This window comes from Carex rostrata, chromosome 34 (assembly GCF_964058835.1).
Source record: "Carex rostrata chromosome 34, lpCarRost1.2, whole genome shotgun sequence".
NCBI lineage: Eukaryota > Viridiplantae > Streptophyta > Magnoliopsida > Poales > Cyperaceae > Carex > Carex rostrata.
Genome location: NC_135951.1, coordinates 2407479 through 2460863, shown reverse-complemented (window position 1 = coordinate 2460863; position 53385 = coordinate 2407479). Strand labels below are relative to the sequence as shown.

Here is a 53385-nt window from a genome sequence, read left to right as displayed (position 1 = left end):
ATTTTGTAGGGTTGTTTCTTCAAAAGAGGCAATAAGGCCCAATCAGCACTCGAACTAGAGTTTTTTATTTTTATTTTTTGGTATTTAAAAAATTTCAAAGCATGCAACATTTGGCGCTGTGATAATAAAACGGGGATAGTAGGGGAGTATTGCATACTCGGTTTTAAGTGTTTTTTCTTGGCATACTCGGTTTATAAATGTACTTGGCATTGGGTTGCGAAATGCTAATGTGCCCTTGTTAGTGCATCAAGGCAAATGCTTATTGGGTAGCAACTTTATAAATATAGTGGAGTATTGCATTACAATTTAAAAGTAATTCCCTGTGAAATCCAATTATTGCAACTTAATTATTTGACAGGTGAAGGTGGTTTCTTAGAAACAGCAAGGCTGCAAGGCACGTATTATGTGGCTATAGGCATAGGGACCCCACCCCAACTAAAGTATTAAATTCATCCATTCTCATCATTAATGAAAGAGGAGAAGAGAAGATCCGATCCGTTTTGAGATGCATACTCTGCTTTAAAATCCGTATGCAGCTGTTTCAATTTTCAAATGCACATATCTTGAAGCGGATCGGACGGTCTTGAAGCTCATTGGACCCAAAAGTATGTCTGATATCCATTGGACCTGCTCTGTTCTCCTCGTCAATTGACTACTGTGTGTACTGTCTAAGTTTTCTGAACGCCTTCAATTGATCCAAAAGCTTCCTTGCGACAAGGTAATAATTTTTTTTTGAATGGTCGACAAGGTAATAATTAGTGACCCCACTCCACCTAAAGTATCCATCCACTCTCATTAAATAGAATATAAAACAAAACAAAACGTCAAATAAACATTGACTACTTGTACAAAGTCTTCTCCCTCTTTCCTCATTTTCACAAATAAGATCTGATAAGGTTCTTTCCTCCCTCTTCACAGAAATTAATCTACCGAACAAAATGGCAGGGAATTTGATAGCCACCAAATTGCTCCGCTCAATTGCAGCCTCTGCGCGCGCTCCATCTTCCTCTTCTTCAAATTGTAATAACTCACAAAAAGAATGTGCTCATCCTGCTGAGGAGGATTTCGAGAGGCTGACGAGAACTCTGAAGTAGATCAAAGGCACGCTGTACAATGCTGAGGAGAGAGAGATCGGAGACCTCTCCATCAATTTGTAGCTTAAGGAGCTGAAGAATGTCGCTTATGATGCCGAGGATGTACTCAGCGAGTATCGGTACGAGGTTACACAAGAAATGCTTATGAGGCATCCAGTTTTCACAAGGGAAAGCAGATGGAGGTTAGTATTATGTGCATATAAATATTAAAATGAGAACATCCTCGGAATCATAAGCAACTTCTTTAGCTCCTTGAGCCAGAGCTTGATGGAATGCTCTCTGATCTCCCTCTCCTCGGCATCGTAGAGTGTGGCCTTAATCTGCTCTAGAGTTTGCATCAGCCTCTCAAGATTCTCCTCAACGGCACAAGCACGCCCCTGTGGGAGTTATTAGGAGTGTGTGCAGGGGCCTCAGATCTGAGTTGTGGAAATGAGAAATGAGTAAAGAGCAGTAGAGTCCCCAGATCTGATGACGGGTAAGCTATAATAAAAAAATTTATATTCCATGTGGTTTCTGATTTCTGAATTAAGTCACTATTAATATTCATCGCATAATATATTTATTAAACGCTTGCTTTCCGTGACTTGGATTAGCGAGATAGGCAAAGAGAGAGAACTCCGATCAGTGGTGCCGGGTCCGATCGGTGGTGCTGGGTCCGATCGGTGGTGCAGTGCCCGATTAGGATGAGAGGAGTGGAGGGATTCCAATTGGAAATTTGTACGGGGAGAAAGCTGGAAATAAAAGAGGATGGGATCAGAAACTAGAGGTGGATAGAAATTTGTACGGGGAGAAATCATGGACAAATAGAGGTGGATAGAAACTTTTCTCATTTATTAAACGCTTGCTTTTCGTGACTTGTCTAGTGGGTGGTTGGTTAACTTGGAATTCACATCCCCTCAGGTTACCGGATTGAGTACAATTGAATCGGACAGTCCAATATTGTTCTTTTTAACTTGACACGAATCTCAAAGCACAAATAATACTGTCCCCTTATGCATGCCATCCCGAGCAAGGACCGTCTGAGAATAAATCTGGGCCGTCTGTTTCAATTATGTTGGGTCGGGTACCTGGGAGGATATGGATCCGTTAACTTGACCCGTGACCCAAAAAACGCTATATTTTTGTATTATTTGGTTATTAAAATGATTTATTTTTGGTAGATAAGGAAAATTGATTGAATCCACCGTACGAGAAAAGTTGCTTAATTTAGTACACGAAGCTACCCAAAATATTTTTTTTTCCCGAGTACAAACAATACAATTTCAGAAATAATTGTATCACGAACTCGTTTACAAGTATGAATCATACTTTGCATTAACACGAATTACAAATTTAATTTCATATATAGGTCAATTGATAAAGAAAAAATGCTCGTAAGTAACATGACATAGGTCAATTGATGAAGAGCTTGGACAAAATTGCCTCCAGCAATATCAAAAATATTTGCCTTAATTTTTTTTTTCTTTCATTCGTAGACTACTAATTAATTAATAAAAAAATCGTCCTAAATTGATTAATACTAAAATGTAATATGATGGCACTATCTCCAAGTAGGACATGATTTTTTTTTCACCTCTAATAACTCAATTTGAAATTCCAAATAATATTAATTAAATATTAAATTCAATCTGAAAGTGTATTTTGATGTGTCGTCATATTGTTCAATAAAATGACATGAGAAATAATGACTATTCTTGGATATAATGTGCATTAAATTAATTTATATTAAGTGATTTAAATTTTCATGAGATATTCATGTATGCATTTTTAATTATTTGTTATTACGTCTAAGATACATTAATTTTAAGATTTATATATCTGTGGTGTATAATGTAAGTAAAAAGTGGGGACATTGATATTGTTTCTATTTTGAAGACAACATTAAATTCTTTCTTATTAATAGTTTCTTATTATTTTGTCTGAGATACAATCAATAATGATTAAAAAACTTAACATATATTCATTTATCTTCTACTATGTACAAACAATGTAACATGATATATTTTTTATTTAAGAAAATGAGTTTCAAATTATTATTTTTTCAATACCACCAAACTAATACAGAAATACATTTTATAATATCTTCAATGAGCTTTTTTCTCTATTGAAAACAAAAACCTGACTTTTGGGTAGTTTACCCTTTCGTTTACTTTCTTTGTGTGCGATATCTTTTCCATCGATACGGTTTGGAGAATTGCTTCTTATTTCAAATCAGAAATGATTGGATTTTGATCAATGAAAACCATCAATTTGATAGAATAATTAGGTATATAATATACATTTCAATTAAGAGGACGGATTCAGTGCGCAGACTGGGTCTGCGAACCGATTGAGATCCGTGCGCGGATCCAGTCTGCGAGGGTGGTAGAAATTAAAATCTGATGAACCCGATGGTAATCATTTAATTTCAATTTATTAGAGTGGTAACTAAAAGAAGTTTGTGGATCATATTTAGCTATGTTTTAATGAGAGTTTGAATTTATTTTCGTTGTACAATGTTTGTAAAAGTGCACAACACAATATGATTCAAATTTGATTGGAAAATTCCCTGACTAGCATAGAATTTAGTTGGATTAATGGATTGATTAATTAACCACGGGCATTTTGAAATCCGAGAAAAGGAACAAAAAATAATGCATTGACTATTTTTTTCTTGGACTATTAATTTGTAGAAAACAGATCATGTCTAAGTAAGTAGACCTAAAGGCACCTCATGATTCATTTTGACTGACTAGAGGTCTAACGTATAGAATGAAGCGTAAAAGGGAAATAGACACTATTCCAGTGCACCTCATGATTCATTTTGACTGAGATCGACAGAGTATAATAGACACTATTCAATGAAAACGAAAAAAATAAGTGAAAAAACAGATGATCGACCAGATACGATGCAAAAAGAATGTCGTGCAATAAACAAATTAAAATCGGAAACCAAAGATTTGTGGAAACTTTACTCAAGTAATTGGTTGTATAGATGAAAGACTTGGTACAAATAAAAGTATAAATTAATTTGAGCTGGCCCAATGGGTTGGGTTGGGTGCACCAATGGGTCCGGTCCAGCTGACCCGCAGTGGCTTAGAGATAAACACTGAAGAATGGTCCAACCAGAAATATGAAAAATATCTTCAAGGAACTATTGCAACAAATTAAAACCACGATCGTTGTCAAACTATGAATGGTCCTGACTTGTACATGCATTGCCAAAAATTGAAAAAGTGCACCATAACTAACGACAAGTGTGCTGAAAAGTTGCATTGACCTGAGGTCAATGGAAGAGATAATTGCTGAATCGTATCCATATATATTTTTAATTAATTGTAATAATAGCCTTGGGAAGTCTATATATAGGAATGAATCCTTGGAGGGTACCAGCTGCATCATAAAACAAAGCAAATAAAATAAATTTCCAAAATGCCAACAACAAAAGCTCTCCCAGTTCTCTGCATTCTCTTCCTATTTTTCACTAGCTCTCTCCTATTGTCTTGTACCGAGGCTGCTCGAATCCTGGAAGAGAGCAAGGCTGGTTGTAAATCTCTCTCTCTATCTTAATTAATAGCTATTGTATTCTTTTTTCTTAAGGAAGTATTCAGATTTTAATTTACATGATAATTCAATGAAACTAGAACCAGCACAAGAAAAAGAGTTTGATAGAGTTATCTTTTAAATGATGGAAAGTTGAAATTTCTAGTAATAGATAAAGTGACAAAGATTTCTTCTGTATTTCTTTCATTTGTCAATTTTAAATTGGAAATCTACTTTGTCATCTCCTCATTTTCAGTAATTCCTGGGGGGGCATTAAATCCAAATAAGCCTTTACCCAAAGGCGGGCCTTACACTAGACCCTGCACTAAGTATCATTGTCCAAAACCTTCGACTCCTCCTGAAGAAAAGCCATAGAAGAATGATGTCTGGTTACATGAAGGAGTCAGAGCAAGAAGAATGCAACAACGTATTATGTATACATGTATAAATAATAAGTGTGGTTTATATATGTGATCGGTGGAAATCCCAAATAAGGAGTGAATTTTATATATTAATGTTGTAAAGTGTGCAATTAAAAAATAGACTTATATAGATTATATTTGTGCCAAAAAGTAGTGTACATGTAATTAATTAATAGAGTTATATAGACTTGCATGCTGTAACAAGGAGAGCTGTCAAGCAACCCCACTTGACACTAATTTTATTATCCTTAAGTAATTATTTTGGTTGAAATAAATAATTGTGAAGTATCATAGACTCTGCTGTAGCTGACCTCTGTGAATGATTCTCTACAACACACAGAATTTTGAAATAGTATATATTATTTAAAACTGATTCTCTACAATGGTCTGTTCCCCTGTTTCTCAATTTATAATTTCAAAACAAATTTAAGTCAACTAAAATTCATTAAATATTAAAATATTAACTACTGTCTAGATCCATATTTATTTTAAAGTTGACCCACTGTTTACTAATTTATTAATTATACTGAGTCGTATAATATAATTGAGGAAAAAAAATGATCATGCTCAAAGGCTCAGATTCTTAAACTAATTTTTGAGAAAAAAAAACGCAGACCAATTCCTTGTCACCCTATCTCTATCCCTAATTCAAACCATTCAAACCGATGTACTTTATTTGATTGTTTTGTAGATGAACAGAGAGATTTAAGATTGTTGGATTAGTTGACTCAAGTCGTTGCTCTCTCTTTTTGGGATAGAGATGGGGTGGCAAGGGCATTTTATTCTCAAAAAGTAGGATGAGAATCTTAGCCACTAAGCATGATCATTTATTCCCTTAATTATATTTGATGACTCAGTATAATTAATAAATTAGCAGATGGTGTTCAATTTAGAATTAAATTTGGATCCAGCCAAAAGTTCATACAATCAAAATTTAATGATTTATTTTACTTAAATTTGTTCTTAGCTTTTGTTTTTAACATTTTTGGAATTTATTTTATCATGCTTTGTTTATGATGCAGCTGGTACCCTCCAAGGATTCATTTCTATATATAGACTTTTCAAGGCAATTATTGCAATTAATTTAAAGTAGATATGGATACGATTTAGCTTTTATCTGTCCGTATCCAATCTGCTTATACCTCTTAACCAATGTATTGCCAAAGCATGGCGTGCCAAATATATCTACCGGCACACATAGCTAAGAACGCGACATGTCTTGTTAGACATAGGTGCATATTTTGCATAGACTTATCTTTGTAGGTTCAAATTAGGGACTATAATGAACTTGGGTAATGTGATCATGAAGTTATCTTTGTAGGGAAACATTTGCCGCTGTGATAATAAAAGCGGTGTAGATGTAGGTGCATATTTTGAGTAGACCTATCTCTAATTGTAAGTTCAAATTAGGGACTATAATAAACTTGGAAAATGTGATCATGAAGTGTAGTGATAAATCTTTGGTGTTAATTGTTTTTATGGCTTACTCAGTTAGTTAATACATTTACTTGTATTGGGATGTGAAATGATGGAGTGGATAATGCTAAATGATACCAAATTTGTTTCACCATTCAAATACGAAGACATATAGTAAAAAGATGTAAATATTTAAAATCAAATCTACCTTCAACAAATACGGATAGGGAGTGGGTAATCTACGAATATGGATATAAAGCGAATAATTTTTGAATAATTAAGTTATATGAATAATTCATTTATATAATATAATACATATATTATAATCAAAACATACTTGTTTTTAGTAATGCCAAAAAAAAAAAAAATTGCTCCGGTCCAGAATCTTAAGTTAGTCGCACAATGGGGTATTAAAGTCCAAGGCAGGTCTTTGTAAGAAAAACACTGGTTTTGATAAGAAAAGCGGATTTGGGTTAGGTAACTGCTTCATTTTAGGTCCGTATATCTGTTCTCTTTATCTCTAATAGAATTCGGATTAATTTCTCTATTTAATAAATATCCGAATTAAGAATCAAAAAATTATCAATTGCGTTTATCCATATTTGGATTCTTATACGGAACAGATTCGGATGGAGTTTACCGGATTCATTTTCAGGCCTAATAAAGCGAATAATAAAAGTAGCTCCTCGAATTGTTGAAAAGATAATAATATGATAATAGATGATCGTGCAATCCACAAACGATAAAGTTGGTTGATGATGCCTAGAACTTTAGTAAATGGATCACCAACAAAAATCATAATCTTTCAACTTTTCCTGTCCAATTTGGTTGATGATGCCTACATCCATTTAAAATAAAGTTTGTTAATGATAATAAAGACAAAGTTGACATACCCATTTTATGTTAATACTTGCAATTATTTTCTAATTTATTTCAAAAAATCCTAAATCTTTTGTTCATTCTTTTTTTTTTTTTTGAAAGTTAGTGGCTTTAAATGCCAACTAACAATTTTATTGATAAAAAACGTATTTACAACGAGTCAAATAACTCTAATTACTAAATCTAAACTCATTTATTCTCATTAATTAATCTAATCTACTCTTATCATCTAATCCTACCTATTTACATTCTTAAATACCCTAATACATCATTCTCTAACCCTCTCCACGATTGGATTTATTTTCGTTCGATAGCCGCTGCACTTCGACGATCCGAACTACTCACCATTGCGCTTTGACACTCACCGCCACACTCCGACGGTTCGATCTACTTACCATGGTGCTCCGACGGCCGGATCTACTCACCGCGACGCTCCAATGACCGGATCTACTCACCGTCGCTCTCCGATGGCCGAATCTACTCATCGCTGCACTCTAACGGCCGGATCTACTCACTCTAGCGCTCCAACAGTCGGATCTACTCACCGCGGTGCTTTGACAATTGGATCAACTTACCGCTTCGCTCCGATCGAAATGATTAAAGACTATACACTCCAAGCTCCGATGATACCGCACTCTTTTTCCGCTTGACTCGGCTCCTTCCCCTCTCTCTCATTTTCTTCTCCACTCCAGGAGATAGAGATGAGAGAGGAGAGTATATTAATGTGTCAGATTGAGATCTAGAAGAAAATAAGAGGAATGAAATGGAGTAGAGAAATGAGGCGGCTAGGTTAAATCACCATTTTTTTTCCTCTTTTTTGCTCTCTGGACGAAAGAGCGACATCTTTTGTTCATTCTTATTACATAGGTACAAACGATATTTGTAAGCAATGGAAATAATTTCCTTAGCTTTTGGGCTTTTGGGTTCAAATGTCTTATTGGTTACATGAATTAATCGGATACTACATAAAAAAATAACAAATATAGTCCCTTACGTAATAAAAAATTACAAAAATAGCCTCTTATACCCGATAGAAAAAGTGACCCCATTCCCCCTAAAGTACTCCATTCCACTTCCAAGAAAAAGTGAAACAGAAAAGAAAAGTAAAAGAAAAAGTGAACTAACCATTGACTACTATACTATCAAGTCTTCTCCACGCCACTTTCAAATTGAATTTAATATTTTAGCAACAATATAATTCTGAAAATACATGTACTACATCGAGATAATGGCATCGGGTTGAATCGCTCTCGTGAAAATGTAATCACTCTCGTGAAAAAGAGCTTACCTTACCACTGAAAGTAATCACTCTCGTGAAAAAGAAAAAAAAAATAATACAAGTTAAATAAGCATTGTACACGTCACTTCAAAGAGCTTACCTTACCACTCAGATCTCAACACACTCCTCCTCTTTACTCACTTCTCATTTTCACAACTACAGAGCTTTGGACAAGGTAATAATGATTGACCCCACTCCACCTAAAGTATTCATATCAACTCTCGTTCAATAAAAAAAATAAAAAGAAAAGACGAAATAAACATTGAGTACTGTACAAAGTCTTCTCCACACCATGGTTTGGAAACTCAGCCGAGTCCAAGATGACTCGGCTGAGTCAACTCGGGTCTGATCTGAGTTTTACCCGAGTCTCGCGCCAATGCAAGTTTTTCATAAAAAAATAATTGAACAGTGTTTGACTCAGCCGAGTTATCTGATTTTCATGCTGAGTCAGGCCTAGTCAGACCGAGTTTCCCCGAGTCAAACCGAATTTCACTTGAGTCAGTACATGGGCAGTGAAAATTATTGTCCTAGACTGATTTGGTTTCCCGCCTCAGCTTTCTGTTGTATCTTGCTGTTGTGAGCAAGAAAATCATTGTTATTGATTTAAGATTTAAGTTCAATTTTGCATCTTTTGAAGAAGGAAATGGTGCTCGAAAAATATTTGGAAAGGGCGTATTCCCTGGCTGAGTTAGGACGAAGAATCTTCAGTTATTTCTGTGGCTAGACTTGGTGTATAATTTTGTACTATAGAAAATTTGAATTTCTTTTCATTAACATAAAAAAAAAAATTCAGATTAAATTTAATATTTTAGTAATATTATTTGGTATTTCAACTTGGGTTATTAACGTTGAAAACAAAATGAAAGAAAAAAAATGAAGGTAAATATTTGGAATTTCAACTATTATTCTTAGGAACATTTTTTTAATAATTAGTATTCTAGGAGTGAAAGAAACAAAAAATGAACGAAAATATTTTTGATTGCTGGAGCCAATTTTGTCCAGGCTCTTTATCAATTTTGTCATGCTTTTTGTTAACAGTTTTTTCAATTTGTATATTGTCCGGGTTAACGCAGAGTGGTCACTTTGACTGTATCTTTATGAACTGAGCTATTGTCAAGTCCTGTTGTTATTTTCGTCAATCATGTATATTTGGGAGTTGTTTTGTAGATTAACAGCTAGATTTTAGATTGTTGGATTAGTTCACTCAAGGCGTTGCTCTCTCTCTTTAGGATAGGGATAGGGTGGCAAAGGATTGGTCCGCATTTTTTTTCCCTAATTATATTTCATTACTCAGTATAATTAATTAATAAATTATCACACAGTGGATCAACTTTGAAATAAAACAACGATCTTCCAGAGCCTAGAAGCTAAGTTAATATTTAATAATTGACTGAATTGTAGTTTACTAAAATTTGTTTTTACATAATAAATTGAGAAAAGGAGAACTGACCTTTATAGAGAATTAGTTTTAAGTAATTTTAACTATTTCAAATTCTGTGTGTTGTAGAGAATCATTCACAATTATTTATTTCAACCAACATAATTACTAAGGGATGATAAAATTAGGGTCAAGTGAGGCTACTGCAGCAGAGTCCTTGTTCCTGCATGCAAGGGATGTAGATAAACGCTAGTTTTTGGCATATTTATTTAGATGAACACTAGTTTTTGGCACAAACCTATATGACTCTATCAATGAATCACACACTTTACAATATTAATTAATATATTAAATCCCCTCCATATTGGGGATTTCAACCAAGCACATACATAAATCTCACTTTTTTATTTATACACGTACATAAATACACTGTTGCATTCTTCTTGCTCTAATTAACTCTTTCATGTAACCAGGCATCATTCTTCTACGGCTTTGCATCAGGAGGATCAGGAGGAGAACTATGACAACCTTTTATATAATACTGACTGCAGGGTCGAGAGTAAGGGTTGCCTCCTGGCCATCCCGTAGGGGTTGGATAGATGATTGCTGAAAATGAGGAGATGACAAAGTAGATTTCCAATTAATAATTTACTAATAATAAAAGAATTACGAAAGATATCTCTCTCACTTTATCTATTACAAAAAATTTCAACTTGCCACTTAAATAATTAGGTGCAAATTAAAAGGTACTGGTTCAAGTTTCATTCAATTATAAGTCAATTAAAGCCTGAATACTTCCTTAATTTAAAAAAGAATACACCAGAAATTAATTAAGAGAGAGAGAGAGATTATTTACTACGAGCCTTGCTCTCTTCCAGGGTTCGAGCAGCATCGGTACAAGGCAATATGAGAGAGCTAGTGAAAAATAGGAAGAGAATGCAGAGAACTGGGAGAGCTTTTCTTGTTGACATTTTTTGGAAGTTTATTTTATCCAGCTTTATCCAGCTTTGTGTTATGATGCAGTTGGTACTCTCAAGGATTCATTCCTATATATAGACTTTCCCAGGCAACTATTGTAATTAATTAAAAAAAAAGATACAGATACATATATAGCACCTCTGGACCTTTCTACAATGATATCTTCACCGTTGACCTCAGGTCAATGCAACTTTTCAGCACGCTTGTCATTAGTTATGGTGCATTTTTCATTTTTTGGCGATGCATGAACAAGTCAGGATCTTTTCTAGTTTGATAACGATTGCAATCTTAATTTGTTGGAATAGTTGAATGAAGACATTTCTCTCTTTCAGGTAGGGTGGCAAGTAAAAATGGTTGGACCATTATTTTTCTTAAAAGATTTAGAATATCTTAATATACACTTGATTTATCAAAAGAAACCGGTAAGTTAGAATGTAAACCAGGCACTAGCCTCTACTCCAGTTGACAACAAGTGCAAATTAAATAGTGAAGATAATGAACTCACCAAGAACACCACATTCAGAAGCCGTAAATATAATTATGAGGTACATAAAAAGTAATCCCGGTAAGGGTATTTGGATGAAAAATAATAATTCTAATGATATATGTGGCTATTCTGATGCATATTGGACCGGAAGCTTCTATAGAAAATCGACAACCTTTTTTGCACATTTGTAGGCAGAAATGTAGTGACATGGAAAAGTAAGAAATAAATGTTGTAGCATGATCAAGCACTGAAGCCGAATATCATGCCATGGCATCAACCGCAAGTGAACTAACTTGGATCAAGTAATTCCTATTAGACATGGGATTTAAAGAATTGATAAAAATGTATTGTGACAACAATTTGGCATGACGTATAGCTTCAAATCTCATGTTCCATGAGAGAACAAAACATATAAAAGTGGATTGCCACTTATTGGATTTATATATTAAGTAGAGTTGTGGACTCAAGTTAGATATTGTGTATATTTGAACTATCACTTGTACGGTATTGGATTTTAGTTTAAGACATACGCTCCATAAGAAATGGAGAGTAATACCATAACATATGTTTCATACCATATGTGCAACTGACCAACATGGTAACAGAAGATATGATCTCTTCTTTTTTGTTGTGTGAGACCTGCAAGATCAAAAGGATCTCATAGTACTCTTCAATTTTTTACTAAATACTTGAAGTTTCTTTTCAATTAGTTATTTTGGAATGTCGCCAGTGATCATGTATGATGCAATCTAATGGAACATATCTGAATAGCAATTGATTTGGAATGAAGAGATTCTAGATAAAAGAAAAGGATCATTTGAATGTTACATAAGATTATATTCACTGGTGCACCAATTATGTTTATGTAACATAATTGTGAATATATAAGTATGGTTGTATTAATAAATAGAAGAGATCCTATAATACTTAAAAATGTGACTTGATGATCTGGGGTATTACATATTTACTCTACTTAGATGTTGTTATATATACCTAACAGTTGGATAACAACATATGCTCTCAAATTAAAATATGTTGGTCACGGCCTATTTCCTTGTATGAATTTTAACAGAGTTAAGAGATTACGTTCTCTTAGTTTATAGCGGGTATCCCATTTTGTGCGAGTGGGAGATGTTGGATTTATTAATTGGTACACCCGTTATGGGAAACCCGAATCCAAAACCTGACCCGTTATGAAGAGGTGCTAACCCATTATGAAGGGGTGCAGACCCTTTATGAAGAGATGTATTGGTTTTATATAAACCCTATCATTATGTCTCTTTATTCTCCCTGATAACGAAAAACAGTAACTGCCAAGAAAGAGAGAAAAGATAGAGAGCACCAGAAATACTCTGTTAACGCTTGAAGGCTTCAGGTCGTGGAAAACGCAAGGCTTCCGGTTTTGGCCTGTGATTTCTTGCAAAACCAGTAATACTGCTACCCTTATAAGATCCACTTCCACACGAAGATTAACGGAGTAATTTGTAAGTTCTATCCGTTAATTAACAATTAAGAAACTTTAAAATTTAATAAAACATGAAATATAAACATATATAATTGAATAAGTAGATCCAAAATTAAGTGTGTTTGTAATAACATTTTTTATTATAGCAAGTACCTGCAGTTTTCATAAGGGGAATTCAATTTCTTCATTTACTTAATGCAACAAAAATCACGCTTTCAAACTATAAAAAGTTCAAACATATTCTTTATGTGTTCCCAAAACTAAGATATTGTACAGCCTAAATGACAAACCTAACAGAGTAATAAACACAATCCTAAGAAGGAAAACAAAAAAAAAACCTAAATAAAAGGCAGATGACTAGACAAGATGCGAAACTTGGTGGGGCGATCAACAAAATCGGCATCGATGATTTGTGGAAACTTTAATCAAGTAATTGGATGTATAGATCGATGAACAGTTAGCTAGGTTGGGTCGGGTGCACTAATGGGTCGGGCGGGCCCAGCTGACCCACATCTGCTTTATATCATTTATTTTAAAATCAGAAGACAAACTTGGAAATGAACACTGGAAGTGGAATTACATACAAACAATTGTGTATGTATACCGTGTGGTCCATATCTAATTGGAAAAAATAAAAAATGGTCCAACCAATTTTACTTTTAAGAGAAAAAACAGGAGCCAATCCCTTGCCACCCTATCTGAAAGAGACAAATCTCTTCAGTCATCTAATTCAACAAATTAAAATGGCAATCATTGTCAAGCGTGCAAGCGTGCTGAAAAGATGCATTGACAAAATAAAAAAATCAAAGTCTAAAAACAGAATTACCACAGCTGAAAAATATCTACTGTATATGCCCCTACAAGTATCGATTAGTACTGGTATCTCTCCTCTATATTATGCACTTTAAATTGAATTGGATGACTGAAAGTCGTGAGGTTGGGATTTATTGATCTAAATTCGGATTTATTCTGAGTCATCTAAACAAATAATATGTTTTTCTTTGATTAAATACATCATTTATATGTGTAGAAGTTTAAAATTAGTTACAATTGTACCCGCCACACCTATTATTATTATTACATGTATTGCCACACCGGAGAGGAGAGAACCGCAAATTTTTTCGCTTTTGCGAAATTTTTTTCTCCCAGTGATATTTCATCCCCTCCCCTCCCTGACCCTTCTTCCAATGAAAAAAAAAACCTAAGAGAGAGAGATGGAGAGAGAAGGGGAAGAAGGATCGTTCCCTCCCCCTCGCACCCCCTCCTATCGTCCCCGCACGCCACCCTCTACCCCCTCCCTCGCGCATCTTGCCTCGGTCGTTCGCGAAGGTGATGCATCCTCGGAGGAAGCACCGCCATGATTGGACCGATGAGATGGCAGCAAGAGATCCGATTCAGCGGAGTCCCCAACTCCCAAGTGAAAACGAAAGAGGGCCGGAGTAAATGTGTGCAATTTTAAATAATGACCTCTGATTTTGGAAGGGAAGCACTAATTTATTTTGTTTGTTCATCTTTGTAGCCTCCCAGGGGATTTTGGCTTGTTTCTCTGATTTGTTTCTCTTTGACCTCTTGTTCATCTTCGAGGAGGTGAAGATAGATATCTCTAAGGGCCAACACAAAACTCCAGAATTTACAAGTAAGCCTAAAGAGTTACTTTATGTTAATGCTTCATTTGCAATTAATCAGAAGAACTACAGACAACTTTGATTCCAGTGACTATATGCTAAATGAAATATGGAAAGTTAGTATTCTGATAAATGTTTAAACTTCAATACTGAGCATTTTTCCTGGTTCCGTACTATTATTAACACAAGTTTATCTTTGTGCATTCAGAAATAAATCCATTGAAACAAGTGCCAACAATTGTTGATGGTAGATTTAAGCTGTTTAAAAGGTACCCGTTATTTTATCCGTCAAGAATTTATATTGGTTTATTTATTTAATAATGAAATAATTTATCTAAGAAGGTACTTGTGCTATCACTCTGGTAGCCTCACGTTACTGATCTATTGACATGTTTGTCTTTTGCAGTTTATTCTTCTAATTAGATTTAGGCACTAGCTTTAAGTTTCACATTCCATTTTATTTTATTTTTTTAATGTTAATTTAATCATCTTACCTTCTTTACTGGTTTTACAGTCATACCATCTTGCGGTATATTGCTTGCTCTTTTCCTTCAGTATCTGACCACTGGTATGTTTTGTACATGATGTCTTTTTTAAAATTCACTTTTATCTTTTGTATTAGTTATTTCTTTGATAACAGTGCAGAAGAACTGTAGGGAAGTTACTTCTTGTCCCGATACAAAAAAAGAAATGGAGAGTAAGAGAAAAAAGAAATGGAGAGTAAGAGAAAAAAGAGGAAAGGAATTTGAAAAGAAATAAATCAGTACACCATGTCTATTTAAAAATATAAATCTATTTGTCTTTCTATCTCTACACATCACTTCGATCTTTTTCTTCCCAAATCGACTACCCTTTCCTTTATTTCCAAATTCATCACTCTTCCTAAGTAAATCCAAATTGATACAAAATTGGCCTGACTAAACCCAAATTAATTGCATATTTTCCACACTACTCTTCTGATAATTCATCACTCATTTCTCATTTCATAATTTAGATCTAAGATTCTTTTCTCCCTCTCCACAGAAATCTACAGAGCAAAATGGGAGGGAATTTGAAAGCCTCTTTGCCATCTCTCGGCACCAAATTGCTCCACTCAATCACAACCTCTGCGAAGGCTCCTTCTTCCTCTTCTTAAAATTCTAATAACTCACAAAAAGAATGTGCTCGTGCTGCTGAGAAGGATTTGGAGAGAGAGAGATCAAGGCCGCACTGTACGATGCTGAGGAGAAAGAGATCAGAGACCTCTCCATCAATTTGTGGCTTAAGGAGCTGAAGATGGTGCTTATGATGCTGAGGATGTACTCAGCGAGTACCAGTACGAAGTTACACAAGAATTGCTTATGAGGCATCCAGTTTTCTCAAGGGAAACAGATGGAGGTTAGTACTGTGTGCTAATAAATATTAAAATGAGAACATCATCGGCATCATAAGCAAATTTACACAATACTATCGTACCACTACTTGCTGAGAATATCCTCGGCATCATAAGCGACCTTCTTGAGCTCCTTGAGCCAGAGCTTGTCGGAACAGTCTCTGATCTCCCTCTCCTCGGCATCATACAGTGTGGGCTTGATCCGCTCTAGAGTTCGCATCAGCCTCTGAAGATCCTCCTCAACGACACAAGCACATCCCTTCCAGAGTTATTAGAAGGAGCGTGTGCAGAGGCTGTAATTGAGGGGAGCACATTGAGAAAGCAGAGATATTTATGCCATTATGCTCTGTTCCTCATCAGATCTGATGATGGGTAAGCAAAAAATTATATTCCAAGTGGTTTCTGATTTATGAATTAAGTCACTATTAATATTCGTCGCTTAATATATCTTTATTAAACGCTTCCTTTTCGTGATTTATTAAGTGGGTGGTTGGTTAACTTGACCCGTGACCCAAAAAATGCTGCATTTTTTGTGTTATTTGATTACTAAAATAATTTATTTTTGGTAGATAGGGAAAATTGAATTGATAATTGAATGAATCCACCGTGCGAAAAAAGTTTCTTTTAGTACACGAACCCAAAAGAGCTTGAGGACAGGAGCCTATTTTCATACTGACGCATTTTTTTTTATTTAACATATATTCATTAATTGTCTACTATGTACAAAAAATGTAACATGGTATAATTTTTATTTAAGAAAATGAGTTTAACAAAAAAAAATTTTCAATACCACCAAACTATTACAGAAATAACATTTTATAATATCTTCAATGAGCTCTTTTTCGATTGAAAACAAAATCCTGACTTTCGTTCCAATTAAGAGATCTGAGGACTGAGAATGTTTAGCTATGTTTTAATAAAAGTTTAAATTTATTTTTCCTGTACAATTTTCTAAAAGTGGACACCACAATATATATGATTTAAATTTGATTGGAAAATTACCAGTCTTGAGTCGAATTTAGTTTGATTAATGGATTGGTTATTTAACAAAGTGCATTTTGATAATCCGAAAAAACAAACAAAAAATAATAATGGATTGACTATTATGTTCATGGAGTATTGACGATTGCATAGAACGTATAGAATGAACCGTAAAAGCAAAATAGACACTAATAAGTCATAGTTTGACTGAGATTGACACGGGGCTTATTCCAGTGCACCTCGTGATTCATTTTGACTGAGATTGACATAGTATAATAGACACTATTCAATGAAAACAAAAACAAAAAACTAACCAAAAAAAAGAAAAAAAGACGATTGATCAGATAAGATGCAATTGTCGTGCGATAAACAAATTAAAATCGGAACCAATGATCTGCGGAAACTTTACTCAAGCAATTGGTTGTATAGATGAATGAATTAGTAGAAAGGTATAAATTAATTTGAGTCGGCCCAATGGGTTGGGTTGGGTGCACCAATTGGTCCGGCCCAACTGACCAGCATTGGTTTTGAGATAAAGACAGAATGATGGTCCACTTTTCCAACAAATTAAAACCACGGTCGTTGTCAAACTATGAAAGATCCTGACTTATACATGTATTGCCAAAAATTGAGAAAATGCACCATAACTAATGACAAGTGTGCTGAAAAGTTGCATTGACCTGAGATAAACGGAAGAGATAATAGCTGAATCGTATCCATATATATTTTTAATTAATTGCAATAATTAGTTAATTACCTTGGAAAGTCTATGTATAGAAATGAATCCTAAGACTGTACCAGGTGCATCATAAAACAAAGCAGGATAAAATAAATTTCCAAAAATGTCAACAAGAAAAGCTCTCCCAGTTCTCTGTATTCTCTTCCTATTTTTCTCTAGCTCTCTCCTATTGCCTTCTACTAAGGCTGCTCGAACCCTGGAAGAGAGCAAGGCTGATGGTAAGTAATCTCTTTCCTTCTTAATTAATAACTGGTGTATATATACTTTCTAAGGTAATCTCTTTCTTTCTTAAGTAATCTCTTTAATCGCCATGATAATTTAAAGAAACTTGAACCAGTATCTTTTAAATAATTGGTAATGAGAAATTTTTAGTAATAGATACAGTGAGAGACAAATTTTCTGTATTTCATTCATTAGTAATAAATTAAAAATTGCAAATCTACTTTGTCATTTCAGCACTCGACCCAAGAATATTCAAGCGAGACCCTTCGGTTCGACCAGGCACAGCACCAGGCCAGCCTTTACACACCAAAGTGCAATAAGTATTATAGAAATTGTCCTCCTGAAGCAAAGCCCTAGAAGAATGATGCCTTGTTACATGAATGCAACAAAGTATTTATGTACGTGTTTAAACAATATTTGAGATTTATATGTGTGATCGGTGGAAAATACCCAATAAGGAGAGGATTTCAAATATTAATATTATAAAGTGTGCAATTAATTAATATGTTTAAATAGACTTGTGCCAAAACAAGTTTTCACCTAAATAAATCTTCCAATTAATGCCATCTACATTGCATGCAGTAACAAGCTAGGAGAGTGATCCAGCAACCCCACTTGACCCTATTTTAATTTGTATATTTATCCTTAAGTAATTATGTTGGTTGACATAAATTATTGTGATCAATTTTTTTTATATTGTATTTGGTTGACATAAATCATTTTTGTATTTTTACCTCTGTGAATGATTCTGTACAACACACATAATTTTGAAATAGTTTATATTTGTTAAGCCTAATTATTTATAAGGATCAGTTCCCCTGTTTCTCAATTTATGATGTAAAACAAATTTAAGTAAACTACAATCCATTAAATAATTAAATATTTACTGCTGGCTAGATGTACATTTATTTTAAAGTTGACTCACTTTCTGCTAAATTATTAATTAAATAATTAAAAAAAAAGGTCATGCTCATGCTTAGAGGCTCAGATTCTCAAACTATTTTTTTGAGAAAAATAGCAGACCAATCCTTAGCCACCCTATCTCTATTTCGAAGAGAGAGAACACGACTTGAGTCAACTAATCCAACAATATAAAATCTTGCTTTAATCTACAAAACATTTAAATAAACTTTTTGATCTATATTGACAAAAGGACAATTATAAGAAACTTCACTTTGACCACAGGTCAACAGAGAAAATGTAATCATTCAAGAAATTAGCAACGGGACTTGACAATGTGTAGAAATTTGGTACAAACCTTAATGTTGGACTATAATTGTATTTGTATTTTGTATATATAGATCATTACAAATATAACAGATGTGCAACTACAACAAAATTAAGCATTTGACAATAATAGCATAAAAAAAATTATGAAAAATTGATATTAACAAACCTGTATATTATGTATGGTATTTGTAATCCTTAATTCTAAAAAATGGGAATTGTGAAATTCGATTCGGAAGCTGTATCTCACAAAAAGAATGAACAAAAAGTGGGAATTGTTGATTTACTAAAATTAGAATTAATAGTCTTATTCGTTTTGCATTTTCATGAAGAGTTTTTTTTTTTATATATATATACTTTATATGTATGAAGTCTCCTGTTGGGGCAGAGAGTGATATATGGAATGAAATAGAAAGTTTTATTTGAGACTTTATTTTTACTCTTCTCTATTACTACTTAATCGGTACGTGAGCTTAACCGGCAAGATCGTAACAAGACCACTTTGCGTCAACTACTCTCCTTGTTACTGGATGCATGTAATGTAGTTGTTGGCACAAATCCATATAACTCTATCAATTAGTTGCACACTTTACAATATTAATATATTACATCCCCTCATTTATAAGAATATATATAAATCTCACTTATTATTTATACATGTAGACATAAATACTATGTTCTACTCTTCCTATTCCAACTCTTTCATGTAACCAGGAATCCTTCTTCTATGGGTTCGTTTGAGGAGATTTACCACAATAATACATCCTAGTGGAGGGTCATCCAGTATAAGGCATGCCTCCGGGTGATGGAAACGAAGGGTTATTTGGATCTAATGTTCCCGCACCGATTGCTGAAATTGAGGAGATGACAAAGTAGATTCCAATTTAAAAATGACTAATGAAAGAAATGCGGAAGATATCTCAGTCACTTTATCTATTACTTGAAATTTCAACTTGCCCCCATTTAAAAGATACTGGTTTGAGTTTCATTGAATTATAATGTCAATTAAAGTTTGAATTCTTCCCTCAAAAAAGAATACAACAGCTTTTAATTAAGAAAGAGAGAGAGTACTTACTACCAACGTTTCTTTCTTCCAGGGTTCGAGCAGCCTCAGTAGAAGGAAATATGAGGGAGCTAGTGAAAAATAGGAAGAGAATGCAGAGAACTGGCAGAGCTTTTGTTGTTGACATTTTTGAAATTTATTTTATCCTGCTTTGTTTATGATGAAGCAGGTACCCTCCAAGGATTCATTACTATATATAGACTTTCAAAGACAATTATTGCAATTAATTTAAAAAATATATGGATATGATTTATCTTTTATCTGTCTGTATCCAATATGTTTGCACCTCTTATTAGCTAGTATATTGTAAAACCACAGTGTGCCAAGTACATGTACCAGCACGCACAGCTAAGAACATGGAACGTCTTCTTAGACGTAGGTGCATATTTTTGGTAGACTTATCTTTGTAGGTTCAAATTAGGGACTACAATGAACTTGGATAATGTGATCATGAAGTTATATTTTTCTGGCTTACTCAGTTAATATATGTACTTGTATTGGGTTTTCAAATGTTAATGTGCCCTTTTTAACAATGTATAAACCATAGGGATGAAAACGGAGGCAAATTTGGAGGGGATATTGCTAGTTAGAAAACCCCATCAAAGAACAAATCACACTCCAACAATTCAAATGAGGAGACATAATCACTGGTTCACAAATAATGGATGTAGGTAACTTGTTGAGTTTGTCAAGGTAATTTTGCAATGAAGCCATCTTAAAGAATATAATTTGATATGAAATTATGTGTTTCTCGTTTTCCCTTTCTCTCTGAAAGAAATGTTTGGTAATGTTACAGGAGGATTTTGTTGTGGCAGCAATCAAATGCACTGGCATGGTGCTTGGCAACTATATATCGTGTCAAGTATATACTTCTTTGTTATTTCCACTGTTCTCATATGCACTTTTAATTTCATAATAGAACATCTCCTATATATATGCATTCTTAAACAAAAGTAATTATGTATCCTTTTAGCATAACAAAAAAATATTCATTTTTCTTAAATAAAAAAGAACTTTCATATGACATTTTGAAATAATATGGGGAAGCAGAGGTGCATAAACACTAAAAAATTTAGATGTAGATGTGATATTTCCCCATTTACTCTGCAGGGATATGCATAACATTTGTTGTTTTGTAGGGAGATAAAGTAAAATTTTAGGTTGTAGAGGAGGCACCAAATTTCCCCATTTATTTGCACATAATTTCGTTATATATATATATATTCTTTCTAAATTTTTACTAACACTTTTGTAAATTCTCCTCTTTTGTAGGGTTGTTTCTTCAAAAGCGGCAATAAGGCCCAGTCAGCACTCGAACTAGAGAATTTTTTTGTTTGGTGTTTGAAGAATTTCAAAGCGTGCAACATTTGCCGCTGTGATAATAAAACGGGGGTAAAAGTAGAACTGTAGATGTAGGTGCATTTTTTGGGTGGACTTCTCTTTGGGTTTTATATTGAAGGCTCGTGGTGTTAATTGTTTTTCTTGGCGCGCTTACTCGGTTTATAAATGTACTTCGCATTGGGTTGTGAAATGCTAATGTGCCCTTGTTAGTGCATCAAGGCAAATGCTTATTGGGTAGCAAATTATAGTAGAGTATTGCATTAAAATTTAAAAGTAATTCTCCGTGAGATCCAATTACTGCAACTTAATTATTTGACAGGTGGAGGTGGTTTCGTAGAAACAGCAAGGCCCCAAGGTACGTATTATGTGGCTATAGGCATAGGGACCCCACCCCAACTAAAGTATTAAATTCATCCATTCTCATCATTAATGAGAGAGGAGAAGAGAAGATCCGATCCGTTTTAAGATGCGTGCACTCTGCTTTAAAATACGTACGCAGCTGTTTTAATTTTCAAATGCACATATCTTGAAGCGGATCGGACGGTCTTGAAGCTCATTGGACCCAAAAGTATGTCTGATATCCATTGGACCTGCTCTGTTCTCCTCGTCAATTGACTACTGTGTGTACTGTAAGTCTTCTGCACGCCTTAAATTGATCCAAAAGCTTCCTTGCGACAAGGTAATAATTTTTTTTCAATGGTCGACAAGGTAATAATTAGTGACCCCACTCCATTCACTCTCGTTAAATAGAAAATAAAAACAAAACAAAACGTCAAATAAACATTGACTACTTGTACAAAGTCTTCTCCCTCTTTCCTCATTTTCACAAATAAGATCTGATAAGGTTCTTTCCTCCCTCTTCACAGAAATTAATCTACCGAGCAAAATGGCAGGGAATTTGATAGCCACAAAATTGCTCCGCTCAATTGCAGCCTCTGCGCACGCTCCATCTTCCTCTTCTTCAAATTGTAATAACTCACAAAAAGAATGTGCTCGTGCTGCTGAGGAGGATTTGGAGAGGCTGACGAGAACTCCGAAGTAGATCAAAGCCACGTTGTACAATGCTGAGGAGAGAGAGATCAGAGACCTCTCCATCAATTTGTAGCTCAAGGAGCTGAAGAATGTCGCTTATGATGCCGAGGATGTACTTAGCGAGTATCGGTACGAGGTTACACAAGAAATGCTTATGAGGCATCCAATTTTCACAAGGGAAAGCAGTTGGAGGTTAGTGTTATGTGCATATAAATATAAAAATGAGAACATTCTCGGAATCATAAGCGACTTCTTCAGCTCCTTGAGCCAGAGCTTGATGGAATGCTCTCTGATCTCCCTCTCCTCGGCATCGTACAGTGTGGCCTTAATCCGCTCTAGAGTTTGCATCAGCCTCTCAAGATCCTCCTCAACGGCACAAGCACGCCCCTGGTGGGAGTTATTAAGAGTGTGTGCAGAGGCCTCAGATCTGAGTTGTGGAAATGAAAAATGAGTAAAGAGCAATAGAGCCCCCAGATCTGATGACGAGTAAGCTATAAGCAAAAATTTATGTTCCAAGTGGTTTCTGATTTCTGAATTAAATCACTATTAATATTCATCGCTTAATATATTTATAAAACGCTTCCTTTTCGGGACTTGTCTAGTGGGTGGTTGGTTAAATTGACCCGTGACACAAAAAACGCTGCATTTTTTGTATTATTTGATTACTAAAATAATTTATATTCGGTAGATAAGGAAAATTGTAATTGATTGAATCCACCATACAAAAAAAGTGCCTTTTAGTACACGAAGCTAACCAATTTTTTTTTTCCCGAGTGCAAACAATATAATTTCAGAAATAATTGTATCACGAACTCGTTTACAAGTATGAAAAATGTATCCCGAGTAGTGCAAACATATAAATACTTTTAAACGTCCTCCAGCACCATATGCAAAAAAAAAAAAAAAATCAAGTTTGGTGGTCCCTAGATAGTTATGGCAATATTAAAATTTTTAGAAACATATATAATCCCTCCATTTATTGTGAGTGGCCCGCCACAAATATTTATTTCCCAGGGCTGTTTGGAGAATTTGATTGTGAGTGACCATTATTTACGTAAATAAATTAACAAAAGAATTAAATTGTAATGTAATATTTTCTTGTAAAAACGTTGCATTTTACGAACGGGAAACCGAAATCAAAATTGGTGAAGGATTTCTAGGAAATTGACATTATCTTTTGAACTTCAAATTAAATTTTTGTGCTTCTGCAAAAGTCATTAATTATGACCTTTTGCATAAGAGACTTAGGTATCATTTCGACAAGATTTTAACTAGTATTTTAGATTTTAAAGATTTTAATTGTACTAATTGTAAAATTTACAAATTAGCAAAACAAACAAAAATTATTTTTTTCTCTTTCTACTAGCAAAAGTAAAGATGTCTTTGATTAAGTATATTCTGATGTATGGGGACCGGCCCCAATTGATTCATATAATGGATTCAAATATTTTGTTTTGTTTATTGATGATTTTTCAAAAGTAACATAGTTATTTTTACTTAAATCTAAAGATGAAGTAATTGATTGTTTATATGAATTTTTATACATGTCTTATAGAAACACAATTTAATGCAAAATTAAAAATCTTTAGATCGGATAATGGAACCGAATTTATAGATAGAAAATTTTCAAGTCTTTATACACCAAACAACTTGTATAAATACTTCCGAACAAAATGGTGTATTGGAAAGAAAAAATTAACATTTATTAGAAATGACACAAACTCTACTATTTCAAAATAATGTTCTTAAAATTTATTGGTCGGATGCCATACTTTGTGTCACTCATTTAATAAATAGATTACTTAGTTTTATTTTAGAAAACAAAAGTCCATTAGAAATTCCATATTCGTAAAATAAAAGATTTTTAAGTTACTTTTATGGTTGTAACACCCGATAATATTAATAATATTTTTAGACAATTTTAATTATATTTTGAAACTTAATTTCTGAATTTATTCATCAAATTGGAATACAGGTATTTTAGTTGTAATATCTCTGTGGGACTAATCTTTTTGGCCCATGCTCCGGTTGGAAATTCATTTCTCTTTTTTTGCGTTACCAACAGTTGTCGCTCGGACTGCTCTAGGTTGAGCTATATTAATTAAGCACATATTAACAACTGTATGTATTATAATTATTCTTCAAACTATTTTGATTCATTCTCTGAGTCGCAGAGCCACCTTGTAATATACGTGGGGTCCCCTAATTCAATCAAATGGTCTACTTATTACAATTTGTTTAAACTCTATTGCTCGTTCTCTCGAACTAACGTTATTTTATTTTTTTTGTAATAATTATATTATATTAAAATTATCTAAGTATAATATTTTGACAAATTATTTTTCTGTCAACTTTTCCCTATATTTTCGTACAATAAAACTTCCGAAAAATTCGTGTTTCCAATCGGATTTGGTCGACTTTGGCTGACTTATTCGATTTTGATTTCACGATCAAGTGACCGACTCTGATTCTATGATCAAGTAATTACTTTTAAATATCTGAATTATATTTATATTCTTGTATCCGTTCGATATTTGATCCGTATCTGTATCCGTATACTTTAACATCCGATCAGTATCCATATCCAAGACTATCCGGACCCATATCCGTATCCGAAAAATTATAACGCATAAGGATACAATTTGATCATTATCCGATCCGTATCCGACCGTTTATACCTCTACCTGGCTTGCCATTTCTTCAAGAAAAACATTTTGTAGTTCTTTAAGAAAGGACAGTGCAAGAGATAGATTGCATAATTATGATTAGATTTTCAAATTTAATTTAGTATAAAGTCAAGCAATAAAAAAATGTTTAAGCTAATTTTAATGCGTTCATTTTTCATCATTTTTTTACTGCTTGACTTTATACTAAATATATTTCAAAATTTATAATTTTGACATGTAAACGCAGCACTTGTGAATTAGATCGGTTTCAACAATTTGGATTTATTGGTTGAATTCAATTCGATAAATTTTGAACTTAAGATCAGATAATTAGTTTAAGTCATATATAAGAAAACAAAATGCTTCATTATATACGCTACAGGTACAGCAGGTGGCCTGCTGCTGTCGTCTATTATTTTCCCTTTTTATGGTTCATTTAATACCTTTTATGTAGGTTGGACCTTTATCTTTTGGTCGTCTGTTTTCTTTATTCTGAATTAAGGTGTCAGAATTTGCCGAAAATTTTATTTTTACTATTAGAAAAAAGGAATAAACCAAAAAACTACTAATTTATGAAAATTCCATATTTGAGATGACTACAACTTCAAGTTACATATAGAAATAGAATGGCCACAACTTCAGTTGTGACCAACAATTTGGTAGGGCCCCAAAAGTTCTTGACAAATCAAAATCCTCTATTTCAGTCAAAATAATAGGTTTGGTAAAAAAAAAAAAAATTTGGACCCAACTTGAAGTTACGAACACTTAATTTCTGGTCACAATTTCACGTTGTGTCAGTATCAAAAATGAAATTTCTCAGATTTCGTGATTTTTTTAGCTTATCATTTTTTATTAATCGTAAAAATAAAAATTTCGGCAAAATTTGTGAAGTCAGTGTCTATAATCTATAGGGTTGTGAAATGCTAATGTGCTCTCTTCAACTGAAAGAGAAAAAGTCTGGTGTACACTTGTTAGTATATCAAGCCAAATTAATCTCAAATGGTAAAAAATTAGGGTATTATTGCAGTAAAAGTAATTCCCTTAACAAAATCTTCAATTATTACAACTTCTTTCAATCATCAAAGTTCATTTATGTAGACGTATATGAATGAATAGTAGTGTCAGGCAACAGTACCAATGCAAGGAAGAGAGGTGCTCCGGGGACACTAATTTTCTTTGATTTTGTATTATATTTTTACTCATTTTTTCATCAATTTTTGTCCTCATAAGAATGACTAAGTAAGCTGACAGTCAATTTTTGTTCTTGGCTTAACCAATGGGCCTTTTTAATAAAATAGTTATTTCTGCTATGCATTAATTGCCGTGCAGGGATAATCTCTTATAAAATAAATAATTAGTGCTACTGTGATAAAAAAATTGGTCCTATGAATTTCATGATCCAAACGAATAAAATTAAATTCAAAGTACCTCGTTTTCCAGCCAAACTTATCCTTCATAATTTGAGATGAATCCTTTTTATTTTCAAGTATATTTGCTAAAATCCAGCTTCAAGAACTTGACATGTTGTGGATTGTGCAGATTTCCATATAGAAGGTATTGTAATTATGTTTGTGTTGTAACATGAACTTATGAAGTCGATAAACTAAATCAGGTAAGACAACAAATAAGAGATATTTTCATGTGGTACCATGTAGGTCCCAGTACATCAATTCCTTCTTAATTTTAGCTTCGTAAAAAAGGAATAAGCCTTAGAGTGGGGACACAATGTCAGCGACACAACACTTTTAAATCATACATTTAAGTGATTGAGCCCACTGAGAGCAGCCCAATAGGTGTCCATCAGGGACCTTCATATTATAGCCCAGAGAAGCCCATATTAATTTGAACCCTCTTTTTTACAAGAGCCTAGCTGGTCAATTTGTAAACTACGAAATTAGAAGATTTTTGAGGACAAGGAAACACCACTCAAGATTATTGAAGAGTGCACGCTGCAAGAATTTCAAATACCCCTCGGCTATTAATCCATTAACTTAATATCTCCTTTTGATGAAAAGCTGATATACCTATTTTAATATATTATGAGAAGAAAGTAAATTACACTTCTACAAATATTCTTGTATGTTAATCAAATAGAAATATTGCTGATAATTAGGGAATTTTACTAATTATTCTAGGTTCTTTTTGTATTATTCCAATGAGATATCATAGTTCAGGACAGTTAATTAGCAGATAGGGGGTCAAATTGGGAGAAAATTTTGGACCAAATCAGAAGTTAATAAATGATTTGTAATTTTTTTTAAATTTGATCAACAATTGTTAATTGATAATGACACTCTACAAATTTAGGATTGATACTTATTCATTAGTAACTAATACTAAAAAACTTAATAATATTTTAAAATTTGATATGTAATTTTGGTTGCTTGTTTTTCCATCATAAATTGAGAAACAAGGGAAGAGACCCGAAAGAGTTAGCTTTGGCATTGAATTAGTCAATTTCATTTTATTAAAACAAAGGATTACGAATATATAAAATATTACACAGATTTATTAATATCAATTTTGTGATTTATATTTTATATTTTTATATTATTAATTATTCTGCGGTTGCACATCTGTTATTCGTTCCATATATACCTTTATATATCCGTATTCTGTAGTGATCCACAAATACCAATAAAATACAAATAATATTGTAGTCCAACGATATGCTTTTTATACCATATCTGTTAGTGTCATCTTAGCAAATTTCTACGCAATGTCAAGTACATTCTTTTGTTATTTTCTCTCTTGACCTCTGGTCCAAGTGAAGTTTCAGTAAAATTGTCCTTTTTGCCATACGTACATCTACAAGTTTATTTGGTTGTTTTGTAGATGAACAGCGAGATTTTAGATTGTTGGATTAGTTGACTCAAGTCGTTGCTCTCTCTTTTTGGGATAGAGATGGGCTAGCAAGGGCATTTTATTCTCAAAAAGTAATATGAGAATCTTAGCCACTGAGCATGATCATTTTTTCCCTTAATTATTTATTATTAATAAATTAGCAGATGGTGTTCAATTTAGAAATAAATTTGGATCCAGCCAAAAGTTCATATAATAAAAATTTAATGATTTTTTTTTACTTAAATTTGTTTTTACATCATAATTATTTTTACTTAAATTTTTTCTTAGCATTTGTTTTTGACATTTTTGGAATTTATTTTATCATGATTTGTTTATGATGTAGCTGGTACCCTCCAAGGATTCATTTCTATATATAGACTTTTCAAGGAAATTATTGCAATTAATTTAAAATAGATATGGATACGATTTAGCTTTTATCTGTCCGTATCCAATATGTTTACACCTCTTAACTAGTGTATTGCAAAAGCACGGCGTGCCGAATATACGTACGGGCCAACACAGCTAATAACACGGCATGTCTTGTTAGACATAGGTGCATATTTTGGGTAGACTTATCTTGGTAGGTTCAAATTAGAGACTATAATGAACTTGGATAATGTGATCATGAAGTTATATATCTTTGTAGAGAAACATTTGCTGCTGTGATAATAAAAAATTAAGTTATATGAATAATTCATTTATATAATATAATACAATATTATAATCAAAACATACATGTTTTTAGTAATGCCAAAAAAAATAAAAAATTTGCTCCGGTCCAGAATCTTTAGTTAGTCCCAAAATGGTGTATTAAAGTCCAAGGCAGGGCTTTGTAAGAAAAACACTGGTTTTGATAAGAAAAGCGGATTTGGGTTAGGTAACCCGCTTCATTTTAGGTCCGTGTATCCGTTCTGTTTATCTCTAATAGAATTCAGATTTATTTTTTCTATTTAATAAATATCCGAATTCGGAACCAAAAAATTATCTGCTGTGTTTATCTATTTTTGGATTCTTATACGGAGCGGATTCGGGCAGAGTTTACCGAATTCATTTTCAGGCCTAATAAACGTAATAATAAAAGTAGCTCCTCGAATTATTGAAAAAAAAATAATAATAGATAGATGACCGTGCAGTGCAATCCACAAACAATTAAGTTGGTTGATGATGCCTACAACTTTAGTAAATGGAGCACCAACAAAAATCATTATATTCCAACTTTTCCTGTCCAATTTGGTTGATGACGCCTACATCCATTTAAAATAAAGTTTGTTAATGATAATAAACATACCCATTTTATGTTCAGTCAGAATACTTACAATTATTTTATAATTTATTTAAAAAAATCATATATCTTTTGTTCATTCTTATTACATAGGTACAAACGATATTTGAGGTTTATGGGGGTTTAATCTTAACAATATAAATAATTAAAATGACTTGGACAAATCGTGTGGGTGCGGATACATTTTGACTATCCTAATCCAATGCCTGCTCCACTAATAGTAAAGTGTCGGCTTTCCGATCACTTGCGCCACTAACCCATATCGATTGGGAACTTCGTAGTGCTTGAGTACAATGCGAATGAAAAAAAATTTCATAAAAGAAATTATATAAAGCAGTAAAGATACAATAATTTTATACAATTTTCTTCTGTGGTGTTATACAGTTTTTTTTGTCTAGGTTTCAGGCGAAGGTGTTAGCAATTGAATTAAATCACATAAATAGGTATCCTCTAGGGTTTAGATGATGGTAGCAGCTAACAGTCCTCCAACTCCAGTCCCCCAAAAATCCCCGGATATTTTCAACTAATTATGTAAACATCAATACAAAATCCTGTAAACTAATTCAACAAATTCTGTCAACATAAAAACGCGTGAAAGCTGTTAAAAACGCGTGACAGCTTTTAAAAACGCGTGAAATCTATTAAAAACGTGTGACAGCTGTTGGGGACCACTTTCTGTGAACATACACATAGTATCCTGTGAATATACACATATTATCCTGTAAACATACACATATTATCTTATAAACATACACATATTATCCTGTAAACATACATATTGTACTTGAAATTATGGCAGTTGTGGCAGTTGAAAGCGCGTCAGAACTAAGCTAAAAAGGGAAGGCTTTTATACATGGGGATTTTCGGGGGACTGTAGCCCAGGGGACGTTATCTTTTCTCTTAGATGATATCCTTCTAAATTAATTCAAAATATATTTATGATACTCATGTCTAACCCGCATACGGCACTGTCACTGCCGTATATGGTCTAGACCACCGCGCAGACAGAGCCATACGCATCTTAAGATATCGGTACTATTATTCCCTATGGTTGCCCGGGTCTCAGTCATATTTATGTATTTGAAAGGTTCTCCTATCTTTCGATCGGCTTGTGTGGAACAATTCAGATTGTCACATGATATGTAATATAATTTACTCACACTAACCTAACCAATTATAATCCCCTACTACTCGCTAAGTAGTAACCCTAAACCCTACTTATTGCTAAGTAAATTTCTAATTATAATTCGTCATGCAACATATACTTGTATCCTACCAAGGGAGTCCAATAGGTTTGAACCTTAGCTTTTGAACCGCTGCTAAGCCTCGTTAGCCGTAGTGTTTGAGTACTTACATGTTTGTCTCTCACACTAGGACGCAACGACTCAATGCATATAGGTATGTGGAAGACATTGGCATATAGTAGTAAGAACTATGTTTGCAAGGATACGTCTCAATAATAATTCAAATAATAACAAAATCTCAAGATAGGCATAAAGGAAAAATAAATATAAAACGGAATAATAAAGAATTCAATTACATCTAACTCAAGAGAGGAGAAGTTTAGCTACTTAGAGCCATGACAAAATAAAAGAAATAAAATAAGAAAAGCATAACCACAACCCTTGAAGATTGAAGGAACCTTGCTTCCTTAGATGACGCATTCTTCTTTCGCCTTCTTACTGTTAACCACGCTGTTCCGTGCGCGTCTGTGTGCTGAGACGGAGGGAGAGTGGTAAAAATTCGGTGCGCAAGGGGATTTATGCTTCTATGGATACGTCGCGTATCCAGTCTGTGCACGGATAGGTGCATCTCTCCCAGTATGCATACCGATCAGTTCGCATACCCAGTCTGTGCACCGAATCGGTTTGCATACCCAATCGACGCACTTGATTTGATCTGTGCGTGGACCCAGTCTGCAAGGGTGATACAAATAAAATTGTCCATAATCGGGTGGTAATGATTTAATTCAGATTTATTAGGGTGGTAACTCAAAGAAAAAAACGGACAAATAAATCCCGATTCAGAAAACAGAGAACCCGTTGAGATAAAGGCAAATGTGTCATTACCCATTAAACTTGACTATGAACAGTCCAAAACTATACAAAAGGAAAAGGAAGCAACTGCAGGAATACTATTTAATACTTGGTACAAATCATAACTACAGGAATATATACTTTTTGGTACATTTTGGTACCAACCTATACTACCCAGATTGGCTGGGGGGACCCACGTACAGTTGACCAGTACCCTTTTTCGTTTTAAATATAGGATGTGTAAACTGGTTGTCCTTTACAGCTGGCAAAGATGGTCCAATTAATACAAATGTATTATTTTTAATCATGCAGTTGAACTTTCTTAAGTATCAAAATTTATAAAATGAACATCATATTAAACTTATTGCCTTGTTTGATTTTAAAAAAATGTTATAGCTGTAGAATAGATACATTGTCAGAAAGCCTCGGATTCGTTTGCTTGACAAATAAGAATTACCTGTCTCAACTGAAATAAAAAAAATAATATGATAACAAAACACAGTATAATATGATAACAAAATTTCCCGAAACATTAAAAATCACCTTAAAAGAAAGGTACGAATATATCCACTTATATAGAGCTATTCAAGGACTTAAAAATTACCTCAAAATTTTGACTGTGGAATCAGAATCAGGTGAATCAGTCAGAATCAGCTGAGTCAGATTAGAAACTTGGACTTTTTTACGAGAAGCTTCTTTTATACTAAAAAATTATAAAAAAATTGAAAAAAATAATAATTTGTCAATAGTTTCTATTTAGAAAAGTGATTACAATCAAATAATCAACTAATATAATATAACAAAAAGCATTACAACTAAAAACACACTCTTTGAATATTCACATTACATTCAATAATTTAATCATGGGTCACTTTCAAACTACAAAAAAAAAATTATTTATTCTGTACAACTTCATAGTTCACTTTATTTTACTTAAGTCCAGTTAGAAAAAAATACAACAAAATTCTCAATCTGTGATTGAATGGACTAGATATAGTGCAAATTACAAAATATATGTAAATGTAGTTATGTTTCTAGCAACAAAAGTTAGTATGTTGTGGTGGTAGTTATGTTTCACACTGAGGGAATTTTATTTGGAGATTGTAATATGCGCATTTCGGCCGTTTTGGTGGAATCAAATCATTTTGGCTGAAATTTGAATGGAATCAGTCTGTTCCGGTCGAAATTGGACTAGAATCGGTCCCTTACAGCCAAAATTGGACGAAACAATCACGAATAGTGCAACTCGGCCTGAAATCAGATCGGTACGGTCTGATTCCAAACCGGATCGGCCGTTTCCTTCTATGGACACAGCCTAAATGACAAACTTAACAAGTCCTTTTGACTGAGATTAATACAGTAATAAGCACTATCCTAAGAAAAAGAAGACAATATAAAGCAGATGATTATGCATTGCCAAAAATTAAGATCTTTGGTTGTCAAACTAAGAAAGATCCAGACTTAGTTATGCATTGCCAAAAATTGAAAAATGCACCATAACTAACGACAAGCGTGCTGAAAAGTTGCATTGACTAGAGGTAAACGGAGACTCTTTCAAAAATCACAATCTCAAATCAGAGGTAAACGGAGACTCTTGCATTGACTAGAGGTAAACGGAGACTTTCAAAAATCACAATCACAACACATGAAAAATATTTAGTATATATGCCCCTACAAGTATAGATTATAGTACTGGTATGATTTTTGTGAGAAGCTTTTCCTCTTAATTAATAAGTGTCGTCAAGCACATATAGCTCCACATATGAATCATAAGACATAAGGCCTGTTTTTATGCTTTAATGAATACTAACCAGTACTAAACCCACATTTTAATGTAGTCTTTTGGTCACAATAGCAATAGGTAATCATAAAAAAATAAAAAATAAAACAGTTACAAACTCCACTGTGATTCAATTTATTTATTTATTTTTTTATTTTTTTTGTTTCTTAGAGGGTTATAATTTTGAAATTTATATGTCCGTTCTTATTTCCTAATTCGATGATAAATAGTTTATTTTTCTTCCTGTGATATAAACACAGTGGCATTTAGATATACACATGCATGTATGTTACAACTTACAAGTAAGAAAATGAAAAATTTGCCCTCAAAAACCATTTAATTAGACAATCAAACAGTTTTCTTAATCGTGCTACATAATTTTTAGTTTTTACTAAAGGATAAAATAAGTATTTTATAAATTTAAAATGAGAATTAGTAGAAAAGAATAAATTGGATACATTAATTTTTTATTTTAAAGAACTAGCCTATGGTCTAGTGGCAAAGGCAAATCACATATGATGTAGGAGGTCATGAGATCGAAACTTGAATGGGAGAAATCATTTGTTGTAATTAAAAGAGTATTGAAGACTTAGGTAGCTTGACCTCCAACATTTACTATAAAAAACAAATTATCAAAAAAATTGAGGGAAAGTAGTGACCGAAAATAGTGACCAGATCTACATTGAATAAACCGAAAATAGTCACCAGATCTGGCCGAAAGACAGCTTAGCAATTCAATGCTAATTCTTGGATAGTATGGTAGACATTCAACGGTTAAGATCACATTAGACGGTTAGGAGGAGGACCAGTTGTGCGCAATTTGTGTCCCCCTAATAGGGGTGCAAACGGATCGGATAATATCCAACCGTATCCAAAAATTAACTAGCCTAGTAGATCTGGTCACTATTTTTGGTTCTTCCACCTAGTGAATCTGACCACCACTCTTTGATCCGGCATTTGTTCGAGCAGGTGCTTCCGTCTACTGAATCTGGCCGCTGCCCTCGGTACTTTTGCTTGGTGGATCTGCCCACCGCTTCGTCTCTTTAATTTGGGGCTCTTATTCTCCAAGACAAATTGTCCACTTCTTCATATCTCCTCTTTTCCCGAGCTGTTTTTGCCTTCTTTGGCAATGGGAGTATGGAACGAACTGTGCATATAATTACTTGATATGTTTGATGTTCTTGTTTGTTTTAGTTGGTTGTGTTTGTGTTTGTTATGTGTTATATTTCTCCTCCTCTTCTCCTCTTCTTTTTATGATCTTCTGTTTTCGTACTTTTTTTCTGGCTTTCACATTGGCAGCTCTTTATTGGGACCTTTAAGTGATGACTATTTCGATCTGGTTGATTCAGTTTCCTGGTCTAGTTTAATGCAATACCTCCATTGTGATTTTTTGGTGGTGACTATCAGGATCCGGTTGATTTAGTTTCACCTCGCGCCGGGTTAAACCCAATTCTAATTGCACGGTCCAGATGCATACTTAAAATTTGAGTTAGTTTAGGGAAACCAAATCAGGAAAATTACTACATTATCCGATATATATGTATCCGAGATTATCCTTATTCCTACCCGTATCTAAAAATTTATAGTGGATAAGAATACTGTTAGATTTCTAACTATCTGTAACTATTCGTATCAGACCGTTTACATTCATAAACCACAACATATGTAATTTATGTTCTTAAATTAATTTATTAAATCACATATCCATGCTAATGATTTATTAAACTGCATATACATATATATTTTGATGAAGAATTTAACACTATAACATGATTAGTTACTAATGTTTTGATAATATGATATATGTTTTGTAATGAACAAACTTATTATGAAAAATATTAAATCTAATTTATGAATGAAAAAAAATTATATTTAAATGTTGATAATATGGTATGAAAAAACCTATGACATGATTAGTGACTAATGTTTTGATAATCTGATATATGTTTTGTAATCAACAAGCTTATTATCAAAATATTAGATCTAATATCCGTATCCGTCCGATATCTAGTCTGATTTGTATCTGTATCTGAGACTATCCGTATCCGTATCTGTATTCGAAAAATTATAACGGATAAGGATACGGCTTGACCACTATCCGATCCGTATCCGATCGTTTGCACCCCTAAATTATTCTCACTGCCCACTCCAGACTTCAGACAATCCAAGATTTTCCACTCCGCAATAAATCATTAGGGGGTGGGGATGAAAACGGATCGGATACGGATCAAATAGTGGTAAAACCATATCCGTATCCCTTTTTATTTTTCAGATACAGGTACAGATTGGATATTAGACGCATACATACAGTTAGAGATCGAATATTTGATTTCCGTAGATATATACATAAATATTTTCATAACATATATTGCACTAGATGGTATATATCTACTATTTGGATACGGATAATTAAAATTCAAAACCATATCCATATCTGGATCCGTACGGATATTCGGATATCGGATATCCATATCAAATTTTCAGATACGGTTGGATATTATCCGATCTGTTTGCACCCCTATTAGGGAGACACAAATTGCGCACAACAGGTCCTCCTCCAGACCATCTGATGTGATCTTGACGGTTGAATGTCTACCATACTATCCAAGAATTAACATTGAACTGCTATGCTGTCTTTCGTCCGATATTTTGGCCCTTCTTTTGGTTGTTTCCCACTAGAGGCACTATTTATTTGACACTCGTTATTTCTCACATTTGCAATATCTTGAGCAAATCATACTTGCTATCATCTCCATTGAGTAAACAAACAAAAAAATGAAGAGAAAAGTGAGATTTCTCATGATTATTTTCATTACACTTTTAGTTGCAACTTCAGCAGAGACCGAAGGAGAAGCACTGCACAAGTGGAAATCAAGCCTGTACCAGTCAGGGTCTATAGCCTCATGGTCTACCACCAACGGTACCGGTCCTTGCTCTTGGCACGGTATCACCTGCGACACAGCTGGTAATGTGGTGCAAATCTCTTTGCCAAGCGCCAGTCTCAATGGTACATTAGATTCTCTAAATTTATCTTCTTTTCCCAACCTTGTTTCGCTCAATCTAAGTAATAACATTCTTCAAGGATCCATCCCTTCTAGTATCTCTAACCTCTCTAAATTAACCTCACTAGACCTTAGTAGCAACTCTTTCGAAAATTTTTTACCACCGGAGATGGGTCAGTTGAGTGAGTTGGTTTATCTGAGCATGTTTAACAACTACTTAGTCGGGCCGGTACCATACCAGCTTAGTCAATTAAGCAAGCTACGCCATTTTGATCTCGGTGGGAATTATCTCAACAACTCGGATTATTCAAATTTTTCAGCCATGCCGTCAGTATCGTACCTGTCGCTGTATCTGAATTATCTAACTGGTCCCTTCCCCGAATTCATCTTAAAATGTTCAAATCTCAATTACTTAAATCTCTCTCAGAATACATTTACTGGCATAATACCCAACTCCTTTGCAAACCTGTCAAATCTCACCGATCTAGGTCTCTCTCAGAATGCATTTTCTGGTCTGATACTAGACTCCCTTGCAAACATGTCAAATCTGGCCCACCTAGATCTCTCTCTGAATACATTTTCTGGTCTTATACCAGATTCTCTTGCTAACCTCTCAAATCTGACCCACCTAGATCTCTCAAAAAATACATTTTCTGGCACAATACCAGACTCCCTTGCAAACCTGTCATTGTTACGCGAGTTACACCTCAATACAAACAACTTCACTGGTAGGGTCCCATCAGTACTTGGTTCGATATTAGGCCTAAGAGTACTTGCACTTGGAGAAAATTCACTTGGTGGGTCTCTCCCATCGTCTCTTGGTCAGCTAAAATTTCTGGAACGGCTGAATATAACATATGCAGGACTTAACTCCACCGTACCACCCGAGCTGGGCCTCTGTACCAGTCTCAATTTAATTGAACTGTCTCATAATCAGCTCTCAGGACCATTACCGCGTACTTTTGAAAACCTCACAAATATGAGAGAGTTTGGCATATCAAGTAATAAATTGTCTGGTGGAATTTCTGGAGAGTTTTTCAAAAATTGGCCAGAGCTTATTTCTTTCCAAGTGCAAAATAATTCCATGACAGGTGAAATTCCATCAGAAATTGGGTTGGCCAAGAAGCTTGGAATTTTGTATGTGTACAGAAACTACTTGGTCGGGTCCATCCCGTCGGAAATTGGAAATTTAGTTCTATTAACCGAACTGGATTTATCGATCAACTCACTTAGTGGTTCAATACCACCTTCCATTGGTAACCTCAAAAATCTCTGTGTGTTACATATGTTCAACAACAACCTGTCAGGTGAAATCCCAGCTGAAATCGGTAACATTACGGCATTACAAAAACTCGATTTAAATACTAACCAACTTTCGGGGCACTTGCCGGATTCCATCTCCCAGCTCACTTACTTGGACCTCTTTTCAGTATTTTCCAACAACCTGACTGGTACAATCGCTCCTGATTTTGGCCGAAACGGGAAACTCGTGAATGTTGATATTTCATACAACAGTTTTTATGGTGAATTGCCTCGTGATCTGTGTAAAGAATTCACTCTTGAACACCTAATTACAGTTTTTAACAACTTCACCGGGATGTTACCCTCCTGTTTGAAAAATTGTTCGGGTCTGACTCGGGTTCGGTTGGAACATAACCGTTTCACGGGAGACATCTCAAAAGCATTTGGAGTGCACCCAAATCTATCTTACCTGGATTTGACTGGTAATGCATTGACCGGTGAATTATCGAGCAGTTGGGGTCAGTGCACAAGTCTCGAACGTTTATATATAGATGCAAATGATATAACGGGTCAAATTCCGGCTATTTTTGGTGAGATTACAAATTTGCAGGACCTAAGCTTGGCATCAAACCAGTTAACAGGTGTAATTCCTCCTGAGTTGAGAAAACTTAGGTTATTATTCAAGTTAAATTTGAGTGATAATATATTACTAGGTCAAATTCCTTCTGATCTGGGTAGCCTTACCAATCTTCAGTACCTCGATCTATCAAGAAATAACCTTTCTGGAAATATACCTCCCGAGATTGGAAATCTACATTCTTTACTGTTGTTTGATTTGCACCAAAACAATATATCGGGAAATATTCCAAAGGAGCTTGACAATTTGCAAATGTTGCAGATTCTCTTGGATTTGAGCAGTAATTTACTTACTGGTCTGATACCGTCTGTTTTAGATAAGTTGACACAACTAGAAAATCTTAATCTATCGCACAACCTTCTCACCGGACAAATCCCTGAATCATTGTCTGGCATGTTAAGTCTAAAATCAGTTGACTTCTCTTCTAATAATTTAACTGGTACCATTCCAACTGGAAATGCTTTTAGAGATGATTCACCAAATGCTTATGTTGGGAATCCCGGCCTTTGTGGAGACTTTCAAGGCTTAACCTCTTGTTATAAAAAGACCAACGATTATACTTCACATAACCATCGAAAAAAGCTGATTATTGCAATATTTGTACCAATTTCTGGTATAGTATTGTTAGTAACCGCAGTAATCACAATCTTGGTACTGTCAAGAAAGAAAAGGGAAGAGGAAATTAAGATTGAAAGCGCAAGTAAGGATATGTCCGACTTGTTCATTTGGGATAGAGATGGCAAATTCAGTTTCTCAGATATCGTAAATGCAACCGATAATTTCAGCGGGGTATATTGTGTTGGTAAAGGTGGGTTTGGTATGGTGTATAAGGCGGAGCTTTCGGTTGATCAAATTGTAGCTGTGAAACGTATCCAGGTTCAAAATACAGGCGAAGTGCAAGAGATATACAAGAAGAATTATGAAAATGAGATACGGGCTCTCACAGAGGTGAGGCACCGTCATATAATAAAGCTTCATGGGTTTTGCTTAAGTGGCAACTACATGTACCTAATTTATGAATATATCAAGAAGGGCAGTTTAGGGAATGTACTGTACGGGACCGAGGGGGAGACGAAGCTCAACTGGGCAATGAGAGTGAAGATTATACAAGGCATTGCACATGCCTTGGCATATCTACACCATGACTGCAAGCCACCGATTGTGCACAGAGACATTAAATTGAATAATATATTACTTGATTCTGAGTTTGAGCCTAGGTTGTCAGACTTCGGTACTGCTAAATTCCTTGGGTTGGGTTCTACCAGCTGGACATCTGTGGTGGGAACTTATGGCTACATGGCACCAGGTAATTGGATCAACATTATATAAATTTCAATACTATACCAAAATTTGCTGGTACCCCAATTGGATTTGCCTTATTTTGGTTTCAATAACTTAAATTATGTCTTCGAAGTGAATAAAAATATATAAAGTTCCTTGGCTTCGGACACTTGATGAAATCTCTTGATCTGGCTTTCTTTTCAATTTTCTTGTGTAGAGTTGGCATACACAATGAAGGTCACTGAAAAATGCGACGTGCATAGCTTTGGCGTGGTGGCCCTTGAAATTATGATGGGAAAGCATCCCCGGGACCTCCTCTCATCTCTACCCTCCATTGCGTCATCTGAAGGAAATGATATGTTACTGAAGGATGTGCTTGATCAGAGACTGACGCCCCCAACCGGCCAATTGGCCCAAAAAGTGGTTTTTATATTCGAGGTAGCCATTGCATGCACACAAGTAAAGCCTGAGCAGAGACCTACCATGCGATCGGTGGCTCAGGAGATATTGACCCGCACACAGGCCTATTTGTCACAGCCGTTTCCCGCTATTTGCATTAGCAAGCTCGCTCATTATCAGAAGTGATTTACATGTTTTTAACTTTTGAAGAACTTAATTATATAGTATTGGAGAAAAAAAAATATTTGTAGTTTTTTTTTTTTTTTAAATACTGTGAGATTGTACCTCATTCTGAAATAATATTTTCAAGCTGCTTTTATAACAATAAATGATGGTTGAACAAAACAGTACAACCGGTAGGTCCAGTACAAATATGTAATCAGAACAAAACCAAGAAACTAACAAACAGCAGTTTAGCATTCAACCCCACAAGGCTCGAGCAGTGAGCCCTTTCCTTTCGGAAAGAACGAGTTGATCCTGACCCAAACAAGTTTGAAAATTGAAGCAAGCAAGATCGACCACAGCGCGACTATAGGCGGAGTCCTGCTCTGCCTCCCGATGACCATGAGCCCCTTCAAGAAGGGGTACATGTGCATAATGACCCGAAATGCAAAGAACAGTTTTCCAAACCAAGGACCCCACAGAGCCATACCAGTTATTTATTGCATCCGAAACACCGGAAACAATGCCAACCATGTTGATTAAAATATGACTGCTCAGTGATAAAGGAGGTGGGAGTGCAAAGACACCCAGGAGGTTTGCCTAGAAGCAGCCACCCTTCAAAGAGTGCATAATCATCCCCCCCGCCCCCTCCCGATTATATGATTCACCAGGACTTTCTAAAGAGGTCCATCTTTGCCTACTAGACAAGAGAATAACAAGTTACAAATTATGTCTCGTCAGGACATGTATTTCTATTACTATCTCATTCATAAATGAGACTGAAGTCGTTAATGTTAGGGTTACCATTATCCTATTTTTTTTTTTTTGCAAAATAAGGACGTATATTGAATAAAATATCTTTTATTTTTCTAAAAATAAGGACATATAATGAATAAAATATGTTTTCTTTTTCTAAAAATAAGGAGGAAAAAAGAATTTGTTCAGCTATCATGTTCGTTTTTATTCGGTTTATGTAATCATTTTGTTCTATTTTTTATTACGTTTTGCTCATTTTGGTTTGACGATTTTATATCGTGGAATTTGATTCTTTATTTGACGCTTTCTTTCTTTTCATATTGATGGTATAATATAAAATAAATCCTTATTCATTCACCCTATTTTTTTTCAAAAAAAGGCATATAATGAATAAAATATATTTTCTTTTTTAAAAAAATAAGGACATATAATGAATAAAATATATTTTCTTTTTCTAAAAATAAGGAAGAAAAATGAATTTGTTCAGCTATTATGTTTTGCCAAAGTTAAAGAAACTTACAATACCATCATAATAGGATTGTGTAAGTTTTTTTCCAAATAATTCTTATTTTCTCACCCCCGGTCTTTTTAATTGTATGGTTAAGTATTGATCTCATGAGTCATTAATCTTTTTATTAGTGTCAGTGTTGTTTCGATTCGGTTGGATATGATAATAGAGACAAACCAAGCCCTGGTGGTTGCAACATCTCCAAGACAACATCTCAAAATATTTGAGGTCATGAAGTACTGGTATTTTGATCGCGAGATGGTAATATTGCTTAAAAATTGATGTCGCGTAGGTTATATTGCTTAAAAAATTGACGTGCCGTACTTGGAATTGCTCAATTTTAGCACCTACCATATGATCAATATTGGTTGTGATCCAGAAAAAATGATTGATCTTAATGGTTTGATTTATAGCGGAAACGATCGGAAGTTTTTACATTGCATGCACTGATAATAATGATTGTTACATGGGTTTGAGGTTGAAAAATTTACTGTTATTCTAGTTTCAGACTTTCAATGTGTAGATTTTAAAGTTTCTCTGTGTGTTTTGTTGCTTGTTTTTGTGTGTTGAAATGATAAATATTGTTAAATGTTTGTATGTTGTATGTTTCAATGTATAGATTTTAGCTGTTGTAAATATTTGTTGAATTATGTATGTATAATGGCTAGCAAATATGAGTGCTAGCCAATTACAATTCGTTTAAAATAATATCAAAACCTACATGGTTCTAAACAACATACTGTGTATGGTTACCAAAATAATATACGGATGCCTTTCAGAAAGCATGTATACAACTCTTGTTATTGTACACGGTTACTTTGATCGTGTAGAAATCACATTTTTCAGTGTCTATTTTTTTTAGATGTGACATGGTTCAATCCTTTTAACCGGGTATGTTAGTGCTATATAGACACGATTCGGAAATCATGTCAAATGTATTCTCGTAATCATACACGACGGTCGCGGACACGGTCATGTAACCATATGTCATTAGCTTTTTGAACCATGTATAGTCGCGTTTTCTGTACTAGTGACGTAAACTTGATGTTTGAACTGTTGTAAGACTTATCATATTTAATTTTGGTACCTATTTTGGGTATCAAATCAAGTATGTTTTATTTCTATGAAATCGGTGGTAATACCACTATTTTTCAAAAAAAAAAGACCTAAGTTAGCACTTAGTCTAGTCCACCTATAAAATATGCAACCCATTAGTGTTTTTTTTTTTTTTTGTGTGTATTTCGAATTTCAAATACCCCTCGGCTATTAATCAATTAACATAATATCTCCTTTTGATGAAAAGCTGATATACCTATTTTACTAGCAGAAACTAAATTACAGTTCTACAAATATTCTTTTATGTTAATCAAAAAAGAAATATTGCTGATAATTAGGGAATTTTACTAATTATTCTAGGTTTTTTTGTATTATTTCAATGAGATATCATAGTTCAGGACAGTTAATTAGCAGATAGGGGGTCAAATTGGAAGAAAATTTTGCACCAGATTAGAAGTTAATAAATTTTTTTTTTTTTTTTTTAAATTTGATCAGCAATTGTTAATTGACAATGATACTCTACAAATTTAGGATTGATACTTATTCATTAGTAACTAATACTTAAAAAACTTAATAATATTTTAAAATTTGATACGTAATTTTGGTTGCTTGTTATTCCATCATAAATTGAGAAACAAGGGAAGAGACCTGAAAGAGTTAGTTCAAACTAATTTTTACTATTTCAAATTGGGATTGTAAGTTTTGCAAGTTTTCTGTTTGTCAGATGGAGCTTTGGCATTGAATTAGTCAATTTCATTTTATTAAAACAAAGGATTACGAATATCAAAAATATTACACAGATTTATTAATATCAATTTTATGATTTATATTTTATATTTGTATGTTATTAATTATTCTGCGGTTGCACATCTGTTATTCGTTCCATATATACCTTTATATATCTGTATTCTGTAGTGATCTACAAATACCAATAAAATACAAATAATATTGTAGTCCAACGATATGCTTTTTATACCATATCTGTTAGTGTCATCTTAGCAAATTTCTACGCAATGTCAAGTACATTCTTTTGTTATTTTCTCTCTTGACCTCTGGTCCAAGTGAAGTTTCAGTAAAATTGTCCTTTTTGCCATACGTACATCTACAAGTTTATTTGGTTGTTTTGTAGATGAACAGCGAGATTTTAGATTGTTGGATTAGTTGACTCAAGTCGTTGCTCTCTCTTTTTGGGATAGAGATGGGCTAGCAAGGGCATTTTATTCTCAAAAAGTAATATGAGAATCTTAGCCACTGAGCATGATCATTTTTTCCCTTAATTATTTATTATTAATAAATTAGCAGATGGTGTTCAATTTAGAAATAAATTTGGATCCAGCCAAAAGTTCATATAATAAAAATTTAATGATTTTTTTTTACTTAAATTTGTTTTTACATCATAATTATTTTTACTTAAATTTTTTCTTAGCATTTGTTTTTGACATTTTTGGAATTTATTTTATCATGATTTGTTTATGATGTAGCTGGTACCCTCCAAGGATTCATTTCTATATATAGACTTTTCAAGGAAATTATTGCAATTAATTTAAAATAGATATGGATACGATTTAGCTTTTATCTGTCCGTATCCAATATGTTTACACCTCTTAACTAGTGTATTGCAAAAGCACGGCGTGCCGAATATACGTACGGGCCAACACAGCTAATAACACGGCATGTCTTGTTAGACATAGGTGCATATTTTGGGTAGACTTATCTTGGTAGGTTCAAATTAGAGACTATAATGAACTTGGATAATGTGATCATGAAGTTATATATCTTTGTAGAGAAACATTTGCTGCTGTGATAATAAAAAATTAAGTTATATGAATAATTCATTTATATAATATAATACAATATTATAATCAAAACATACATGTTTTTAGTAATGCCAAAAAAAATAAAAAATTTGCTCCGGTCCAGAATCTTTAGTTAGTCCCAAAATGGTGTATTAAAGTCCAAGGCAGGGCTTTGTAAGAAAAACACTGGTTTTGATAAGAAAAGCGGATTTGGGTTAGGTAACCCGCTTCATTTTAGGTCCGTGTATCCGTTCTGTTTATCTCTAATAGAATTCAGATTTATTTTTTCTATTTAATAAATATCCGAATTCGGAACCAAAAAATTATCTGCTGTGTTTATCTATTTTTGGATTCTTATACGGAGCGGATTCGGGCAGAGTTTACCGAATTCATTTTCAGGCCTAATAAACGTAATAATAAAAGTAGCCCCTCGAATTATTGAAAAAAAAAAATAATAATAATAATAGATAGATGAGCGTGCAGTGCAATCCACAAACAATTAAGTTGGTTGATGATGCCTACAACTTTAGTAAATGGAGCACCAACAAAAATCATTATCTTCCAACTTTTCCTGTCCAATTTGGTTGATGACGCCTACATCCATTTAAAATAAAGTTTGTTAATGATAATAAACATACCCATTTTATGTTCAGTCAGAATACTTACAATTATTTTATAATTTATTTAAAAAAATCATATATCTTTTGTTCATTCTTATTACATAGTACAAACGATATTTGAGGTTTATGGGGGTTTAATCTTAACAATATAAATAATTAAAATGACTTGGATTGTCGCTAAGGTCCATCCCATTGGAATGATCGACAAATATTCCAAGAGACAAATCGTGTGGGCGCGGATACATTTTGACTGTCCTAATCCAATGCCTGCTCCACTAATTAGTAAAGTGTTGGCTTTCCGATCACTTGCGCCACCAACCCATATCGATTGGGAACTTCTTAGTGCTTGAGTACAACGCGAATGAAGAATTTTTTCATAAAAGAAATTATATAAAGCAGTAAAGATACAATAATTTTATATAATTTTCTTCCGTGGTGTTATACAGTTTTTTTTGTCTAGGTTTCAGGCGAAGGTGTTAGCAATTGAATTAAATCACATAAATAGGTATCATCTAGGGTTTAGATGATATCCTTCTAAATTAATTCGAAATATATTTATGATACTCATGTCTAACCAGCATACGGCATTGTCACTGCCGTATATGGTCTTAGTAGTGGAAAAAATGGAATCAGGATCGGTTATATACGCATATTAGTATCGGAATACAACCGATCCTGATCAGAGCGATACAGATGCCAAACAAATCTGGATCGGTTCTTCAACCGATTCTAATATGGACTATATGGATCGCTTTTAAATAGAACTGATCCAGATTACTGCTCATCTGAATCGGTTCCTAGATACGAACCGATCCAAATAGTCAATAATCTGGATCGGTTTTAAATAGAACCGATCCAGATAGTTATTTTCAGAATTTAAATAGAACAGTTTCATCTATGCTTTGGATTCTATCACGGACCCTGAGTAAATGAAGCTGCTTACCAGGTAATAGATGTTGTTAATTTAACCTTTTTGTTGTGGAACTTTTAGGATGGAGATAACAGTATATAACCTGTTACTAACGAGAGATACAATAGTGCGTCAGTGCAAACAGTACAGCACGCACACACCAACTGATTGGATATTAGATAATGGTCTTGCTTTGTTTACTTGCATAAAGTGTTCTTGCTTTCATTCGATCACACTTCTGGATTTTGTAATGTGAGGTGGCTAAGAGAAGAGTTGATCTGAATATGAATCAGATACTTTATCTCATTTTAGTTTGATTTATTTTTTTAGAAATGGTGGTATACTTTGTTCATAATCTAAATTCTTACGTCTACATTATGGTAAAATCACAAGACACATCTTACATGACAATGTATAAATATTTACAATATTAAATATTAATATGTTCAGACATTATTTAGTACCATATGGAAAAAAAAAAAAAAAAAGACTATTGCATGATAGGATACAAATACTTGACACATGAATTATTTACACTTGCTTGATGATGTATAAATACTTGCAATGTTTAATATTAATACTTTCGGACGTCATCTAATGTCATATGAATTTTTTTTTGATAGAATATGGTAGGTACAAATACTTGAAACATGAGCTCTTTACACTCATATGACAAGGTATAAATATTTGCAATATTTAATATTAATACTTTTAGATGTCATCAAGTGTCATATGAAAAATAATCTAATTTACTAAAATCTGTTAGATACAAACACTTGACACATGAACTATTACCTTACACAATAATGTATAAATACATGCAATATTTGATATTAATATTTTCAAACATCATTCAGAGTCATATAAAAAAAAAAATTGATAGAATATGTTAGGTACAAATATTTGATACAAGAATTATTTTACACTAGCATGACGAGCTATAAATACTTTGAATACTTGATATTCATACTTTGAGACATCATTCAGTGACACATAATTATTTTTGGTAGAATACATTAACTATTCACACTTGCATGACGATATAAAAATATTTGTAATACTTGATATTATTATTTTCAGATGCTATCTAGTATCATATTGAAAAAAAAAATTGATAGAATCTATTGGGTACAAACACTTGAAACATGAATTATTTACACTTGCATGACGATGTGTAAAACTTTTCATATTTGATATTATTAGTTTGAAACATTATCATATGAATTTTTTTTTTGATATAATATATTAGATACAAATATTTGACTCATGAACTATCTACATTTCCATAACAGGGGATAATACTTGCTCAAAGATATATAAATACTTGCATGACAAAGAATTCAAAAGTACTTCATCAAGAATCTCATTTCAAAGAGAAAATTGCGTAGAAGACGCTCGTAATTTGAGATTCGCAAAATCCTCATAGATTCTCACAAATATGGGAGATAATGAAAGGAGAAAAAAAACACCACCTCTAAAAATGTAAATAAGATGGATGTGTGATGGAAGAGAGAACAAAAAAATTGATACGTCCATTTTTTTCTAAATATTTTGTACGTTAGGTATAAATACTTGATATGTTGTATATTAATACTTGCGCGCGCATGTATCAATACTTGCATGCACGCGCTATTCTAAATTTGTTGATGATATTTCCAAAAAGTACGTAGTCTTGACAAGGTAGTTAGAGTGTAGTCCCAGGTTGTTAGAGTTCAGAGGATAATTGAGAGATTTATCTTGGAGGACAATTAGGCGCTCCCTAAACAAAAAAGATCTGTCACCCACAAATATTAATCATTTTTTTTGACATAGAATTGATGTTTGCTTTGCAACTCCTACGAACTGAATAATTGGAGAAATGAGGAATCAATTAATCCTCAAGAAATACTTGCGTGTCAATTTCTGGTGAAATTGATGATTTGTGCAACTCATTTTATTAGTAAAAATAACTTTTAGAAAATTCTTCTTAAAAAAATGAACAAACTAAATCTACAAACATATTTCATCAGTAATTTATTGTCTAATGGAAGTTTCATCCCAAACTATTAGCCTCATCATATTCATTAGAATAGAGAACACCTTATAGACCAGTGTTATCTCAAACAGTATATAATATTTTTCAAAATAAAAAAAAAATCATACAATTGTTCCACAACCGCTGCATCCCTACCAAAAACTGAAACAAGCTAGATTGATTTGTTTATTCTTATTATAATCATATTAAAAAAAATGAGAAATTGTGTTCTCTTTTCTTCAACTTCCTGCCTTCCCTCTAGTAGTGCCCACTGGGTTGGGCAGAACCCGGTGCAGGGTAATATGGAATAGCAATATGTCCTATAAAAAATTAAAATGGGGATATATATAGTTAGATTTCCTTAAAATAAAATCAAATAAATAAGAAAGAATTTTACAAGGAGACTGGTCTCCTTGAAATTTCTTACTGTCCTCTTATTTTACTAGTTATCTTTTGTGCTTTTTACAGTCAAAATTGGAGATTTCCCAAATGATAGAAATTTGGACAAGAAACCAATTATGTAATTACTCGAATTATATACAATTTGTTTTAAAATTTTGATGCAAATTATGAAGTACAGGTGAAAAATATTATGTTATTATATTTCAGTTATCTATCAGAAAAAGGGAAATTTCTGGTGTATCCATACAAACTTAGGGAAGTTACGTTGAGGTGCGCCTAATGCAATTATAAATTAAAATGAAGATATACAATGTTAGTCGTCCATAAAATAAAAGCAAATAATTAAATAAGAGGATATAGTAAGAATTTTGCAAGGAGACTGGTTAACCTAGTTATCGTTTATGCTTTACGCCCAGTCAAATTCAAAAAATTTAGGGCAAAAAACCATGTTATGACACGAATTATATTCAATTTGTTTTAAAATTTTGATGCAAATTCTGGAGTACTAATTTAAATACTATGTTATCATCAGTTAGCTATAAAAAAAATATTTGAAAAATTGATATAGTAATAACAAGCAGTTTTATTCACCAAAAAATATATAAAATTAAAAAGAAGGAAAGGAACTATATATGATAAATGAACCTGCGGTAGATATTCTGCCAGCTTGCACTACTTGAGCTTGGGTGATAAGCATTAAGCCAACGGTGAGGAGCAGCACTATTGAGGAAAGAATTATATTTTGGAACGGCATCATGTAAAAAAAAAAATTGTCTTCTATGGAAATGCGTGCTACAAAAAGAAAAGGGTCTCTTCTTCTTATAAAGAGGCAGCTTGTGTTGTATTTTACATATAAGCCCTTTTAAAGAACTGTATTACCTGTGCAAAAGGCCCCTTCAGGAATTTTGTTCCGGAAGATTTTATTATGACTATAGCATGTAGTTTTATTCTATTATGATGTTTGCAATGAATTACACGTACAGACATAAACTTAAGTTTCAAAACCCTAAATAATTTCAAAAGTATTTTGTCATATATATGCAGTCCACGGATTTATAATCAAATATATGACTTCGAAAAGGAAGTCACTTTGTCATATATATGCGTGCACAACTCGGTTTGGAAAATTTGTACAGATCCCACTTCTATTAATTAGTTTGGACAAAAGAAAATTATATGCAGGTCCAAATTCCTGTACAACGCAAAAATTATATTGCATACAAAAAATTTAAATAGCAGTAACTGTAACATGGGGAAGAACCCGGAGAAAGACAGAAATTAACAAAATATTATTTTAGCTTATCCCTTACTTATGATAATCTTTTTTTGTTTTCTTTTTTTTTTTTTTTTTTATACAAAGCCCGTATGAATATATTTCACTAAGCACATAAGAGTACGTAGTACATCAAAGTAGTTACATCCCAGTGTTTACATCATGTACTACATAACACTAAGCTGAGACATAATATTAAGCAACAAGTGTCTTTCAAAGCATTTAGCTAAAAACAAACTAAAATGAATGCACTGAATCAAATCGGACCGAAAAACTTAATCAACCGGAACGGAACAGTCATCACTCAGAAGTCCCAAAGAAAAATATCTAGTGTGGGAGACAGAAAAGGAGCTCAGAAATAGGAGATCATAAAAAAAAGAGGAGGAGATCGAGAAAAGATGGAGAAGACGATGAGAAATATAGCACATAGCAAACATCATCCCAAACAACAAAGACAAAGAACATCATCAAACATATATAGTAAAAAACTATATGTATAAGAGCCACCATAATGAACACACAAGGCGGTGGGTGAATTGAAAAGTGGTGGGCAAATCCACCAAATAAAAACACCGAAGGTGGCGGCCAAATCCACTAAACAGAAGCGCTAGCTTGAAGGAATACTGGATCAAAGAGCGGTAGTCAGATCCAATAGGGGAAACACCGAAATTTGTCCATTTTGTTGGTGTAAGTAATCTTCTATGTTGTTTGACTAATTTGCAAAAATATAAACATTGAATTTTATAGTTTCTTTCTTTGAGATGTGTCCACGATTAATTTTTATGTCTGATGATCAAACGAAGTCAAAGATACATATCATGACAAGTTGACGTAATCTATGCAAGCTGAGGAATGATTTGATACATGATCTTTTGATAGATGATTCACACGATTATTCTATGGAATGTCGGATATCAGTTGGATGTTGAATAATGATGATTATTAAGATCATGGAGATCATCAAGATCATATTTTTTACTATTTTGTTTTATCATTATTAATTTATATTCAAAAGGATGGTAAAGTAGATCTGAGGTTGTGACCGCCTGAGTCTAGCCATTGCAAGGATGTAATTTAAATTCAAAATTCAAATAAACCAAAAAGGTCAATAGTGGAAATTACTAGATACAAGCAAAATAGACTAATTCATAAATTATGTAGATCTTGCGATCTGCATTTAGCCATTGGCTATCTTTTGAACCCCATTAATCACGTACACGCGGTTTAGAAACCATTAGTAATGTGATCATCACACATGTTTAAATAATTGGAGATGAGTTGAACTTCAAATTATCAGTTGATCAATAATATATTTTTTTGATATAGCATATATGTTTGTTTTATGTTTTATAAACATAACTATTATACAGCGGCATAGACACGTGACGAGCAATGAGATAAATAGAGCATACTAAAATTTAAAAAAATGTCATTTCAATTATAGATATCTATCCATGTAGTTTAAATTTTTCATGCAAGATGAAAAGAGTTTATCAACTTTAGAGTAAAGTTACAAATTAAGAAATTTAACTTATGAAAAAGGACAGCAAAATTAATAACTAACTAAAATAATAAAAGGACTTAGTCTTATTTGCAAACGTAATCAATTGTGATAAAAACTTTACCATTATATCATTGGAACAGATCACAAAGCATATTTCAATCAATTTTTGTTGCAATATTAATGGTAGAAAGATGGACATGAGAACTAGTCTCTAGTGTAGTGGCAAAGGTAATACTCTCCAGCAAGTTCGAAACTCGGAAGGGACATTCTTTTGTAGATATTAAATAGTTAGCTGACTTAAACTCCAAGCTTTACTCAAAAAAGTAGGAACTTGGACATCTTAAATTTTCTTTTTGTTTCATTATATCTAGTCCGTTTTGAAATTAATCATAATGAGATTTTTCGTGCCTACACACTATCGTCATTTGAAATTAATCCTGTACTACGATTTAAGCCTTGTTAAATGAAGTTTCTCATTCTCCGTTTCCACAATAAAGATTGGCTTAATGAGTCCGTCAGTCAATGAATCATAATAGGTATTCATATTAGGAAATAAGAATCGACACATAAATTAGTCAAAATTAAAACCCTCTTAGCTAAGAACAAACACAAAAATTGAATCAAATTAGTGGAATTTATAACTGTTTTTTTTTTTTTTTTGAATGATTACCAATTTCTATTGTGACTAAAAGACTACATTGAGTTCCAAAGCAGTGTTTAAAGGAAACTGACAAAATAATGTAGCTTTTTCTAGTCAATCATAGTTGGCCATTACATACCAGTACTAAATATTTTTCATATGTGGTGATTCTGTTCTGCGATTCTGATTTTGGAAAGAGTCTCCGTTTACCTGAGGTCAATGCAACTTTTCAGCAAATGATATCAAGAAGATGTGGGTCAGCTGGACCCGACCCATTAGTGCACCCGACACAACCTAACTGTTCAAATTAAGTCCTACTTTCCTTTCAGGTAATTCGTTCATCTATACAACCAATTACTTGATTAAGGTTTCCACATTTTATGCTGATAGTTTTTGTAATACAAATAGAGACGAGATTAACACATTTTAAGTGTCCTTATTTATACTTACAAAGCAATAAAAAACTAGTCATTGGAATGCACTATTCTCTATTTATTCTCTATTGCTATTAATTACAACGAACTATTTCCTATTCTTTTACTTTTCAAAATCCAGGGAGACAATTGCCCCCCTCCCCGGATCCGCCCCTGTTGACACCGTTGAATGTAAAGGAGGAATAAGAGGGCATATTTGTCATTTCGTTTTAGATATAAGATTGAATAATATTTGTTTAAGAAAATAATTGTAATTAAACTTATAGTAAAGATCTGATGAGTATATAAAAAATATTTACAGATGTTAAGTCGCCAGTATAAGAAATTTTGAAGAGTAGAAGGAAAAATAAGAAAAGCACGTAGAATTGAGGGGTATACAAGGAATTAATGAACGGCTACGATTGTTTTGTTCGTATCTTTCACACTACAAAAGACAAGCACTTTTCATGAGGATAAAAAATGACTTTTCGTGACGGAGTACCATCATAAACATGTTTTTTCTATTCGCAACGGTACTTTTTGCGACGGAGTTCCGTCATAAATGTATTTTTTCTCTCGTGAAAAGTACATACTTTGTTGTTGTGTCAACTCAGTTATTACACTTTTAAGCTCGCCCAATTATATGATCCCTGTCAATTTTAACTCGACTCTATATAAGATTTTTCCAAAATGAGAGCACCAAAAGTTCAAAGAATGGGCAATTCCTTGACAGGTGGTAACGTAATTTTTATCAAGAAAATCGTTAACAGGCTAGGTGGAGGTGATTTCTTTCAAACAGCAAACTGCAAGGTAGCTTCCTATAGACACAGTGACCCCATTCCCCTAAAGTACACCATTCCACTTCCACGCCACTTCCAAGAAAAAGTGAACTAAGCATTGACTACTGTACTGTCAAGTCTTCTCCACGCCACTTTCTAATTGAATTTAATATTTTAGCAACAATATAGTTCTGAAAATATCATGTACTACATCGAGATAATGGCATCGGATTGCATCGGATTAACCCAAACTATATATAAAATTTAGATTTGTATATTGTGCGGGATCAACCCGAACTAGTTATGCATCATACATGTAAACGAGATCGAAATAAAATTATTTCTGCAATTGTTTGCACTCTGTAAAAGAAATATACTTAGTGATCCGTACTGAAGGCAACTTTTTGTTTACGGTGGATGCAATCAATGGCTGGTTTACCAATTCAATTTTCTTCATTTACCAAAAATAAATTATTTCATAATCAAATAATACAAAAAATACAGCGTTTTTTGGGTCACGAGTCAAATTAGCCAACCAACCACTACACTAGTGCGTTAATTCAGAAATCAGAAACCACTTGGAATTTACATTTTTTTTTATTATACTATAGCTTACTCCTCAGATCTATAGCTTAATAAATATATTAAAAGTTTGCGTTAATTCAGAAAAATCAGAAACCACTTGGAATTTATTTTTTTTCGCTTATACTATAGCTTACCCCTCATATCAGAGGATTCTACTACTCTTTACTCATTTCTCATTTCTAGAAGTCAGATCTAAGGACAGAGCATACATAGCGAACGACAATATACGTAAAAAGTATTGTATCTAATTAGACTTAATAAAAAGAAATTAATAAA

General features: G+C 33.4%; 2 protein-coding genes and 4 long non-coding RNA genes across 10 annotated transcripts; 3 read left to right on the top strand and 3 right to left on the bottom strand.

Moving 5' to 3' along the window:
- The first annotated feature begins 4329 nt into the window (after positions 1-4329).
- On the top strand, positions 4330-5329 carry LOC144548911 (uncharacterized). Its single transcript, XR_013509495.1, has 2 exons — positions 4330-4620; positions 4873-5329. It is a non-coding gene; the product is annotated as an uncharacterized LOC144548911 (long non-coding RNA).
- A 4900-nt stretch (positions 5330-10229) lies between these two features.
- On the bottom strand, positions 10230-11307 carry LOC144548913 (uncharacterized). Its single transcript, XR_013509497.1, has 2 exons — positions 10847-11307; positions 10230-10596 (listed from the first exon to the last, which is right to left on the bottom strand). It is a non-coding gene; the product is annotated as an uncharacterized LOC144548913 (long non-coding RNA).
- Positions 11308-14051: 2744 nt separating this feature from the next.
- On the top strand, positions 14052-20402 carry LOC144548909 (glutathione S-transferase T1-like). 4 transcript variants are annotated; one of them, XM_078297631.1, is made up of 7 exons: positions 14052-14365; positions 14440-14556; positions 14754-14814; positions 15060-15113; positions 15186-17855; positions 18094-18257; positions 20184-20402. In XM_078297631.1, the coding sequence occupies exons 1-5, from the start codon at positions 14278-14280 to the stop codon at positions 15199-15201; spliced, it is 336 nt and encodes a 111-aa protein (XP_078153757.1). In that variant the 5' UTR covers positions 14052-14277; the 3' UTR covers positions 15202-17855; positions 18094-18257; positions 20184-20402. The 4 variants fall into 4 exon arrangements, with proteins under 4 accessions (XP_078153757.1, XP_078153759.1, XP_078153758.1 ...); XM_078297633.1 differs by lacking the exon at positions 20184-20402 and adding an exon at positions 18442-18655; XM_078297634.1 differs by having other exon boundaries at positions 14055-14365; positions 15569-17855; positions 20184-20284.
- Positions 19440-20301, bottom strand: LOC144548915 (uncharacterized). Its single transcript, XR_013509499.1, has 2 exons — positions 20162-20301; positions 19440-19936 (listed from the first exon to the last, which is right to left on the bottom strand). It is a non-coding gene; the product is annotated as an uncharacterized LOC144548915 (long non-coding RNA).
- A 15462-nt stretch (positions 20403-35864) lies between the features above and the next one.
- LOC144548907 (uncharacterized) lies at positions 35865-39980 on the top strand. Of its 2 annotated transcripts, XM_078297629.1 has the most exons (3): positions 35865-36137; positions 37440-39317; positions 39510-39980. In XM_078297629.1, the coding sequence occupies exons 1-3, from the start codon at positions 35906-35908 to the stop codon at positions 39875-39877; spliced, it is 2478 nt and encodes an 825-aa protein (XP_078153755.1). In that variant the 5' UTR covers positions 35865-35905; the 3' UTR covers positions 39878-39980. The 2 variants fall into 2 exon arrangements, with proteins under 2 accessions (XP_078153755.1, XP_078153754.1); XM_078297628.1 differs by having other exon boundaries at positions 35865-39317.
- Positions 39981-47529: 7549 nt separating this feature from the next.
- On the bottom strand, positions 47530-48726 carry LOC144549180 (uncharacterized). The gene is made up of 2 exons (XR_013509611.1): positions 48561-48726; positions 47530-47833 (listed from the first exon to the last, which is right to left on the bottom strand). It is a non-coding gene; the product is annotated as an uncharacterized LOC144549180 (long non-coding RNA).
- Between the last annotated feature and the right edge of the window lie 4659 nt (positions 48727-53385).

Bases quoted from the DNA above. Each gene is read 5' to 3' on its own strand.
- LOC144548909 (XM_078297631.1), top strand. From the start codon at position 14,278: ATGATTGGACCGATGAGATGGCAGCAAGAGATCCGATTCAGCGGAGTC. The intron at 14,366-14,439 runs GTGTGCAATTTT...TCATCTTTGTAG, and splicing joins GAAAGAGGGCCGGAGTAAAT to CCTCCCAGGGGATTTTGGCT. The intron at 14,557-14,753 runs GTAAGCCTAAAG...TTGTGCATTCAG, and splicing joins CAAAACTCCAGAATTTACAA to AAATAAATCCATTGAAACAA.
- LOC144548907 (XM_078297628.1), top strand. From the start codon at position 35,906: ATGAAGAGAAAAGTGAGATTTCTCATGATTATTTTCATTACACTTTTA. The intron at 39,318-39,509 runs GTAATTGGATCA...TTTCTTGTGTAG, and splicing joins TTATGGCTACATGGCACCAG to AGTTGGCATACACAATGAAG.